Raw genomic sequence first — 72,089 nt, forward strand, 5'->3', positions numbered from 1 at the left:
TTTGCATATATCCCATGCCTCCTTCAATGTATTAACTTCTATTATTCTCGGAAAAAATTTATGAGAGATATTTTTTTGTATAATAAACAAGGCCTTCACATCTTTCTTTTTGTTCTCCTTTAACTTTTTATCGGATGACTGACCTAATGATCTTGCGGCATCTGGTTCTTCAGTGTATCTGCTCTCTACAAAATCCCACAAATCTTGTGAGTGCAAGAGTGTCTTCATTATAACACTCCAATAATCATAATCTTCTCCATCGAAAACGAGTTGGGCTCCTCGTATCAGACAAGCATCTCCTAGCATCGCCATGAATTAATCTCAAAGCTTTGATACCATAAATGTTGTTTATAATTCTGGTATTTAACAAGCAGCCTAGTGCCATACGAAAGAGAAAGGGTTTTATTTTATTTGATATATCTTATCCATATCATCCTTAGGTATTTATATAAAAACAAGATAAACTATTCACATGCCTTATGATTAAGTAGCACAACATTTCATATGCCTTTGATCAATACTACTATTACTTTTCATATGTCCTTAATCAATACTACTATTAATTAAAGAAACATTAATTTCAACATTAAATGGGTGTTCAAACTCAAACGAAAGGTTGATAGTATAATTGAAAGTGACAAAACTCGTCTGTCTAGAATGATCTCTTAAACTCGTGGTTTTTTTTCCCTTTTTGGGAATTTTTAATGAATTGACGCTAATTCGTTTTTCCCAAAAAAAAAAAAAAAAATCTCACATTGACTATGAGGAAACTTTTAGTCCGATAGTCAAATCTACTATTATTCGGTCAATTCTCTCACTTGTTGTTGCATGCCACTAGTTCATTCATCAATTGAATGTAAATGTAAGCAATGTATTTCTTCATGGCACACTACGTGAGGAAATCTATATGACTCAACCACCAAGATTTACACATCCTGACATGCCACATCATGTGTGCAGTCTATAAAAGGCCATTTATGGACTTAAACAAGTTCCCCGTACATGGAACTCCACTCTTTGCACAACACTGATATCTCTTGTCTTTCTTGACTCTAAATTTGATACTTCACTCTTTATTTATCACAAATGTGATATCTCGACTTTTTTTGGGTATATGTGGATGATATCATCTTCACAAATAACTCTCTCTCATAATGATTTTATCATATCAAAATTAAGTGTCATGATTACTCTCAAAGATTTAGGTGATATCTATTACTTCCTTAGAGTTGAAATTACTCAAACACCAGCTGATCTTTATCTAAGTTAGACCAATTATATCTCCACCATCCTACAAAGAGCCAAGATGCTTGATGCAAAGTCACTAAACACACATGTTTCTACAAGATCATCTCTATCCAAACACAATGGTGAACTACAAAGTGACCCCTTCTTTATCGTAGTACCGTTGGAGTTCTTCAGTAACTCACTCTCACTCTCACTCATTCTCAACTTGCTTTTATTGTCAATTGAGCATGTTTGTGCATGCGCGTTCCCACTATAACTCATTGGGTGGAAGACAATCGTATTCTTTGTTACCTTTGACATGCACTGTGGGCTACTTATTTAGTCATCATTACCGATAACTCTTACAACATACTCCAATGCAAATTGGACTGGATGTCTTGATGATCATCGTTCCACCATTGTCTATTGTATCTTTCTCGAATATAATCTTTTCTCTTGGAACTCTAACAAGCAAAAAGTTGCTCGTTCCAACATTGAGTCTGAATATTGTGCCCTTACTCATGTCACTGTGGAGCTAGATTGGTTACCATCTCTTCTTGGAGAATTACATGTCACTTTGACATGTGTCCCCACTTTGTGGGGTGACAACATTAGAGTTATATTTTTGTCTGTTAATCCTAAAATTCATGCACGAACCAAACACAATGAGATTGACTTTTATTTCGGCAGTGAGCGTGTTGCTAAAATCTCTCTCAGTTAAATATATCTTAACCCACGATCAATTAAATAACAATTATATTATTAATATAGTTGAAAGAAAAATTTTGGGATGAATGTTGAAAATAAACGTTAGTAAAGATTGAAAAAGAAAAATGATAGGAGTGAAATAACATGTTATTATTTAGAAAAGTTGAAGATGAAAAGTAACTATGAGAGACAAATAATCATGGAAGTATTAAAAAAATAAAATTGGATTGGAGTGTAGAAAAAAAATAATGTATTTATTGTGTTATTTGTAATGATTTGATATTTGAAATTTCACATTAACCTTAATAAAACAAAATACATTTTATTTTTAATATTAATATAATCGGGTATCGGGTTTGAGTTTCACATATGATCACTTGAAGCAACATTTTTCACTTTGGATGATTTCATCATGGCAAAATATTGTCAAGAGTTTGTATGTTGTGGCATATTGTATTGTTCCTTCGGGGTTGATCTTTGGTAAAGGGAACATGCATTCAGAGTCGTGTCTCAGTTATGTACAACTCACTATGGTAGTTTAAGTGACAATAGTGATTTTGAAGTCACGAGTTCAATTCTCAATTAGAACGTTTTAAGTTGAAGTGAGTGTCATGATGGTGAGAGGTGGAAGGTCATGCTAGCATCCTACATTAAAGAAAATGTATCTTCTAGATATGATGTGCATTTGAGGTGGTTTTGTAACAAAATTGAGAATGAGTTATGTGGGATTGCAAAGGAATGCACGATGACCAAAGCAAAGTGTCATTTGTTTTCCTTTATTGTTTGATTTAATATGGCCTTCAAGTTTCAAAATAAAAATATAATATTCTACAAACCTAAATTACAGTTTGTATCATATATGTTCTTGTTTATTTTCTTCCCACCTAACTAAGATTGAGATTTTGTTGTTACAAGGAAAGTTCACCATCAAGGCTTTCACTTTGTGTCCAATTTTATTAGGATGAGGTAAAAGATAGAGATGCATGTTGAGAGAGCCATATATCAAGCACAAAAGGTGTCCCTTTACTGATCTTGAGAGAGCCTTTCATAGCAATCAAAATTATCTTTGAAGTGAATGCCTTTTTGTGAGGGAATGAATTGGATGATAGTGTTATTTCAATTTTACTCATTCATTGCAACATTCCAAATCTTGAGGCCTCTTAAGGCTTTTAATTTTGCAATTCTTCTCTTTATTTTCTTCATTCTGACCCATAGAAGACAATAGTCACATTACTTATTTTGCTCATTGCTTTATAAACACTCCCATTTATAGTTTTGTTGAACCTTCCTTAAGAAACCTCTTTAAGTTTGGTTATGAGTATGAGATCATTTCATCATTTGAATCTTAAGGATCTACTTTGGTTAATTTGTTGTTTCTCCTCTTTCTTGTTGTCTTTCCTTTTATAATGAATCTTGTGACTTTATGTGATGTGTTTTTTTTTTTCTTTCCATTTTGGACATCTTAGCACCGCATCTAATCTCAGATGCTATGATTTAATACAAGCTGTTTATTATTTATTTGTTCAAAAATGTTGATTCTGTTAGTTTGTATGCCAACAGATAGATTGATGGAGCCATTGATTGATTATATTACACAGCCAAATAAAGTTTAATTTCAAGATAAGAATTGTAAAACTCATATCAAACTTCTCATCATAATCTTAATTGTTATTTTTTTCCTTCTCCATGCACGAACCCGATTTAAAATATTCAAATCTGACTATCAAATACCCACGAATATCAAATATACGGATACCCATTCTGGTCTATAGGTCTTAATTTATGTCATTTAACTTAGAAATGGTATAAAACAAATTTAATCATTACATATAATTCTTAAATAACTTTTTCTATTTATTTTTTTTAATAATTTTCACTATTATATATATATATAAAAGACATACCAAATCTTTTTACTTAGATTGCTTGATGCATGGGTCTTATTAATTTTATATAAAATATGATTTTATCACATTTTTTTTTAACTGTTCAATAATTATTTTTTTTTATTAATTATTACTTTTTCAATTATTCAATCACTCATTTTAATAACAAAAATACATTATTTATTTTATAAAATTATTATAATAATTTAATTAATAAAAAAACTCAAATAACTTATTTTCTTATAAAATATTATAATAATAACTTGTAAATATATATAAAACCTCTCTAATTGTATATTCTTACTTAATTTATTTAGTGTTTAACTATAATTGCATTTATCTTCTATCAATCATTTATAGATAATGATTTCAAGTATAACACTTTCAAAAATAAATTCTTTTAGATAAAAATGCACTATTTATATTTGTTTTGGTTTGAAAAAATTACATATATAAAAATTTATCAATCTTTATTATAGAACTTAAGTTATTTAGAAAATTTTCATCTTTTCATCCCGACTTTCACCTTCATTAATAGTCTATATGTAGATTAATTTTTATAAACTTTTGTTTTGAAAAATACATATTATCAATTATTAATTTTGGTTTTTGTCGACGTTACCTTATATTATTTATTAATTATTTTTTCATATAACTCTTATTTAAATTTAATAAGAATTAAAATATATATATATATATATAATAGTAAATGTTTTATTACTAATAAATGATGAGCAACATTGATTAGATCTCAAACAGGACTAAATAGATTTTAGTAGGACCCTCCATTAATTGTCGGGCCATTATGTTCAAAACTTCATAATATCAAAGCACAGCTATATACTAACGCCATATTTGTAAGTAAATATTATAGTTTTTCAGATGTTGTATTTTTGTTGAGTTTTTAAAAAATTAATTTCTTGAATTTAGGTTACCACAAGAACCCAAATTAAGCATAACCCATCGTACAATCAATGTGATCATAATGAAAATGGAGAGATTTCAACATTTAGGTAAATACCATTCTAATTCTAACTTCGTGAATAATAAGATACTTAATTTTGTAGGACTTTATTGTTCAATTGTTATTTATAATTTATGGTATGTAATATATATATATATATATATATATATATATATATATATATATATATATATATAATATTTATTTATTAGTTATTTGGTATTATTAAATTTTATTCATTTAAATATTTATTTAAGTATAAATGAGTAAAAATAATTCTGATTTATTTAGAGTTATCTTAGTCATATTAATTAATATATTTATACACCAAATATTATAAATATAAATTAATAATTTAAAATGCCCAAGCTATCTCAAAACCAAAAACCAATTCTAAAACTCAAAATATATTAAACGTCATATCAAACTCATGTTCAAACTCAAAATAATATTCTTAAAATAAATTTTTTTAAATCAATTTTTAAATATTACTTATATATTTATTAACTTTAGAAATTAAACTTCAATACATTTTTTCATGTAATTAGACAAAATTATAATAAAATTAGTTATAAATTAATAATTATACACATAAAAAATAAATTAAACATCATTAAATAAACAAATTGATTTCTTAGTTTGTATTTGTGTTTTTGTAAAGATTGATAATAAAAAAAAAATCATTTTCAGATTTTGGAGTGGTTGGAAAAAAAATTCATTTTGATTATCAGTTAGAGTTTAAAGTAAAATAGTTATCATAATTTTAAAATATTAAAAACTTTATTTGTGAAAATAATGGTTATTTGAGAGTAACAAGGATAAATTGATAATTATTTTTGTTTATAATTATTTTAGTTATCTTGTTTAAATATATTATTTATTTATTTTATTAATATTAAAATATTTGATATAATTTTTTAAGAATAATATAATTAGACAAAAATCAATTAATTAATTATTTGATAATATGATTTTAATATTTTTTTATTAGAATTAATTTTATTATTTATTTAAAAAATCAATGAATTTTGATTTAATGATATCATATTTAAAAAATTGATTCGCTTTTAATATTAATTTAAAATAATTCAATTATAATAATTTATAAGTTAATTATATTATTAAAAATAAAATACTATGTTTAAATTTAAGTAATAAAATATTATTTTAGTTTAATATTAAAATTAATTATATAGTTATTTAAATAATATGATAATATAATTCTTAATCATACCTCAAAACTACTTGTACAAATAGTTTCATAACACATAAATACACTTTAATTTAATTATAATTAGACTAAATTTTTTAATTTATTCTATACATATCTTACAAAAACCTAAGTTATTATTTGGCATGCATTTTAAAACTATCTTTTAAGTTTAATTAGCTTTATATTAGTTTTTGACATAATTATTTTAATTTTATTTTGCTTTGATATTAGAAGCTAGTCTAGCCCATAATTATTTTTTTTAATTCAACTTAAAAGTTTAAGACATTTCAAAAACAGTGACATTTTGTATATTAGAAATTTTTTTACTACTAGAGGCAGATTTAGGTTAGGATTAGTGACTTAATCTCACAAGGTAAAACCACATTGTATCATCTAATTCTAATTTATGAATTCGTCGGCAGCCGCTGGGTAGATAATTATTATAATTATATTTAAAAAAAATATTGATAAAAAAAAAATTAATTTTCTTGAAAATTGAATGAGGTGACATGTCTGAGTCTCTTCAGGCAGGACACCTGTGAAGTGCTATAGGTCCCAATTTCACTATAAAACGAGAGCATGGTTGTTCAGATTTACTCACAAAAACAAACAAGACTTGATTTTGTTGAGCCACCATTAATTAATATATCTCACTGTTTCTTCTTCTTTCTCATGGCTAGGTCAGGATCAATGAAAAAGATGAATGTTGCTTGTGTGGTTCTAATGATGATAATGATCATGAGTAATATTGCACCCCAAGCCCATGCAATAGGATGTTCTGATGTCCTTTCTTACTTGAGGCCTTGCATTTCCTATTTGACTGGAGGCGGCGCCGGCGCCGTACCGACCAACTGCTGCGATGGAGTCAGCTCACTTAATAATGCAGCAAAAACCACTTCCGACCGCCAGGATGCCTGCGTATGCTTGAAATCCCTCGCCGGAAATTTTCCTCCTAAATCTGTTGCCGCCGCCGCCGCAATTCCTGGAAAATGCCATGTCAATGTTCCCTACAAGATTGACCCCAAAACTGACTGCACCAAGTATCTCTCTCCCTCTCTCTTTCTCTCTCAGAAGTTTCTTGAGCTTGTATGATTTCAATTTTTGTGGGTTTTTGCTAAAACTTATGTTTCATTTCATTCTAAGAAAAAACTAGTTTTGTTTAATGACCATTAGGGTATTTTGGGATTGGGTTTAGGGTAAAAATCCAAAAATAAAAGAAATATCAAACAAGATGAAGAAAAAATTACTTAATATTTTAAAATGTAAAAAAAAATGAAGAATGAAAATAAAGAGATGTATATGTTATCATGTCATTATTGAGAAATAAATTAATTTGTCTAATAACATATTTGATGCAATTTTACAGGGTGGTGTAAGGTTGAGAAATGGCTTGATCTATTTAAGTACTAGTATGTATCAAGTATGAAGAAGAGAAGAATAAAGATTGAGAGAGAGTTGACCATGGATCTTGATTCATATCTTCACTTGTATTGTGAAGCCTCCATCTTGATTTGAGAGCTTCTTCTATTACATATATATGCATCTTTTTGGTGAATGGTAATCATGTTTTTCTACTTCATGTTATGTTTGTTACATGTATTCAATTATGTCTTTAGATTGGATCTCTTTTCGTATATGATGAAATATCTTAATAATGAGTAAGGGATTCTAGGTATGCATGAACAAATGTGAGTCCTAATTAGGTTATAACAATGGTAAAAAACAAAAAGGTGAATCTCCTAGTAAACTTTTAGACCAAGAGAATAACAAGAGGGATTTATGTGGTAAAAAAATAAGGGATAAAAATCCAACCATTATATCAACTATCTAATCAATCATTTTATTAACCCTAACTAACAAAACAAACCAATAGTTCTTGTGCAAAACGAATCCTATAAGAAACTTTTTCTTTTATGAATGATTTATATATAGATTCTATAACATTTTAATATTATACTTTAAAATATTTTTTATTAGTAAATAGGAAATAGGAAATTTCATAACTATTTTGAAACATCAAAGCAACCCAAACAGAATTAAATATAATTTTTGACAAAAATGTTTAATAAAGAGAATACAAAGAATATTTTAAAAAATTACAATTCTATATTGTAGAGTGTAAAATTTAACTTGTAACTCATCCCCATGAATATGCTTTTGTCTTTAAATTCATTTTTCTTTGTTGTATAGATAACTCTTAATTATAATAATGACAACTTCAAATATATCCTATGGAGAAAAGATAAATCATATATATGTATTTTTGTAGGCCTATATGGTAATTGAGTCAAGAAATTGTATCATTTTCACATATTGGACTTAATTTTTGAATGTTTCAATATTAATCTCCTAATACCACAATTTTAATAATTTCAGATTTTTTTAAATAACAAATAATTTATTTTTGATTTTTCAACTATTCCCGCTATCACACATTTTTTCAAACATTCAAACTACATTTAATAGTTTGAAATACATATATTTTAAAAAATATTTAATTTAAAATATAAATACGTCTAAATTGGTAAATCATATACAAAAATATGTCGTTTCGAATTTCTGTAAAATAAATATCAAATTTATCTTTATTCAAATTTTCTCAAAAAAATTCTTAGATCATACATTTGTTTAGTCACCCAAACTAATTTTCAAAACGTTTATAAATATCATTTAATTTACAAACATGTCAAATTAATTAAATAAAAAAACAAAAATGATATGTTGTAATAGAAAAACACTTGTTTTTGTCTATTTAGAAAAAAAAACTCAAAATGTTAAATTTTGATAGTTTTTTTTAAAACGCTGGGTATGCTTCTCCTATGAAGTGCGACTAATCCTTACGGGTTGATCTTTTCACGTGTAATCTTTGTGTTATTGTTCTACATGTCAATAATATATTTATTTTCCAAATTTTGTAAAAATAAATTATGTGTTGATTCTTTAGTCAAAACTGATTTTTAAATAAGTATCCGATTTGATTACTTTTATTACCAAAATTTTGAAGAGATATTTATATTTTGTATTCATTTCTAAAATTAAAAAAAAAAAAATGACTTTGCAGAGCGAACATTTTACAGACATGAACCATTTTCATCTGGGCTTGTTTTAGAAAATAGTTTTTTTGTTTTTACTTGGGTTTTCTCCTAAAATCCCTTGTTTGATAAAAAGTAGGAAAAAATTAATTTTTAAAATTTAAAAACTAATTTACCCTTTGATTTTATAGAATATGGTTTAGGTGAGAGAACGATGGTTTAGAGAGATGATAAAATTATAGGATAATTTTGGTATTTAAATGGATAAAAGAATTGATTAGATTGTTGATATTATGTTTGGGTTTTGGGATAAAAATCAGGTAATATCTCAAATTAATACCCCAACATCAAACAAGCCCCTAATCGACCCAAATAGTTTGTTTCTTACCGCCTACCACTATTACATAGGGGTATGAGCTTCAGCCTTACGAGAATCTGGTTGCACCACTTCGATCTTAGTTTGCAACATAGGTTGTGTGTTAATTAGAGGCATTCCCTTTCTTTAATTGTGGACACAGAATCTAGCCGATGTCCGACCCCTAGAACTCTCCCTCTACCACTAATGACATTCATGGTACAACTTATAGCCTCCCCGTACCCAAATGCGTGAGTACATTTAGGGTTTGCTAAGAAAGTCGATTGAAGACCGATGTTCGATTTGACCATTTGACTTCTCCTAACTCTCTTACAATAACTCTCTTACAATGTTCTGTGTCGCTTTACCCTAAACACTCACTTGAGGTTGTCCGTACACAAGCAGACAGTACGCCTCGCCTCGCCTACTAACAAAGGACCAATCTTCCTGCTCTTAATAGAAAACTTATTTTTTCTAGACAAAGAAAGATAGAAAGAACTCCACCACCCCAGCCACTTCTCTGTCTGAAATCTGCTAATCGAACTTTTGCCGCTACTATTCAAGATAGAAAAAATGTGTTTGGGGAAGAAAAAGAAGAATTCAAATAATTGAAAGCTGCTGAGCTTAAACAATTATAAGAAATTTATTGTCAAAGTGGTGAAAAACAAAAGTGTATTTTTTTTCAGTTTTGAAATAACATATTAATATATAATAATAAATAAATTAAATATATATATATATATATATTTTAAATGAATGAAATTTAAATAATTTGATTAATCAATTGAGAAAATTCTTACTATGGGATTATTATACTATGTAACATAAAATTTTATTATTTTTCGGTTAATTATCTCACGTCATTTTATCTCTCATTCTTTTCTTACAAATTCTTTCCTAAATCATTTCTCATCTTCATATATACATTTCTTTTAAATTTTTTATTATTTGAAAAAGGAATAAGGGTTACGATTTAAATACTCTCATTTATTAATTAATTAATAAGTACTATAATGACCATTCTAATTGTATCATGGTAGCTACTAAAAAGTATATTTTTTTAATTGAATATTACAATAATTATAAAATAAAAGAATTTCATTTGAAGTGACATAAATAATTTTTATTTAGTTAATGAAATTAAATAATAAATATGGTTTAAAAATTGAAATATTGGAGTAAATGTGCCGGACCCACTAAATTAAATGTTTCAATAATAATCTTTGCAGGTACGTGTTCGATTTTATTACAAATTACCATATTTATATGAAAAATAAATTTAGAAATCACTTCCACGGTCAAACTACAAGGCCTGGTTAGGAAGTGGTTTTTTTTATTTTGTCTGAGTTTTTTGTTTAATAAAAAATAGAAAAAATTGGATTTTAAAATTTAAAAACTAATTTTCTCTTTGACTTTAGAAGATATGATATAGGTAAGAGAATGATGGTTTAGAGAGAAGATAAAATTAAAGGATAATTTTAGTATTTAAATGATAAAATTATTTGATTTAATAGTTGATAATATGTTTGGATTTTGGATAAAAACTGAGTTTTATCCCAAAAACTCCTTCATCAAACGAGACCCAAAAAAGTCTAAAAAATATAGATTTAAAAATATTGTTTTATGCCATTTAACATGAAAATGGTCTAAATCAAAATCAATTATTAAATAAATTTCTTAAATATATTTATTCTATTATTTCTAATTCATTTTCACAACTATATATATATATATATATATATATATATATATATATATATATATATATATATATATATATATATATATATATATATATATATATATAATTAATAAGAATTTATATAATTAGCATTTATTCCGTGTTTTTCACGAGTAATAATATAAAAAATCGTACAAGAAATATTACGATAAAAATGTGATAACATTTATAATTTTATTTTTAACCATTTTAAGTTTATGGGATGATCAACCCACAATCCGACTCAAAATTCATTTACTCTCACATTGCAGAACGATCTCTAAAATAATTGATACAGTTTGATTTCTCAACTCATTTAGTTTGACTTCTAGAGTCCATTTATTTCCCATACTACGAGTGAAAGGAAAAATGTAAAGACTATCATTAAAATAGCATAGACGAGACTTACTATATTCATATGTATTATGTCTCATGTCTCTATAAATATGACGGAATTATTTCATTATTGCTCACTAATAATAGTGAAATCTATAGCGCAGAGTCAAAAGAGAATTATGACATTAAAAACAATTGATGGACCAACACGTTCATCAAATTTTGTATTGAATTTAAAATATAAAGTGTTATTAGCCTAGTTGGTTAAAATATTGTACTTATTTTTGTTATGTTATAAGTTCGAACCATACCTATAGCATTTTTAATTTTATTTTTAACCGTTATAAGTGTATGGCGTGTCAACCCACAATTCGACATAAATATCTATTTATTCTCACATATTTATTCAAATTAATTACAGCTCTCGACTCGAAAATCTCCGGACACTTTAAAAATTAAGCATCATATTGTATTATATATATATATATATAATTTTATATATATATATATATATAATTTTATCAGTTTTTTTAGTATTTAATAATTATTTTTATTAATTTTAATTTTTCAATTATTCAATCACTTATTTTATTAACAAAAAAATTATGTTTATTTAATTTTTATAAAATTTTGTTTATAGTTATAAAAAAAAGTATTATAATAATTTAACTAATAAAAAAACTCAAATAACTTATTTTTCTATTAGATATGATAATATTGACTTTTAAATATAGAACCTATCTAAGTATATATTTTTATTTAATTTATTAATTTAGTGTTTAATTAGAATTTCATTTATCTTTATATATTGATTCTTGTAAATGTTGTTTTGAAAAATATAGAAGAAAATAAGTAAAAAAATATATAATAGTAAATGTCTTATTAATGAAAAACATTGATTAGGAATTAAATGTATATAAGTAGGACCCTCAATTAATTGTCGGGTCTTTATGTTCCAACCGAATATCAAAGCACATCTGTCAACTAACGCCAATATTTTTAAATAAATATAGTTTTTCAAATATTGAATTTTTTATGTTGTACTTGTAAATTAAAAATATATTTTAGAAAATTATTTAATTTAAATTAATATCTCAATAAAATATTTTAAAAAATAATAATTAATTTTAGTTTTTTTTTTTTCTTAAATCCATATCCCAAATTGAGTCAACTAATAATGTGATAATGTGTTCTTAATAAAATAAAAAAGATACATTTCAACGTTTAGGTTGACACCATTTTTACATTGTCCTATCTTAATAGCTGTTAATAAATTTAGTATGACTTTATTTTTGAATTTTTATTTATAATTTATGGTATGTATTATATATAATTAATACTTGTTTATTGCTAATATGATATTATATAAATTCTTATTAATTAAAATTTATAGATAGTTTTTTATTTTAAATGGAGGAGAACTAGTATGTCATCATATAATTATGATTTTTTATTTTCATTCAAATCGTTCAAGTGAAAATCAAACACGATATTAGAATTTTTGATTATGTCAATTATTTGAATAACTAATTAGTCAATATATCAATTCATCAACTTATTATATTAATTAATATATTCTTATAAATGTAAATTAATAATTTGAAGTAATCTAACAGTTAAAGTTTTCTTTTGATTCATTGTAAATATAAATACAAATTTGGAGAATTTATAAAAAAAAATTGAGAAAATAATGTTTATCTTATAGAAAAATGATAATAAATTAATAAAAAATTATGTATTTTAAAAGAATTTTTTTATTTAAACTACGATTGGTTTCTAGATTACCATATCGATGTTAATTATTGAGAAATGATTGAGAGGGAAAATTTAAAAAAGAAATGAATAAGGGAATAACGTGGTGCAATTTGATTGACTGGAAAAATAATAAAATTTATCTCTACTCCCACCTTATATTTATTTATTTTTTTCAACCAATAATGTAACTTTATAACACAAAAATAAACTTTAATTTATTATAATTACAATAATATTTTTAATTTATTCTATACAATTCTTATTAAAACCTAAATTATTATTTAACGTCTCTTGTCATGCATTTTATAACTATTTGTTAAGTTTAGCAATGATATATTAGTGTACAAAATCAAACTAAACGCATCCTTATATTTGGGTCAAATTGAGATTTTTTAAATTATTTAAACAAAAAATAAAAAAAAATTAATATATAATGATAAAACAAAAAATAATAATTTAAAATAATTTTTTTTTAATACTTTGATTATTATATTAAATATTATATATGGTATATTAGAAGGGAATAAAATGGAGTTTATTAAGTTGGGTTATTATTGTATTTTATATAAAAAGTTAGTATTATACACCACAACCACACATAAAAAAAAAAGTGACTTTAATTTAATAACTTTTAATAGTAAATTTAATTGCAATTTCAAGTTGCATGAGTTGTTGAGAGAGTTATTATAATTATATTATTTTAAAAGAAAATGTAATAAATATAGGTGACTAGTCTGAGTGTGTTCATGCAGGACACTTGTGAAGTGATAGAGGTCCCAATTTCAGTATATAATAAGAGCATGGTTGTGCAGAGTTTCTCACAAAAACAAACAAAGACTTTTATAAGTTGTTGAGCTACAATTAATATTATATATCTTTCTTGTGATGGCAAGCTCAGGATCAATGAAGAAGATGAATGTTGCTTGTGCGGTTCTAATGATGATAATGATGATGAGTAATATTGCACCCCAAGCACATGCAGTAGCATGTCCTGCAGTCTTTTCTTACTTGAGGCCTTGCATTACCTATTTGACTGGGGGAGGCGCCGGCGCCGTACCGACCAACTGCTGCACCGGTGTGAGGTCACTTAATGATGCAGCAAAAACCACTCCCGATCGCCAGACTGCCTGCGTATGCTTGAAATCCCTCTCAGGATCTTTGCCTGCTCAATCTGTTGCCGCCGCAGCCGGAATTCCTGGAAAATGCCGTGTCCCTGTTCCCTACAAGATTGACCCCAGAACTGACTGCTCCAAGTATCTCTCTCCTCTCTCTCTCTCTCTCTCTCTCTCTCTCTCTCTCTCTTTCCCTCTCTCTCAATATTGAACTTGAGAAATAATTTGTCTAATTACATATTTGATGCAATTTTACAGGGTGGTGTAAGAGATTGAGAAATGGCGTGTTCTATTTAAGTACTAGTTTGTATCCCTAGCTAAGTATGAAGAAGAGAAAAATAAAGATTGAGAGAGAGTGGACCATGGATCTTGAACTCTCATTCATATCTCCACTTGTATTGTGAAGCCTCATACTTGATTTGAGAGTTTCTTCTATTTACATATATATGCATGTATCTATCTATCATCTTTTTGGTGAATGGTAATCATGTTTTTCTACTTAATGTTATGTATTTATGTCTTTAGATTGGATCTCTTTTCTTAATAATGAATGAGGGATTCTATGTATGCATGAACAAATGTGAGTTAAGATTAACAATTATAACAATGGTAAAAAATAAATGGGTGAATCTCAAAATAAACTTTTAGACCAAGCGAAAAAAAGTTCGTTTTAAGAGACCACAAAGTCACGGGTTCGATTTCATTTGAAAACGCTTTAAGTTTAAGTAGAGACCATGATTGTGGTGTATCATGCTAGTTTTTCTTTAATAAAAAAAGTAATATAATGTGGAGTAAAAATAATATTGGAGTTTAGATTTCATGTTTGTTTGAATTGGTCATTTTTGGATTGGAGTTATGAATAATTCAAATTGTTGCTAGTCAACAACTTCTCTAGTACAAGTACTTGTGGTGCCATCCTTTTATATTTTGCAATGTTACTTTATCATTTAACATACAACAAAGAATCTCCAATTGATTTCTAATAAATATGCTTGATCACTAGCATTATATTATGGTTTAATCTTTTTCTTGAGAAAAAAAGAAATTTATAATAATGGTCTAAGCAAAATATTTAAGCATTAGCAAAATCAATAAATACACCTACAATTATAAAACTAATAATATTTATAAAACTATTTTACCTTCTACATATTTAATTTATAAATCGAACCAAAATTACATTTTCCAAACAACTAATAGTTAGTAAAAAGACAATATCTTATGTATCATACATCAAAGTTTTCGAGTTCAATTTATAATGATATATAGTATTAAGGGTAACAATACCTTTTTAAATTTTTTTTTATCATGTTAAACTTGACTTTGGTTGAACAAGGCCCAATAGTGTTACTACGTGCCCCAACAAACAAATCAATTAACTTTGTTCTTGTGCAAAACAAATTCTATAAGAAACTTTTTTCATTTTTAAATGATTAATATAGATTCTATAACTTTTAAATATTATACTTTTAAAAGAATTTTTATTAGTTAATAGTAAATTGGAAATTTCATAACTATTCTGAAACATCAAAACAACCCAAACAGAATTAATATAATTTTGAGAACAAATGTTTAATAAAGAGAATATAAAGAATATTTTAAAAAAATTATAATTCTATATTCTAGAGTGTGTAAATTTAACTTGTATCTCATTCTTTATCTTTAGTGTGCACCCATGAATATGCTTGTCTTTAAATTCATTTTTCTTTGTTGTTGATAACTTTCTTAATTGTAATAATAAAAGCTTCAAATAAATCCCTCTATATGTATTTTTATAAGGCCTCGTTGCTAATTGAATCTAGAAATTTGGTTTCTTTTCACATATTTGACTCAATTTTTGAGCGATGAATCACATCTTTAGTTATTTGAGATTCTTTTTATATGAACAAACTCATCATATTTTCATTTTATTAATTAATTTATGATATTTGTAAAAACAATAATAATAATTATTTTTTATAATTCTTTATCTATTCACCCTAACACATTTTTTTAAAAACATTCCAACAGTATTCGATAGTTTGTAACGCATATATTTAAGAAAAAAAAATACTTAATTTAAAATACAAATACGTCTAAATTGATAAACCAAATACAAAGTTATATATTTCAAATATATGTAAAAATAAATATTTTATAAATACAATAATAAATGGATGTCTTTATATATGATGACTTGTTGGTCTTTCATTTTCATCATAATAAGACATTTAATTCATATTACAAGTCATATAAAAATTATATATATATATATATATATATATATATATATATATATATATATTGATATGAATAAGCAATTATAATTTATTTCTTTTTTAACTCTTGCTTATAAGAATATTAAATTTATCTTTATTCAAATTTTTTTATTTTTTTTTTTAATTTATACATTTGTTTTGCAGGTCACCCAACTTAATTCTCAAAACATTTATAAATTTCATTTCATTTATACACATGTCAAATTAATTAGAAAAATAAAATAATATATTGTAATAAAAAGACACTTGTTTTTTTCAATTTGAAAAATTGAAACTCAAATTGTTAAATTTTGAGAGTTAAGCCAACCCAAATTCGAATATCAAATAATAATTGAGCAATTTTCAATTAAAATTAATTATCATATCAATTAGAACAACAGTATTGATCTATTACCTAGTATAATTTAATATATTACTACAATAAATGAATAAATATTTAAGCACCGACTAAATTTGACAAACCTTGCCTGCCGTTACTTTTCTCTCCTACCTACTTTTCAATCGGCCTCTTCAATTTCTTACCTACCTATATTGTCATTAGGCTGCCTTAAACAATGCAAAAAAATAAAATAAAAATAAAATAGAGTTATTACGTGGGGCATATTTATGGTCATCTAACCATTTCGTTTAAATAATTAAATTAATCAAATATTATCTTATCAAGCATTTATTCATTGTATTTGCACGAATAATAATATAAAAAACTGTGAAAAAAATATTACGGTAAAAATGTGATAACATTTTTTATTTTATTTTTAACTGTTTTAAGTTTATAGGCGGGTCAACCAACAATTCGACTCAAATATTCATTTACTTTCACAGCACATTGCAAAACGATCTGTAAAACAATTAATATAGTTTGATTCCTCAACTCAATTAGTTAATATTTAGAGTCCATTTCTTTCTCGTATTACGAATGAAAAGAAAAATATAAATACATTAAAGTAGCATAGGCGAGACTTACTATATCCATATGAATTGTGTTGTCTATCTCTATAAATATGACAGAATTTTCCATTACTGCTCACTAATAATAGTGAAATTTTTAGCGCAGAGTCAAAAAAGAAGTAGGACGGATTAAAAATCATCGATGAACTACCGCGTTTATTAAATTTGGTGTTGAATTTAAAATATAAAGTGTTATAATTAGCTTAGTTGGTTAAAAGGGTTGTACTTGTTTTTGTTAAGTTGCAAGTTCGAACTATATACTTATAGCATTTTTAATTTTATTTTTAACTGTTTTAAGTTTATGGGCGGGTCAACCCACTAGATTGCATGTTCGAACTATACCTATAACATTTTTAATTTTATTTTTAACCGTTTTAAGTTTATGGGTCGGTCAACCCACAATCCGACCCAATTATCAATTTACTCTCACATATATATCCAAATTAACCACAGCTCTCGACCCGGCAATCCAGACACTTTAAAAATTAAGCATCATTATATATATATAAATTACATATTAATACATTTTAAATATTTTGACAAAAAAAAAATTATACAACCTCAAAAACCATCAATTATTATATTTTAAATAATCCAAGTTAATTAAATAATCTGAATCCATATCTGACTTAAGTTTGACGAAAATAAAAGTAATATTTAATATTGACGGAAGAATCCAAAGAAACAAAAGCAATGGTTTTTGGTAGTCATTGTAATTTATTTTATCTAACCTTGATGGATAATAAAAACTTATTTTGGTAAATCAAATAATAAGAATCAATATATAATATATCAAATTATATGAATTCAATTTTTAAAAAGTCTTAATTGAGATTGAGATATTCTTATATATATATATACATAATATTTTATTATTAGATATCGAGTCTAACATTTTTATTAATTTAAATCTTAATTTGTAGTAGTAACATGTTGGTGTGTGAGGAAATATTTGAATTGAACACTTATTAGAATTGATACTATAATAATTTTAGTTGAATTCAAAATATAAAAATTAAATAACTTAGGATTTGAGTGTGTAATTATAATGTATATGCTACAACTTTAAGACATATATATATTTAATTTAAACGTTAAGCTATAACTTTAAGACATATATATATTTTTAATTAAACGTTAAAAATTGTAAGTAAGGACGAATCAACCTGCAAACCAACAATTTCATCAAACGCGTTTAAAAGTTGTGCCTGACCAAATTCTAACATTAGTCTATATTTTGCTACCCATCTCAAAACTCTTAATTATTAAATTTAATAATTAATTTTCATTAAAAATCAATACTAATCTTTGTGTATAACAAATTTTCATCTAGTTGAACTTATAATTCTTTATAATAAAATTGTTAAAATATTAGTCTAGTTATTGATAGCCAATCTTTGTTACATTTTGAAAACATTTTCATTTAAAATAGTTTTATAATATCATCTTCATTGTAACTCACAAAACTCATTTTAAAAATCCAATTTATTGCTAGACCCTATTAAATTTCACAGTTCCCTCCTTGGCCTGCCAATTAATTTGAAATCACCAGTCGAATTAAATATATGCAACTACCAAAAAACCTACTTCTCACCTATAAATAATTAATTCAATTTATGAATTCAAAACTCGAAAAAATCAAACATGTACAATGAACTTAATTTTTTTTTTTAAATATACATATATAAATAAATGGTGAATAAACTCATTCATGGTCCAACAAATTGAAAACTTTCCTAAACAATCTTGTTATAACATTTGGTTGTCTTTTCCTCTTGTATTTCGACGGTAAGCAATATAAGTATCGATGAATTATTCAGGAACCTAGAAAAAAAAAAGTGTCCATGGACGACTATATATGGATTTCCTTGAGAACAACCGCCTAGGGTCATCCCATATATCGGGCACCTAAAACACAAAAACCAAAAACACTAGCAGATTTACTCGAGAGTATAATATACATTAACATAATATTTAACTATATTATTATATATTAAATTATTTTTTATTAATTATATATAAAATTATAATACGATTTTAATACAACTTAAAATAGAATACCAAGAACTTGAGAGATACTAGAAGTGTTAATAAAATCATCATATTTCCACGTTGGTTCGAATTAAGGGTATAAGTGGTCCTTCAATAGCTTCTATACTAAAATGTACAACCAACACTATTGTTGATTGAAAATATCTTGAATTGTCGGTTTTAGTTTATTAGTTATAGGTCATAGTTTTAATCTGTTTTATTCATTCAAAAAATATGTTAAATGATATTAGTATACATAAAATTTTCTTTAAACAATAATAATAAAAAATATATAAAACGGTTTAAAGTAATATTTTTTTATGTATAAATGAAAGAAACAAGAATATTTTTTTGTATAAATTTAGTTAAAATTTTATATGTTTTTCAATTTTAACCATAATTTATCGGTTTAGCTGTTGGATCGCCTCTAAACCAACAAACTCAATCGTTGGTTTCAGTTCAGCTGCTCAATTCTGGTTTGGTTAATTCAATTAAGTTTAAAACAATTCAGTTCGTTTTTATTAGTTCTGTCCGTTTCTTCTTATCATTTGTGATGGTAGTAAATGTGAATTTACTCAACAAAATAAAAACTAAATAGACACAATTGAATGCATGTTTGTACATTGGTTCCCAACAAATTTATAGCTCCGTTGACTTGATAAAAACTAAAATATCATATAACTCATTTTCTTATATTTTATTATGTAACTAAAATGTTTTAATATAAATTAGTGAGATTTTCGCACAAATTTACTGTTAAAAACAAAATAATAAAATTATCATAATCATATACAATCAACTATATAATATTCCTCATACTAACTCACTTCCGTTTACCAACATATTTCTTATTACTCAATCATCTCTTATTTATCGACATTTATCAACTCATTTCGGTTGATCAGTAATCTTATTATCATCTACTTATTAACTCACTTCCGTCAACCAACATATTTCGTACATTCTGATATTCAAAAAAAATGAAAAATTGACATCACGTTTGCTTGTCTTGTAGGTATGTCTACGTCACAACCTTAGTCATTTGGATAACCACGAGATGTTCAAGCTAGACAAGATATCATCTTCCGAGGATAATGACTTAGCCATAAATGTTATAATCAAACCAAAAGAATGATGCTTCTTACTCTTCTAGCGGAGCAACACGAAGACGACAATCTCAAAAAAAAGATTTGACCTTTGTGACTAAGTTTCTACAAGAGGCATGCCAAAGAAAACGAAGAAGGCGAAAGACCAAATGACGAGGAAATGAGGAGCTTGTAGAAAACTTGATTTTTTGTATCCATTGAGCATAAAAATTTTCTTATACTTTGCAAAACATTGTGTGCATTGTAAGTCGATGACGATGTTTGAATTCTTGTAACGATTTATCTTGTTTACTATTAACCCCCACTTTTAAATACATCATTTTAAATAAAAACGACGAGTTAGAAAGTGTGTGCCTACTTCCCCTTAGGTATGCATAAATAATGACATGGGTCATCATATGATTAATGCTACTTCTTTTCTTAACCATCTTTCTAGATCTACAAGTTGTTCAAGACAAAACCAAAAACGAGGTTCATTAATTGAAAGCATCACAAAATCCACATAGTTGATTAGGCTTCACATGCACAACATTTGTATTGCATGTAGACATTGAAGGATCGTCACTCCATAAGACGTGTTCATAACATTTTGAATTTCCATTGCTTTGAGACAAAGAGGATCATGAAAAACACACGAACGAGAATGAAAATTGTTTCCTCAACCTATACACGGGTATGCTCAACATGATGGACGTAAGCCATTTTATCTTTTTGAATAATATTTGAATTAATTCAAACTTATGGAGTAACTTGAAAAACTAACTAAATGACAATGAAACAATGAATTGTGGATATACAAGCATGCAGAATATGCTAACTCGACGTAAAAATCAAGAGATGATGCTCTCCATTTATGGGAGGCCTGTTATAGTTTGATGGAGTTGTGACATGCTATATGTACAAATAATGACATCTCAAAGCAATTTAAGTATATGAACATGTTAAGGACAAATACGTGATTCAGGGTGGTCACCTCTATTTATCAACATTCAATTCATGACAAGATTTCTTGATTATAACCCACAACTTCAGATCTCTAAAGCTCGACTGAAGATCAAATACAAAGACGACAATGAACAACACTCCTCAAATGTCTTATTCGTTTGGTACGTTCAACATACTTGAAGTGGCCTCGTTATATCATTTTGAAGAACTTTTTATTCTATTCGAACAAAAGAGGTAGCTAGAACAACCAACCATTTAATAGAGCAATGCATTGCGGATAAACAAGCATGCGAGAAATGCTATCACGGTATAAAAAGTGAGAGATGATGCACTCCATCAATGAAAGGTCTATTATAGTTTTGACATGACTCTATCAAGTCATTCGTACGATATCTCAATGTGACTCGAGCTAGTGATGATGTCCGATATAAATATGAAGTCGACAATAATTGTGTTCTTTTTATTGGTCTTAAACTAAGACATGATCTCTCAATCATGAGAAATAACTCCAGGTCCCAAGACCGCGACTATAGCTTAGACTCCAGAACAACTCTTGTGGAAAATAATCCCAACGTCTACTCAAGCTAGTGAGTCAAACATTCAAGGTAAATCACAAAAGACAATGAAGGATCTTCTGGACAACTTGAGGACAATATTCCTTTCCATACTTGATGATGATATACTTGGAGGTCTTAAAATAATATGAATGAAGAATCTTGAAATGATCGACCCTTCGTAAAATTGCATTTACAGATGCATGTATTAACATCATTTGCATTGAAAACATTTACATCAACAAACAAACAAAAATATGAATAAAAACATCAAATAAGAAAAAAAAATAACTTTTGAAAATGTCTAATATTTATTAATGAAAAAAAAACCACTGAGAAAAATCTTGACTTTGAAAAATAGTCAAGAAGTAATTGAATGTAAATATACGTTACTTACAAATTTTAAACTACAAAAAGTAGTCAAAGTTTATTAACGTGAAGAACATTAATGGGAAGAATTTTGACTTGTGAAAGCTAGTCAATAATGGATTAAACAAAAAAAAGCGTCGATTAAAAAAATCTTGATTTGTGAAAAGTAGTAAATAATTGATTGACGAAAAATTGTCAATTAAAAAAATCTTATCTTGTGAAAAATATTCAAAAGTGATTGACATAAAAAGTGCTAATTACAAAGAGTAAAAAATATAACTTGAGAAAGACAGTAAAAAAAATTATTGACAAAAAAACGTCAATTATAAAAAATATTGACTTACGATAAACAATAAAAATTAATTTGACGTGAAAAATGTAAATAAAAAGTCTTTAATATGAGAAAAGCAGACGAAGAAAATCAGTGAAGAATGTTGATTGAAAATATCTCATAAAATGATCTTTGAAAAACAGATGAAATGATAAAAATGTTAATTAAAAAAAATTCAACAAACAAAAACCAAAATGATTAACTAAGACAAGATAATCGTTTTGACAATAAACTTAGGTCATCATTCTACTTTAAAGGGACTAAACTGATAGAATTCGATCGAAAAATAAAAAGTCATTAATGGTTTTGTCTCGAACACAATCGCCTTAGTCACCTGCTTAGCTAAGGCCGATGTGGTGAAAACTATCACCCCAAGAATGAAAGCGGAATAATAGTAACCGTAGTGGAATACAAACAATAATATAAAAGTAAAAAAGAACGAAATAACGACACCAGAATCTTACCCAGGTTTGGACCAGCAATGTCCTACGTTCTTCTTTTGGAGAATTGATTCAATAGAGTTATAATATGGATTAAAACTCAAACTCTCTTTGTTTGTTATAGGTTTTAGTCTCACACCACTCTTCTCGTTTACAATGAATATATATATATATATATATATATATATATAAATATATATATATATATATATATATATGATTTTAGAATTTATAATTAGGGTAAAAATCATGTGATATCTTTGACATCTCCACTGTGATATAATCTCATGGCGATTTAGTTGATATTTTCACAATAATACGATTTTATTGACATCTTTACCATAATGTGATTTAATGTTTTTTTGAATCCAACAAATAATTGCACATATATTCCTTCCCCTATTGTACCTAACATTGAGGCACACCAAATTGAGCTTTAAAACCCTATGACCAATTCTATAAATTCTCCACCGTGCCTCCATATCTATTGTTAAACTAATAAGCCCCATTATAAAGAACACCTCATAACCGATCCTCATACTTCTTCGATTACGTTCCAACCTTTGTGACGTGAATCAAGTCGCAATATTTCTAACACTTGATTCTCGACACCACTTTCATGGTCATATCTGTGGGATTTTCATATGTGTGAACATTCTTCACAACTACTGCTCTACTCGTTATGACATCTCGAATGCAGTGAAGTCGAATGTTGATGTGTTTTGTGCACTCGTTAAACATCGAGTTCTTGGACAAGTGTATGGCACTTTGGTTATCGCAAAACAACTCCACTTTATCTTGATTCACCCATGACACCCTTCAACCAAAGTTCCTCCTTGATGTCCTCCGTGACAACGATATACTCGGCCTCCATTGTTGAAAGGGAAAATACGGATTGTAATTATGCCTTCCAACTTATCGAGCATCCAAATAGGATAAACGCATATCACGTTAGGGACTTTTTCTTGTCCAAGTCACCTTCAAAATCAACATCAACATATCCTCTCAACTTATCATCACCTACACCTGTCGGTCTAAAACAAAGACCAACATATATAGATCCCCCAGCGTAACGGAGAACCCACTTCGTTGCCTCCCAATGTTCTTTCCCCGAGTTCGCCATAAAGCGACTAACAAGACTAATCGCGTGATCAAAATCGGGTCGTGTACATACCATGGAATATATTAGGCTCTCGACGACACTCACATATGGGGTGCTTGTCATTCTCACCTTTTCCTCCTCGATACTCGGTGATATCTTTGAGGAGAGTTTGAAATGAGTAGTTAATGACGTTTGAAACTTCCTTAGTGTTAGAAATCCCAAACTTGGTAACCACTTTTCGGAGGTAGTCGCTTTGAGACACGAACATAGAGTCTTTCTCCCAACGCCGCTCAATCACCATCCCATTTCTTTGTCGGTCTCATATCCTTCATCTCGAAGTCACTCCTTAGCGAACTCTTGACCTTGCGAACCTCTTCCTTATTTTCCGATGCGATCAACATATCATCTACGTATAATAGTAGGAAGATCACCATCAACTCATTAGAGATAGACAAAACTATTGAAATCGCTCCTCACGAAATCGTTATGAATCATGAAATCATCAAAGCGTAAATATCATTGTCTTGGCATTGTTTCAAACCATAAAGCGGGCGTTTAAAGAGACATGCCTTGCCTTCATCACCGGGTTTGATGAACCCCTTAGGTTGTGTCATTAAGATATTCTCCTTCAAGTTCCCAAGAAGAAATGTCGTCTTCACGTCCATTTTCTTGAGCTCCAAGTAAACTAGTTCATTAGAGCGAGAAACACACGAATGGACGTGTACTTCACTAACAGAGAGTAGATCTCGTTAAAGTCGACCCCTTCGCATTGTGTGAAGCCTTTAGCTACCAATATTTCCTTGAACATTGGCTTGTTACTACCCTCTACATATTCTTTGCACTCGAACACCCACTTTGAACCAACCACCCACTGATTCTTAAGTTTGTCCATCAATTCTCAAGTCTCGTTTTTTTTAAGCGATGTCATCTCCTCTATCATGGCACGCTTTCATTCGATTCTCTCCTTGATCTTCATCACTTCTTTAAACAATCTCGGCTCTGAATCTTGTACCTCATCTGACACAAGGATCGTAAAGGTTTCCAAATTGGAGTAGCCAAATATCTCAGGAGATCGGATTGTCCTACAGTCTCTATCTCACGCTAACTAGTAGGAGCTAAGGTTCTCTTTCGGATATGTACATTCCTCCTCTACCCGACCTTATGTTTCATCCTCTTCATTAACGTCCCCCATGTCTACCGATTCTTTAGTAATTCCTCCTAGTAACTACACCTCAAATTTGGTCCTCTCTCTAGCGACTTCGCCAACTTCGACTAACTGTGTTGTTTCATAATAGGACTCGGTTTCCTTCGACTTGGTTCTCTTTCTAGTTCAATAAAAGTTTGTGGAGAGTGGATATATGCCATGGACTTGAGAGGTGGTCGTGGATATATGCAATTAGGGATGGCAATGTGGTAGTTTGGGTGGGGAATGTATTTATCATTCCCGTCCCATTTTTATTTCGGAGATTTTTTTACTACCATTCTCATTCCGTTCGGTTTCGGGGAAGCCTCGAGGGACACCGTTTATAAAATATTTTTTAAAATATGAAATTATATAATAAAAATATATAAACAGATTTTTTAATATAATATATTGTAATATATTGAAATTTTATATTATTATAAATAAATAAACTTACCACTCTTATAAAATATAATTAATAAATAAGTATATTAATGATTTTATCTAATTAATTATATCATTTTTGTCTCATCCCCATTCGGTTTCGGGGAAAAAATTCCCCAAACAGAACAATTCAATTCAGTTACCGCGGGGCAGTTTCAAATTACCATCCTTAGATGTAATGGACTTGAGAGTGGTATGTCCTAGCTGAGCTGAAGGCTTGTAGCGATTAGCTGATGGCCAATTCTCGTAGGATAGTTTACACATTGTGAGGACTGAGGTCATTTCACTAACATATCTCGTAACACGAGCATCACATTAGAGGATTCGACTTATGTGTCGAATGATGTATTTCAATTATTTCATATAAATTAGGGATGTGCAAATAGGTAAACCCAACTCATATTACCCAATCCATATTCAACCAAATTAAATTTGGTCAACCCATTATCCAACCCATATTAATGAATGATATGGGTTGGGTAACCCAAACTAAATTTTAGTTGTAACATATTTATTACGTTTTTTACTCGTTTAATATTTAACATGTTTTTGTCCCGATTAACACATTTTGATCTATTTAACAATTTTTTGATTCGTTTTACCTAATTTAATACGTTGTTGACTTATTCAACATGTTTTTAACTCAGTTAACTAATATGTGATTCGTTTGACATGTTTTGACTCGCTTAATACGTTTTTAGTTTTAATATGTAACTCGTTTTAATCCATTTCACACGTTTTTGGCACGTTTAACACGTTTTTGCACGCTTAACACGTTTTTGCACGTTTTTGACATGTTTAACATGTTTAACACGTTTAACACGTTTTGACATGTTTAACATGTTTAACACGTTTAACACGTTTAACACGTTTTTGACTTGTTTAACACGTTTTTGACATGTTTAACACGTTTTGGCATATTTAACACATTTTTGATATGTTTAATACGTTTTGGCACGTTTAACACGTTTTTTACAAGTGTAACACATTTTTAGCACATTTAACATGTTTTTGTACGTTTAACATATTTTGGCACGTTTACCACGTTTTTTACATGTTTAACACGTTTTGGCATGTTTAACACATTTGTGACACATTTAACATTTTCGGTCCGTTTAATTTATATTTTGCTCCGTCTAATATGTCTTTGACATTATTATACGTCTTTTTAATCTATTTAACATAATTTTTTTTAATTATTTTGATATTTTAATTACTAAATTATTTGAAGAAATAATAGGTAAAATTAATATGAAATATATAAATCATTCATACTAAATAAAGTCTTGAACATGACAACTCTATTAATTTTTAGAAACAAATTAATTCATTAAATAGTTTTAAAATAATAGTGATAAATTAGTTCTCTATAGCTAGACTATAATTAATAAATATATTATTAATAAGTTTTAAAATTTATAATTATTTTTCATTTGACTATAATAAAGATCAACGTGGTAAAAATTAAGATAATATATTGGAGTTGAAAGTTGATTAGTTTATATTAAATTGATAAGAGAGAATAAAATAAAATTTATTTAATTTGAGTAACTCTAACCTAACCCAACCCAAATTAAACTCAACTCATACACAACTCAATCTAATCCAAATTAATATTTTGGGTTTAGATTAAGATTTTAGACAACCCAAGATATATTCACCCTTGTATAAGAAAAATAACTCTAACTTTAATTTTAATTTCGATTCCCTCATAAAAAAAACTGAAGCATTTTTTTAACACAATTAAATAGATTATGGTGAATATGAAATGAAATATCAAGAATGAACTAGATATTTAACAAATAAAAATTCAAAAATATCACACCACCCAAAAGATAGATAAATAAGTTTATAAATTTCTTTTATATATATATATAAAATGAACCAAATATTTAATAAATAAAATTAAAAAATATGATACTTAAACATTGACATTTGACACCAATAAAAGTTAGATAAATAACCTTAGAATTTTCTTTAATAAATAAATATATATATATATATATATATATATATATATATATATATATATATAATGAACCAAATATGTAATAAATAAAATTAAAAAATATGATACTTAAACATTGACATTTGACACCAAAAAAGTTAGATAAATAACCTTAGAATTTTCTTTTATATATATATATATATATATATATATATATATATATATATATATATATATATATATATATATATATAATAAACAGAAATGCACAATAAAAATTCCTAATAAATGATAGTTATTTAAAGGTAGATATTTTTTTTTAATAATTCACTGTCAAGAACACAAAAAATTACAATAATAAGAATAAAACAAAATTTCAAAATATATTAACATAAAGTACAAATTATGTCATTAATTATTAAATTAAACAAAAAAAAAAATATTTTTTTTCTAATTAAGAAAAACTAGTTTGACACACCAAATGAAGTCAGTGACATTTTAGTGTTAAAAAATTATTATACCGTAAAAGTAATCAAATAAAAGTGAGGACATATATGAATAGCTGGGTTATTTATTATCTAGAAAATAATTCTTAATATAAAAATGAATTCATTTTGGATTTTAAGAATGGAATAAAACAAAACATTATAATTATTCTTATCCAACAATTTATCCTTTCAAAAAATAATATTGTTATAAAACAAAGAGCCAAATGGAACTGTTTTTTTGTAGCTTTAATTGCGAACCAAATATTAGAGAGACTTTAATATATAGATCTAGACTTCTACTCCATTAATTGCGCATGCAATCCTTTCATCTTCCCAAGAAATTCATTTAAATTATAAGTCCTTCCATTAATTTTATTAGTTAATCTTTTATATATTTTTTCAATTCTTTCTTAAATATATTCTCAATATATAATGTTTATGTAACTTTTTATTTTAAGTAATGAATGTCTTTACTCTTAAATGACACCTACAAAAGATAGATTTTTATTGGATTAACTTAAATATTTAGTTTTGGAGATTGTTTATTTAAATTATTTCAAAGTAAAAATCATCATTTTTTCATTTATCTATCCACAAAGTATCACTTAATTTATCATCAAAACAATTAAAATACTCTATATATACATAGTTTTAGTTTTTCCTTATGAGCTTTTTTTTATTCACAAAATTGTACCATTTTGATTTTAGTTAATAAAAAATATATTCTAATAATACATAAGTATATGTATATATATAAGAAAATTAATTTAGGTAAGACATTTCCCCACTTTAGCCATGTGGTTAGGTTAATTTAATGACCATGTGTTTGATTTAAATTATACCCAATTATTTTGTTACAATATTTCTCATCATAACTTAAGTAAAAAAAATAAATAATAAATATCAATTGCTTTTATGACTAGTCTATCTACCAAGCTACTAGCCAACCATCTCTCACATTTTCATCTATAAAAGGGCATATCTTGCATAGATATTTCTACAATCAAACACATCCATATCTAATTACTTCACTACTACTCTTGATTCTTGAATCAAATCAATGGCTATCTCAATGAAGATTGCTTATGTTTTTCTCATTGTAACCCTTGTGATAAACAGCAATGCTCTTCAAACCGAAGCTTCTTTAGGTTGTGGGGATGTAATTAATGCATTGATGCCATGTTATGGTTACATGAGGTCTTATGGGAATACTGCTGTCCCGGCCGCATGTTGTAATGGCATTAGGGGTTTGAATGATGCTGCAAGAACCACACCTGATCGTCAGACTGCATGCACTTGCTTGAAACAGATTGCATCTAATGCACCTTCTGGTTCGGTCGCTTTGGCTGCTTCTCTTCCACAAAAGTGTGGTATTTCGATTCCTTATAAGATTGACCCACGAACCGATTGCTCTAGGTAAGACTAATGTTTTGTTTATAGGGTATTTTATGAAGATGTTTTATTAATATGTTTTTATTTGTAGGGTGCGTTGATGATTGATGGTTGAGTTGAATGAAAATAAATGGTGGATTCGATCGGGAAGAATAAAGATGGGGTTTGAGTATTAGAAGGTTGTTAAGATCCAGATGGCCTACTTTGTTTTCAATGTTTTTTCTTGTTTTCAATGTTTTTCTAGTATCTTGTCTTAATTAATGATGCATGGAGGTTTTATAATATATGTAGTACTCTTATTCTATCTATTATTGTTGTTATTTGGGATCATTGTCTTTCATGTGTGATATATATTAAATCTATCTAAAACATATAACATAAAAAATTATAGCTTGTAGAAACCAAAATACTAAATATATTTATTTAAATTATAATAAACTCACACTCAACCAGGCTTAAGTTTATCTAAAATCTTTTTGTATATTCGGAAAAAAAAAAACTCATAATTATAAAATCAATTAATCAAGATGTGCTACTTTTGTTTTTATTTTTTTTAGTTTCTTATGTTCTAGGTAATGATCCACTAATAGGCGTGGATGTTTAATATATGTATACTTATTCTTGTTATTGTTATTTGGGATCAATGTCTTAAGCTTCTTTGATTTTTTTTTGTTATGGAGTTAAAATTAAATTTTTATTTCAAAACTAACTTATCACTTCAAAAATATAATCAATCTTTTTATATATTAAAATATTAAAATTACTCTTTATTTATTTAAAAATGAATTAAAATTACTCTTTATTGGAATGTGTGAAAGGTTATTTTGGGTAAAAAAACTAATTTACTTCTCATTTAAGTCAAACAAGATTTATTTGGGGGCAAATCCCAATTAAAAACCAAATAACCCATCTCAAACGAGGCCTTGTAAAATTAATAAATGCAATGTGATTCTCTCTTTCTTCTATCTATCTATGTATATAACTAATATTTATATATAAGGAATTTACAAGATAATTTTAAATAAGTTATCAAATTTGATTACCTTAGTTTATTTTTGGTTGTTATATTATTTGATATATATAATTTATATCACAAGTACTTATAGGCCTCGGTTTGATTCGGCGTTAATAAGCCGCGTATGGGCGTCTGCGTAATAAACTGCTACAGTAACTTTGCGTAATAAGCTCACGCAAAAAATTACAATCAAACACACTTTTGCGTTTAAACTCAAATTTCTCTCTACCTCTTTTCTCAACGTTTAAAATTATAATCTCAACGTTTTTTTCTCTCGTTATTTTTAAATATATTTTTTATTCATTCTCTTTCATATCTTTCATTTATTTTTAATCATTTTATTTATTCTCTCTCATTTATTTAATCTCTCTCTAATCATTTTATTAATTCTCTCATCTATTACATATATTTATAATATTTTTATATAAAATTATTATAATAAAAAACATATATTTTAATATATTTTAATTTATTATTTATAATATATGTATCTTAATATATAAAATAATTAAGTAAAATATAAAATATAAATACACTTCGATATTTTTTATTTATAATTATAATTTTAGAAATCAAACTTACCTTAATTAACTATCTCATATACGGATTACAATGGAGAGATGTGTGAAAATGTGAAAAAAAATATTATTAAATATTTTTATATATATCTATATATATTTTATATCATATTTATATTAAATATATTTAAAATTATATATCTATAAAAATTAATATATTCATATAATTTATTTTAAAATATATTATATTTTAATTTAAGACATTTATTAATAATTAAAATTATATATTAACAATAAAATTATAAAAAATAATATATTAATGTATATTATTTTCAAATATATATTATTTTTTAATTAAATCATTTATTAATATTTAAAATTAAATTAATAAATATATATAACATTATATCTATATATAATATTAATTATTAAATAATATATTATAAATATTAAAAATAAATAAACTAGGTGTATAAGCTGTATCAAATATACCTAAGCTTAACGATTAAATAAGTTGAGATCATATATATCAAACGTACCTGAGAATAAGATAAACTGGCTTAAGAATAAGCTGAATCAAACTAGTCCATAATTATTTTTAGAATTTGAGAGACAAACATTTAGGCCTTGTTCTTCTTAGGTTTTTTAAAAAACCTATACAAAACTAATTTTCCAATCAATCACTTCCATCAATTACATCACTCATTTCATTAACCAAAATATTAAAATACCTTTTATTTAAAATTATTATTTTTTTATTTTATTTATATAAATCAATACCCTTTAAGTCATTTTACCAAAAATAATTACACTTCCTCAGAATCATCAATCATTATTATTTTTATTCTCTCTAGATTATTTAAATAACCCCAATCCGAACAAGGCCTTAAATCAATTCCAGTTGTTCTCTCTCGTTTTCACCCACATTCTCTCTTTATATAAAGAAAAATAATAATAAACAAATAAAATTAAAAGAAATAAAAATATTTATTTAATTTGAATAAGTTTTTTTTTAAAATTTTCAAATATAAATTCATATTATTTATTTTATATATTATAATTTTAAATTATGATCATATATGTAAAATTATAAGAGTTTAACAGGTTAATTTGAAGTAGCAAGAGTTTACTAGCTAAAAGAATATTAATTATATTTTATTATTATATATATAATTAAATATAAAATTAAATTAAAAAATAAATGAAATCAATTACATTATTTCATTAATTTAAATGAGTAATAAAATTTTGTAAATAAATTTATTTTATTTATGTAAAATTATATAAAATCTTAAAATAATAAATTTAAAATTTTAATAGTTTAACCTTGAAATTTTAAAAGTTTACTTTAAAAAATATTAATTATACATTATTATTATTTATATAAATAATTAATATTAAATTAACAGTTAAAAAATATTTCAAAATTAATATTGAAAGAATTAATATTATTTAATGAACTTTTTATTTTTTACAATTATATCAATAATAAATTAACATTCAATTTAAAACAAAAAAAAATAATTACAATAAATTAACATATTCAAGTACTTCTGGTGCCATCTTTGATTTGGTACTTCTCATAAGTCCAATCCTCTGACAAAAGCAATAAATTAAGTGTACTAGTGATTAAAAGATGTTTTTTTTACTCAAAGTCTAAAATATTTGAGTTCTTATAAATAAATAAAAAATCGAATCTATCGATTTATGTAATTATTTTAAATATAAAATATATTAATTCAAACCATTAAAAATATAAACACATATTAATTTTGTCAAAAATATTAAAAAAAAAATAACAACAAAAATCACAAATAACCCAACATCAACCCATATTATTTGAAGATTTTTTACAAAATAAACTATGATATATCTTATTGTATTTCATTTAAAATGATATCACATAATGTATAATGTATAGTACATAAGCAAAATTCGAATTGGGCCTGATCGGGTCCGAGTAAGAAACTGTCCATAAATTTTGTTATAAATATTTTTTTTTAATTGTCAAGTGAGTTTATAGTAGATTTAATTGAAATAATAAAAGAGAATTTAAATTAATTAGTTATTTCATTTAAACTCAAACATATACTTAACTAATGTTCTTAAAATCTCGAGTTTACTTTTAAAATTTTAAAATTTTATAATTTTAGATAATAAAATAACGAGTCTAATTTTATGTAAACTCTTAAATATTTAAACTCCTAACATTTTAAATTTACAAAAAGAATATTTTACGAGTTTATATATAATTTTGATTTTACGATATTATATAATTTTACATTAAAAAAAACAAATTTATAAATAAATAAAAAGTTATTATTTATTCATATAAATAAATAAATATAATTTTCATGTTATTTATTTATTTATTAATATTTTGTAATTAATTTTATATTTAAATATATATATATATATATTTAAAAATAAAATACCAAGTTATATATATATATAATAATAATAATAATATATAACTAATAATTTTTGTAAATTAAACTTTTACAATTTTAATTAAATTCTAAATTTTATGGGTAAGTTAGGCCAAATAAACACCCGGTCGGGTCGGGTAGATTGACATATCAACTGGTCTACTTTTGAATACGGACACCCGGCCTTAGCATCCCTTCTTCCTCTATCTTCTTCAGGTTAAAAGAGAATTTTAGAAAAAAATGATTTATAATTTTACCTAAATTTTCGATTTTAAAGACAATCAAACATAAATGCAAGAGGTATTCATAGACTCTTTTCCTTGACTACTCAACAGTCCATTCAGTTTCTCTAATGGGCCTAAAATGGTCTAACCCAGTATTCGTTGTTGGTAAACACATTGAGGAAACTAAGTATTTGTCTAATCCACTGGTGAATATGAATATTGGGCTCTAGATAATCTATTGTAGAACTCATTACCACAAATAAATGAATTTTACATTAAAAGAGTTAATTTTGAGTTTACTATTATGATATGACAATTTCAATAAACGGACTCTTGTACCAGTCAAATTTGTATGATTTTAAATTTAAGATAGTATAATTTTACGATTTATTAGTTTATAAATAATTTTGATTTTATTATTTTATAGGTAAAAAATAATTATATATTTTTAAATTAAATAAATGGATAATGTAATTAATTTTATAAATATAACATTTTAATAGTGTCATTTATTTATTATTATTATATAATTTATTTTTTAATTGATTATATATATTTCATAAAATGATTAAGGTATAACAATACTTAATTATATATAAATAATATATATATATATAACTAATCTTATTTTAAAGTAAACTTTTACAATTTACATAGTTAAGTTTCAAATGTCATTAAAACAAAGGAGAGATCCATGGATGCAAAAGTGAGAAATTTTACAAAATTATGAACTTAATATTTAGGTATTAGTTTGAAATTGTTATTATGTTTTGTATTTTTGTAATTGATTTTGTTAGATTAATTATTTTAAAATTAGTTTTAAAATATGGAATATGAATTAGTGAATGTATTTGATTAGATATACATGTCTGGATAAAAAAAAATTATCTAACAAAATGTATCAAATTTAAATTTATCTAAAATTCGACCAAATTCATTTAAAAGTCGCAAATAAGTTAGGAAACATATATAAAAAAAAAAAAAAAAGTGATTGTTTAGTTTAGGTAGAAAGTTAGCCCAACCCAATTAAAAACAATATTTGTCTAAAATACTTGTTATTTTTTTCATTTTCAAAACCTATTTCTTTGGGTTATAAATCCTTATCTCGATCCTCAAATAATAGATTGAATTTGTATAGATATTTTGATAAAATGGTCTCCCTGGTCGCCTAGCAAAATAAACAAGAGTTACTACTAAATAGATGGTTAAGATCATATTAGTAAAATCATTCGGATTTTGTTGGCCCTAGCACTCAGAACAAGACAAGTATGTGTATAGATAGGACGTGAGATGAATCGTTTTCTCCTCGGTTATAAGAAATTAATTCGGGAGCTCTTACCTCGCTTTTGTATTCCTTGCTGTCCATGAATTCCAAAATCCATCTTAACCTAAGTCGTTTTTAGTGGAATCAAATTTGTTATCTTTTGATCTTATAGTTATGAAGACTATTAACAATTGAAAAACATGTTTATACATAAACAAACAATTCATTCAATAAGAGAAAAACACATCAAAAATACATATTTCCATAAACTTCAAATTAAGGGTTCAAAAGTGCATGGATCTACTACAATATACATGTGGATTCAAATGCTTTACATTAGAAGAATCAATCGATTTCTTCTCTGTTTTCCTCTTAAATATTTGTCGCAAAAACTTCTTGAAACATGAAAATCCTCCCTTCCTTGGCGGCTGATCATCAAGAACTTGGGTTTTCATAGCCATGGAATTGGATGGTAATGTCGATTGGCTGCATGATCCAATTACATAAGCCAAACGGGTATCTGATTCAGATAGACTTCGGGCTAAAATTATGGCTTGATTCAATTGAATCTCAAATGATTTCCTTTCAAATTGGTCAAACAAAGTGCTCTCTTCCATTTAGCTAGACAAATTGATGAAGATCAAAACAAAGATTGAGTTTAAATGGAGTTTTGTTTATTTGAAATTTCAAATTCATGTAATGAATTCTGAATGTTTTCAATAAGAAGTGAAACAGAGTTTTATGAGTAGGTTGGAAACTGAGAAGTCAGGTTCAGACTAGGACCATGAAGATTTCAAGACATAAATAAATTGCAGTTATTATAGAGTTTGGTGAGTCAATAAATGTTTTTACTTTTTTTTTATATATAATAAATAATAAAATGGATTCAAACTTAGTAATTAATATTGTCAATTTTCTTGAGTTTTGTTTGAACAGTCCATTAAAAAACATTGTTTTTGTATAGGGATTATTATTAATATAAACATTCATCTGGAATTAGAATTATCCGATAAAATTCTTACAAGACTCATTATATATATTTTAATACCGAAAGACATGGTGTGTAAAGAAACAATTTTTTTTAATTTTTTTTAAATTTTAGTTTTAACATTATTATAAATATGGAGAGACATACTTTTTAAAATTTTTAAGTATATAATATTATTAATTATATATTATATATTATAAAATATTTATTTTACTTTATAATATAATATTCATTTTTTATTTTTTTCTTTATTATATATTATTTTTTTGTCTCTTTATATTATTTTTTTCTCTTTATATTATTTTTTTCTCTTTATATTATATAATAATATATTATTTAATTCTCTCTCCATATTATATATAATATAATAATACATTACTTATTTTTCTTTCTATATTATAATTTGTAAGTATATTTGATTTTGGAGACTCAATTGTTTAAATTTTAAATAATTTATTTGAATTGTTTTGCATTTATCATCAGTTTATTGAAAATATTATGTTTATGAATTTTAGAATTGTTAGATGTAAAAATAAACAAAATTATTTAATTATATTTTATAAAGAAATATTAAACTCATTTAATTTATTGAATTAATGGTTATGTATTTATAAGAGTAATAAAATTCTTAAGAGTAATAACTGTTTTTTTAATCAGTTAATAATATTTATCATTTAGGATGTAGTTATATCATACAGTTATAAAAGTACAAATTTTTAAATAATAATTATTTTCAAACATCAAAGTGTTTTACACGTATGAAAATAGTTTTATGGTTGAGAAATTTAACGTCGTCCTCACAAAATAAAACTGGCAATTTATTTTTTCTTATTTTCGTCCATTTTAAAAAAATAAAACGCGGAGTGCTAAATCAACATTGGGCCGGCATATGTGTGCGGCGCTACTTGTGGGCCCGTTAGAAGACAGCCCAAAACAGCTAAGTTCAAAAAGGGGTTATTCTTTATTCTTGTATTTATTTTTAGTTTGACCTAAATTTAGTATTTATTTTCCAGGATGTTTCTTTCATTAAAAAAAAATATACATTCTTAATTATTTTTTAAGAATTCAATCTTTATTTTTATTCATATATTTTTATAAAAACATTTTTTGTCATCCAGTTTATTTTCGGTAATAATCTGGTTTAAATAAAAAAAATGTTCTTATTATAAATATTAAATGGTTAACACTTAGGTCTTGTTTGGGTACATGTTATTTATATAACTTGGTTATTTAAAAAAGTAATGATTTTGAAATAATATAATTTTTTTTTGATAAAAATATTTAAAGTGTATTAATATATAATGATAAAATAATAATAATTTAAAATAAACATTATTTTAGTATTTTGATTAATGAGAATAAAATAAAATGATATTTTTTATTTGGTTATTTAAATAATTGAACCTAACAATGCCTTAAACTACAATTTATTTTTTACTAAAATTAATAATAAAAAAAAAGTTTGTTAGATAAAAATAACTAATAAAATCTATAACTATATCCCATTTTACTTAAAAGGTTTATTTAATAAAAAAATATTATTTTTATATAAAATTTGTTTTTATTTAAACTAGTTTTTAGTAATTTCAAATATAATGTTTTTATAGTCGCATAATATCAATTTCATATAAACATTTCAATTTATTTATTAAAAAAAATAATTTATATATAATAAAACTTAACTATAGATATCTGGATCATAACACCACAACGCACGACTTGTTGGGAGAGTGTAAACAAGTCGAGTTGTTGATTTGCAAGTTAACACGTACTAAAACATAGAACGGTTCATTAAAAAAATAAGATTAAAAATGACATGTATAAATCTTAAACTTATAACTTATATATAAGTGCAAGACTCTAACCAATTAAGCTATATGAAATTTACGTTTTAAAATCAACCAAACATATTTAGATACGCAGATCAACTTATTTTTTTTATTAATTTTTATAAGTTTATTTTTTTAATGTTAGAGAATGAATTTTTTAATGTAAATATATTGATTTTATTTTGAATTGTAATTAGTCATATAAATTATATATTCATATACAAAATTATAATATATAAATTAATACTCTTAGGTGGTTAAGTGATTAAAATTTCTATTATACATAATAAAGATGAGAGGTCGATTATGATTGGTGATTGGTTTGTTAAGGGATAAGAGGTGTGAAAGAGTAAGGTCACGATATGAGATGTCGTTTAGATTGTGATTAGTTTGCCGAAGTAGGGGTAAGAGGTCGTGATAATGATATGAGATGGTAAGTGAGGGTTGAGACTCAATGCAGGAATCAAGGTTATAGGTTAAGGCTGCTCTACTTACTGGGAATGGGATCTCATAAAAGTACGATATCCATTTTTCTTATCTTAAATCAAGCAAGAATATTAGCTTGAATAGAAAGTAAAATAAAAAATATAAAGCAGACAATGAATTCGGTCGAAAGAATTGTCCAATGATTCGACTCTTGATGTTGATTGGATATGTTTACTCTTTTTAATTGACTAACGAATGAGGTCTTGGGTAAACTATCCCGCTGGACTGACTGTCGTGGTGAAATGAGTGTAAAAAGTTGTTCCCCATCATAGATGGTCCATCACGCTCGTTGCTCGGTGCCAAAAAATAATTTATAATGGAGACGGGATCGAAATGTATTTGGTTTATATTGGTAGGTCTGACTCCACTATCGATGTACAACCCTATATTTCTGTCTGGAATGGAGAAATGAGTGAATGTCAGAAAGCAAGCCAAAAAGGAAATTCTAACTATATTACCGGGTAGAATGCCTGAAGATTCACGAAATTAGGTAATGAGAGGTTCATTAAAGAACAAACGATATTAATGATTAAATACGTGAATGAAAGATAATTGATTGACCGAAGTGAAAGTGAGAGAATTAGTCAATTTAGATTGGTGATCATATGTGAATGTGATGATTGCTTGACTGAAGTGATTAATATTAAAATGTACATTAGAAGAACAAACGATATTTGATGGTTAAATATGTGAATATGAGATGGTTTGTTGACCAAAGTGAAATTGAGGTCACGAGATGAGAGGTCAATTGAGATTGATGGTTGGTTTGTCGAGAAATTAAGAGACCGGTAACAAATGAGATAACGGTGGTATGAAATATTTGAATGAGATGTTAATTGATCAAAGTGTTAAAGTGTGAGGTCACGATATTATAGGTCGTTTGGATTGTGGTTAGTTTGCTGAAGTGGAGATAAAAAGGTTGCGGTAATAATATGAGATTATTGTGGTGCAAAATACTCGAAACAAGGTCACGAGATTAATGAGATGTCCATTGGAGAACACATATTATTGATGGTTAAAAATATGTGAATGAGATTGTTGGTTGATCGAAGAAGTGAGTGTAAAGATGTATGATATTGTTGGTTTGCCAAAAGTTAGAGTAAATGATGTTGATAATGTTGAGATGATTGAGTGCATAGTAAGAGCACGAGAATAGTAAGTTTGTTTGGAAAGAAATGAGATTTTGTTGGTTGACCAAATTGAGGATAAAAGAGGTCAAAAGGAAGAATTTGGTGAGTTCATGAGGAAAAAAATTAATTAAAACTTATTTATTTTTATCAAATTTGTTATCATTTATTTCTCTTTCATGATTGACGAAAAAACGATGAATGAGAGGAAGAAACGATCATTAGACTGCCTCAACCATTGAAGCTCTTATGTTTAGACCATAAATGTTAATGACAAAGAGAATTATGAAGGCAATGTAAACGATAAAGATGATGATGACGACGATAACATCTATATAGATGTAAGTATTGTCTATTTCAACTTTATATATGTTCTATTTTATTATTGGATATGTTTTTGAAAGTAAAATTTTCTTAGAGTTACATTAAAATTAAAATTAAAATTATTTATTCTTGAACTTATTTTAGGTAAACGACGATGAAGACAACCACAACACTATTTACATTGACGAAAAAGAAAATAACAAATAATAACCATGATGATGAGATGATAAAAAGAAAAGTTGAATTTAATTAATTTCTCCAAATTAGTGACATATGAAAGTTTGACTAAAATCATAACATCTCCTCATGTTTCCTTTATAAACAAACATTCTTCCCAACTAAATATTTTTTATTCAACCTCAATCATTTTAAATAAGAACTGATTAGGCAATTATTAATTATCACATATTTTATTATTTAGAAGAAATAAATATTTGTAAAATTTATAACAATTTAAAATTTAATATTTCTATAAAAAAAGAAAAGAAAATCACATTAAGATGCTGTGTAACTTATTATTTCTTTTGAAAAAATAAAAAATATATTTTAATAGAAGCCGCGTTTTAAAAAAAAATAAAAAAATACGAAAATGGATGATTGATATTCTCCGTGGCCTGGCAGATAGAAAGAGATACAGCTGGCAATATTCTATAGAGGGAATGGCATTCTTGTTATTATTAATAAAAAAGAGGTTATTTTCGTCCATTGATTGAAAAAGGACTGGGATAGTTAATGCTCAACTCAGTTGTTACTATCTTCATCTCCATTTCTACTTATTTTTTACATAATCTAGATTTCTCTCTCTAGATTCTCTCTCTAGATTCTCTCAATTTCTAGACTGTAATCATCTTCAATCTCTTCATAATTGAGCTGTATTCTTCATCTCTCTATACAATCCAGTGGATTAAGAAGCATTCGGATCTCGGTTATGGTTGTCTGATTATGGCTTGAGCTGCTCGAATCGTTGCTATAAGGTAAATGTTGTTGTTTATTAAGCTGAATCGATTATGTGGATCTGTTTAACTTCTTTTTCTACTTTCTATGGAGAAATCTTATGGTGTTCTTGTGATTTGAATAATTAAGGTAAAATCAGTTGTAGAAACTAGAAACGTATAATCTGATGATGTTATAGTCGATCTTGTGGTTTAGAGTAGGTTGATTCTAATAGAAACGATAAGAAATTGTGTTGAACTTGACGGATTTAGTAGATCAGATGAAATGAAACTGTTCATTTGGCTCTTTATTTGAATAATGAAATCGAAGTTATCTTGTGGTTTATGATTAGGTTAATTCTAATTGAGACAGAAATTGTGTTGAACTTGATGAATTTAGTAGATCAGATGAAGATGATGAAATGAAATCGAAGTTATCTTGTGGTCTGGCTGTTCTGTTATTGTTTATTTTGCAATGTTCATATTCAATTACTCATACATGAAATTGAAATTGAAATTGATTCGGTTCTTTGTGCATTTGGTTTCAGAGAAACTCGCAGCAATTTGTCTTTGACGATGGATAAAATCTACGCTTCCTGGACGATTATGTTGATATTTGTTCCATTGGTACTGCAAATCATTGTTGTATTAGGAGCTGATTATGTTCCAACTGATAAGATTCTTCTAAGCTGTGGATCGAATTCAGATGCAACAGATTCCGATGGTAGAAAATGGACTACAGATGTTGGATCGAAGTTTGCATCTCCGAATGGAAATGCATTAGCATCAACAGCTTCTACTCAAGATCCTTCGGTTCCTTCAATTCCTTACTTAACATCTCGAATATTCAAGTCAAACTACGTTTACAGTTTCCCTGTTGCGCCTGGTCGTAAATTCATCCGACTTCATTTCTATCCATCTTCATACTCGGGTCTAAACTCCACAAACGCCATATTCTCAGTAACTGCTGGACCGTATACACTTCTAAAGAACTTCAGTGCAGCACAAACAGCTGAAGCGTTGAATTTCGCTTTCATTGTGAAAGAGTATTCCATCAATGTGTTAACCGAATCTATAAACTTAACCTTCACCCCATCTACTACTATCCCTAATTCATATGCTTTTGTAAACGGAATTGAAGTCATCTCCATGCCTGATATCTACAATACAGCTGATGGAACCACCTCACTCGTCGGCCAATCTGCACCCTTCATCATAGACAATAGTACTTCTCTCGAAAATGCTTACCGACTGAACGTGGGTGGAAACGATATTTCACCTACAGGTGATACAGGTCTTTATAGATCATGGTATGATGATTCTCCTTATATTTTCGGGGCAGCTTTCGGGGTTACATTGTTTAAAGATGTAAATCAAACCATCGCGTATCTTTCGGGTACACCTACTTATGTTGCGCCCTTAGATGTTTATTCCTCGGCTAGACTTATGGGTCCGAATCCGAGCATCAACCAAAACTATAACTTGACTTGGATATTCACGGTGGACTCAGGGTTTGCTTATCTGGTTAGGCTTCATTTCTGCGAGATCGATCCCAATATCACCAAAGTAAACCAACGGGTATTCAATATCTATATCGGTAACAGAACTGCGCAAAATGCGGCTGATGTTCTCGCTTGGTCTAGAACCGACGGTGTTGCTATCCATCAAGATTACGTCGTTATAGTTCCTTCTGGCCCTCCGCAACAAGATCTTTGGCTTGCAATGAATCCTAATACCGCCTCGAAGCCCCAATTCTACGACGCGATCTTGAACGGAGTCGAGATTTTTAAAGTCAACGACACTTCGGGGAATCTGGCTGGCCCGAATCCTATCCCCGCCCCGAAACAAGAGAAAATTGACCCGTTGATTCCCATTGGCCGATCTGGAGCTCGTAATAATAGAAGCGCGGTGATCGGGGGAACTGTCGTTGGAGGGATAGTGGCGCTTTTTCTCGTAGTCTTGCTCGTTTGCTTCATTTCTCGTCGTCGTAAAAATGGGAAGTTTTCGAGTCCGAGTGACGGACCCTCTGGTTGGCTTCCTTTGTCTTTATACGGAAATTCGCATACTTCAGGTTCTACCAAAACCAACACCACCGGAAGCATTGCATCTTCTATACCGTCAAACCTATGCCGTCACTTTTCATTCGCCGAAATAAAAGCTGCCACGAAAAACTTCGACGAGTCTCTAATCCTCGGTGTAGGAGGTTTCGGGAAAGTGTACAAAGGTGAAATAGATGGCGGAACTATGAAGGTGGCTGTTAAGAGAGGAAATCCTCTTTCGGAACAAGGCGTTAACGAATTCCAAACGGAGATCGAAATGCTCTCGAAGCTTAGACACAGACACCTTGTTTCCTTAATCGGTTATTGCGAGGAGAACTGCGAAATGATACTCATCTACGATTACATGGCCCATGGAACACTCAGAGAGCATCTATACAAGACCAACAAGCCTCCGTTACCATGGAAACAAAGGCTCGAGATTTGCATAGGAGCAGCTCGTGGTTTGCATTATCTCCACACTGGGGCAAAGCACACCATCATCCATCGCGACGTCAAAACAACCAACATTCTGCTCGACGAGAAATGGGTCGCAAAGGTCTCCGACTTCGGATTGTCGAAAACAGGTCCCACTTTAGACCACACTCATGTCAGCACTGTTGTGAAAGGAAGCTTCGGGTATCTCGATCCTGAATATTTCAGGCGACAACAACTAACTGACAAATCCGACGTTTACTCGTTTGGAGTCGTTCTATTCGAGATCATCTTAGCTCGTCCCGCCTTAAACCCAACCCTTCCAAAAGAACAAGTCAGTTTAGCCGAGTGGGCGTTACATTGTCATAAAAAGGGTATTCTCGATCAACTAACCGATCCTTACCTAAAAGGAAAGATTGCTCCTGAATGCTTTAAAAAGATAGCAGAGACAGCGGTTAAGTGCGTTTCAGATCAGGGTATTGAACGACCCTCCATGGGGGACGTGCTGTGGAATCTCGAGTTTGCTCTTCAGCTTCAAGAGAGCGCGGAGGAAAGTGGGAAGGGAATCGACGGAGGAATTGGTATCGACATTGAAGATGATCTGATTGATTTGGGAGGAGGTAAGGGGAAGAAAGATTTAGAAGGTTCAGCCGGTTTTGATGGAAGCGTAACTGATTCAAGGAGCAGCGGGATATCGATGAGCATTGGTGGCCGCAGCTTAGCAAGCGAAGATTCCGACGGTCTGACACCAAGTGCCGTGTTTTCGCAGATCATGAATCCGAAAGGACGTTGATCTGAGAATGATCGATGAAAAAGATTCATCGATTTAAGTTGTCTTGTTGTATTATACATGATGGTGTGTATTTTTCCATCATTCTTTTGTTGTTTGTTCTTGTTGTATGTGATATTGTGTACTTTTATTTATTTATTTAGGAGCATAAAACATTGGCCAAAATTATTTTGTTTGTTTTGTTGAGGTATTTTGGAGTTCCACTTCTATAAAGAAAATGTTGTTACAATATTAATGTACTTACTTTGTATCTGATAAATTGAAATATTTGAATTATGCTTTTGTTTTTACTTGGATTATATTAGAAACTAGCTAGCCTTTACTTATACATGACACAATTGTCTTTAAAAAAATATAATGATTTGGATATGTTTGTTATCATTGGATGTATCGAGTCTCTTTATATTCGAACGATCCATTCAAAGGAAGGGACATTATGGTCATATTTTAAAAAATAATAATAATTTTGACCGAAAATATTTTTACTTTATATTTTGTATAAAAATTTAAAAGTTAAAATTTTGTATGTTTTTTAAGTCAATATTAGGGAATATAAAGGTTATTGGTATGATTTAAATAGATACAAATTAGATTGTGATGTTTACATTAATTTGATATAAAAAATAAGTTAAGATAATGATTTTGATTATTTATTTTATTTGATATAATAATTATTGTTTAGTATATATGTTGGGTTTTGACAAATGTAAGTATATATAAGGTCTTAGTGGTTAGGTTGAGTTTGACACTTTTCATCTAAAACTTTTGCTAGATGTTGGCATGCATCAATTTTTAAAATATTTGATTTTAATAATTGAATATTAAATTAAACTAATTTTTAAGGAAAATGTAACCATAAATAAGAAATGTATTTTTTAAAATAAACATGATTAATAAATTTTCTTTAATAAAATGTTAAGACCATTACGAGGTATAAACAAATTTTAGTTGAATTAAGTTATCTGGGTAAAATTAAAACAAATTTTAAATTTAATGTTCGTCGATTCAATTTAGATTGTTTAATATATTAATTTTCAAGTATGAGTATTCTTAAATGTAAGCAGATAAAAAATCACAAGTTTGATTTTATCGGTAAACTTTTTAATAAAAACGAAGACCATTTAATTCAATGGTGAAATGTTCTATGTGCATTAGAAAATAAGAGAGATTTTAACAATTTATACGTCGGTGGAATATGACCAAACATTTAATAGTGGATGTTCGATGTGCAATAGAAAATAAGAGAGATTTTAACCATTTATATGCAGTTGGGATATTTTGGTCACGAAAAATAACTATTTGTCCTCCATTATTATTATTATAACAATAATTAATTAATAATTAATTGATGTTCTTTTAAGAGGTGGAAAGATTTGTATACCGGCCGGCAAAGACATGTGAGGATGTATTATGTGCAAGTTTGTTGAGAATTGAGAACATGTTCTATCTAGTACAACTATCTATATTTTATTACATAAACTTGTGTTTGTGATTTATAAACTAATGAGAATCAAACATTTTCTTTTTATAAAACAAATAATATTTGGACTAAATTACAATTTCATTTTGCATCATTGGTGTTGGTGATCAATGATTAAGGAAGACAATATAATAAACCCTACTTAATTGGACATATTTTTTCAAATTAAATTGAATGATATTTTACATGTTTGTTCTCATTTCATATATATGTCCCCAACAATAAAAAAAAATATTACGGATAAATTATTTTAATATATATATATTTTTTTATTATGATGAGTCGTTTTAAGTCATAATTATCGTTCAGAAATCTATATATATATAATGATGCTTAATTTTTAAAGTGTCCGGATTAGCGGGTCGAGAGCTGTGGTTAATTTGGATACTTGGGTCGGATTGTGGGTTGACCCGTTTTTAAATTTAAAACGGTTAAAAATAAAATTAAAAATGCTAGAGGTATGTTTCGAACTTGCAACCTAACAAAAACAAGTAAAACTCTTTAACCAACTAGGCTATAAAGACTTTATATTTTAAATTCAACACCAAATTTGATAAACGCGGGACGTTTTAATATTAATATAAGTTCAACTTTTTAACTAACTAATCTATATATATATAATGATGCTTAATTTTTAAAGTGTCCGGATTGGCGGGTCGAGAGCTGTGGTTAATTTGGATACTTGGGTCGGATTGTGGGTTGACCCGTTTTTAAATTTAAAACGGTTAAAAATAAAATTAAAAATGCTAGAGGTATGTTTCGAACTTGCAACCTAACAAAACAAGTACAACTCTTTAACCAACTAGGCTACAAAGACTTTATATTTTAAATTCAACACCAAATTTGATAAACGCGGGACGTTTTAATATTAATATAAGTTCAACTTTTTAACTAACTAATCTATATATATATATATAATGATGCTTAATTTTTAAAGTGTCTGGATTGGCGGGTCGAGAGCTGTGGTTAATTTGGATACTTGGGTCGGATTGTGGGTTGACCCGTTTTTAAATTTAAAACGGTTAAAAATAAAATTAAAAATGCTAGAGGTATGTTTCGAACTTGCAACCTAACAAAACAAGTACAACTCTTTAACCAACTAGGCTACAAAGACTTTATATTTTAAATTCAACACAAATTTGATAAACGCGGGACGTTTTAATATTAATATAAGTTCAACTTTTTAACTAACTAATCTATATATATATATATAATGATGCTTAATTTCAACTGATCTAAATAACAAAAACCCAAATTTGAATTTCAAAAATCAATAAAACGGTTTGTTGTTCTTGGGTTAATTATGTTGAATCACAGTCTAGAAAGTTTTCCAACATGATTATAAATATGTTGGGAAACTGTTTGGATTATGTTTGATCCATCCCGATCATGTTTGATCCAAATCAAATTTTTTAAAATAAATAAAAATTTTGAATTCTTGAATTGGTGAAAACGAATAACCAGGGTTCTTATTTTGGTACCAATCAAGTATTTGTGATATAAGGAAATTATTGGATAACTCATTTCGCTTCAAAACAACTTTTAAATCAAAAACCTAAATTTTGATCATCATCCATGTCAATTGATACCTTGAGATGATGATCAACATGTTCCTAAGAACTTTGTGAAGCTACCCAAACTCTTGGATTAAAGTGTCCGGATTGGCGGATCGAGAGCTGTTGTTAATTTGGATACTTGGGTCGGATTGTGGGTTGACCCGTTTTTAAATTTAAAATGGTTAAAAATAAAATTAAAAATGCTAGAGGTATGTTTCGAACTTACAACCTAACAAAACAAGTACAACTCTTTAACCAACTAGGCTACAAAGACTTTATATTTTAAATTCAACACCAAATTTGATAAACGCGGGACGTTTTAATATTAATATAAGTTCAACTTTTTAACTAATTAATCTATATAGGTGTTGAGTAAATGGATACTTGGGTCGGATTGTGGGTTGACCCACCCATAAACTTAAAACGGTTAAAAATAAAATAAAAAATGTTATCCGTAATTTTTTTTCATGATTTTTATATTAATACTCGTGCAAATGCACGGAAAAAATGCTAGTAACTTGAATTATAGTGATTATTTTTTTAGTGTAAGTTTAGCTATGTTTTTTTTATTGTGATAAGAATTAAATGCTAAAAAGGTTATTATGAATTAAAAGACTATTTATATGGTAAGTTATTTCAATTAAAATAGAATTGTATTGATAAATTTTTATTTGTAACAGGTAGAATATAATCAGTGTTCATCAAAGATATGAATTATATAATTTAACCTAGATTGAGATGAGGGAAAAGGTAAGATACCCTATTTTCCATTACAATGAAACTTAAAAAAAAAAATAGTATTTCTTATATTAGAATTATATATAAATTTGGAATAAAAATATAATTGATAAAAATATTAAAAAATTCACTAAAGAAGAACCGTAACTAATTTATGAGTTAATATACTATAGAACTGGGTGGAAAAATTATAACAAGATAATTCAACTAATCAGTTTTAGGGTGGAGCATTTAAACGCATTAAATTAATTGGTAATCCAAATTTTAATTTGAATTAAAATTTTCATTTTGAATAGATTGGGTTTGAGTTAGAATAAAATTATCTAAAGTATCTAAAGTTTTTTTTACAAGATTTATCTCATTAAAATATATATCTTTTTTATATTATTTTCGCATTAGAATCTTTTATTTTGTATTTACAACTATCAAAAAATTTATTTAATTAAAAATATTTCATTAACAAATATAAATTTATTGACTACATTATCTTTATCATTATTATAATTTTTTTTTAACTATAACAAAAAAATATTATAAAAAAATTAATTTAACAATAATTATTTTTAGTTGAATTGAAGTGGTCTATAAAAATTATTAAAAACATGGTGAAATAAAGATTAATAAAAAAAAATTAAGTGATTAGATAAAATATGTTAAATTAGATTATCTAAACCATATAATCCGATTTGATAATTATAATTTGGATTTCGTTGGATAAAATACTGGTTTTACCCATTTGCTTATCCCAAAATCATTTTTTTAATTACTCTTAATAAATAATAACCTCACCTATCATAATCAATGGCACGGGTAGTGTTTTCAACGATTAACTCTTAACATAGTGCTTTAACCTGTTAGATTATGTTATATTAGTTGATATTCTATCATTATATATGATTAAATGGGTCGAGATACGTCCCATTAGGTTATAGAATGTTCATGTATATACATACTCTACACAAACCCTATTCGGGGTTAAGAATAAAATTGTATTTGACATGATATCAGAGCCTATCTAAATATTAACCCTACCGAATATTTTGTCCAATCACCGAAGATATGTCAAATAGGGATGATATTTTCGGCGTCTTCGACGTAGAGTTGTAGTCTTCCGGCGGCCCGACCTACCAGATTCCTGGTTTGACTCCCACTCAGTGACGGAATCTCCTTCGCCTAGTTGGTAACGATGGTTCTTGCACTGATCGTTTGAGTGGTAAGTATCATTCATCTTGGATTATTGATTCAGGGGCTACCTTACATGCCACTGAGGTCCAAGACTATTTAGTTGATTGCTTTGTGGGGACGGAGTGTCCCATTTCTCTACTCGATGGTAGCATTATTACTGCTCATATACGGGGTTCTGTATACTTATCTCTTGAGATTACTCTGAAAAATGTTTTATTTGTCCCATCTTTGACCTGTAACTTGATTTTTGTTACTCAGTTGATTGATGATTATCATGGTGATATCACATTCTCATCTGATTTATGTACTTTTCACGACCGTAGTACCATGAAGGTGATTGGAGCAGGTGAACGAAGGGGGTCTCTACTACTAGTGTAGTGTTCCGGCGTCACTTTTTGTATGCTCAACTAAGAGTCTTGGGATTTGGCACAATAGGATGGGGCATCCTTCAGACAGTGTGCTGCAGCATTTACCTGGTGTTAGTGTTACTCGTCGTTCTCATAGTGTTAACCCTTGTGATATCTGTCATCATGCCAAATAGTCTAGGAGTGTTTTTTATGACAATGATTCATATGCTAAGAGTATTTTTGATTTAGTACACTGTGACCTTTGGGGTCTTTATGTTGTTCCCTCCTCTAATGGAGCACATTATTTTCTTACTTTGGTTGATAACTTTAGTCGAGCTGTGTGGGTAGTTCTTTTATCTGCTAAAACTGAAGTTTTCACTATCTTTATAAAGTTTATTTCTATGGTCAAAAGACAATTTGGAGTTGATATTAGAAATGTAAGAACTGACAATGGAACATAATTTAATTGTTTGAAATCTTATTTTTCTGAGGCTGGTGTATTATTTCAAACTTCTTGTGTGCATACTCCTTAACAAAATGGTAGAGTAGAGAGGAAACATCGACATATCTTGAATGTTGCACGGGCTGTCATGTTCCAGAGTTCTATTCCTATTGAGTATTGGGGGAATGTGTTCTTACTGCATGCTACTTGATAAATAGGACTCCTTCTCGTGTTTTGGGCTTTCGTACTCCTTATAAGGTGTTATATGGTACCGCTACCACTCTGTCTAACGTGCGTGTTTTTGGTTGCCTCTGTTATGCCTTTGATTTACACTCTCGTCGTGACAAGTTTGCTAGTGGTAGTCGTAAGTGTGTGTTTTTGGGTTATCCCCTTGATAATAAGGGGTGGAGGTTATTGGATTGGGAAATTAAGGAGATTTTTGTGTCTCGTGATGTTGTTTTCTATGAAAATGAGTTTCCTTTTGCCCCTGTTGATTATCCTGTCTCTATTCCTCCCATTAGTGTTGTGGAGGAGGCACCAGACCAGGTTTCGGTAGGAGAGTTCATGGTGTCTGATGAGCCAAAGAGGGCTTTGGGCGAAGAGGCTGGTGCGCAGGATTCAGTGAAGGAGACTAATGCGTAGGGCTCTACTGAGGAGCCTGGTTCGCCGGTTGTGCAACAGGCGAGCGAGTCTAACGTTGAACAGCCGCAATCGAGCGTCAAGCAGCCATAGTTGGGCAGAGGTATGACGACTCAAACTCCTTCTTCTTGGTTGACTGATTATATTACCCCCCTTCGACATCATTCATTTGGCTCCGACCCTTCCTCAGGTACTCGGTATCCTCTTGCACATCATTTGAGTTATGATTTATTCTCTATGAGATATTAGAATTTTTTGGCTGCCATTTCTAGAGGCGTTGAGCCTAAATCTTACAGACAGACCTCTCGTGATCCTGGATAGCGCGCAGCCATATGCAGAGTGAGATACGAGCCTTAGAGGACAATGGAACGTGGAGTTTGGAGGATTTACCTTAAGGGAAGAAGACATTGGGCAGCCGTTGTGTCTATAAGATCAAATACAATTCTGATGGGTCAATTGAGCGCTTGAAGGCACGTCTGGTTGTCTTTGGCAACCATCAACATGAGGGGATTGACTACTCTGAGACCTTTGCTCTAATTGTCAAAATGAGTACTGTTCGGGCCTTCCTTGTAGTTGTTGCTGTTCGAGGTTGGCACTTGCACCAGATGGATGTGCATAATGCCTTTCTCCATGGTGATCTGACAGAGGAAGTATACATGCGCCTACCACCAGGTTTTGAGTTTGGTCATACCAACAAAGTGTGTCACCTGCGTAAGTCTCTCTATGGACTGAAACAGGCGCCTCGTTGTTGGTTGGCCAAACTGACAACTGCCTTATTTTCTTATGGCTTTATTCAGTCTCGTTCGGATCATTCTCTGTTTTCATTTGTGAGCAGTGCTGTTGTCTTACATGTCTTGATATATGTGGATGACATGATAGTATCAGAGAGTGATTTGGAGACATTAGAAGCCTTCAAGCAATATTTATCATCATGTTTTCATATGAAGGACTTGGGGGGATCTAAAGTACTTTCTGGTGGTTGTGGTTTCCAGGAATGCTGAGGGCATTTCTTTGTGTCAACGGAAATACGTTGTAGATATTATTTTCGAGTGTGGTTTTCTGAGTGCTAAGCTTGCTGGTTTTCCTATGGAGAAGAATCATAAGTTGGGGGAGTCAATGAGTGCGCAGATGGAGGATCCGAAGAGCTATCGACGGTTGGTGGGGAGATTGATATATTTGTCTTTCACAATACCTGATATAGCTTACTCTGTACATATATTATCTCAGTTTATGCATGACCCATTAAAGGATCACTATCAAGCAGCATTACGAGTTGTGAGATATCTAAAGAATGCCCTAGGGCAAGGTATACTCTTGAGGAGTGATTGTGATCTTCAGTTATGTGGATGGTGCGATTCGGACTGAGCATCCTGTCCCAAGTCTCGCAGATCGGTTACTGGGTGGTTGGTGTTTCTTGGCTCTTCTCTCGTGTCTTGGAAGTCCAAGAAACAACCAACTGTGGCCTTATCTTCCGCTGAGGCTGAGTATCGATCTTTAGCATGTTTGATTTGTGAGTTGAAGTGGCTACAATGGGTCATGGTGTTCCTTGGAGTACATCAATTGGGTATGCATGTGTACTCAGACAACCAATTAGCTCTTCATATGGCTTATAATCCAGTGTTTCATGAGCGTAGCAAGCACATTGAAGTGGATTTACATTTCTTACGAGATCATATCCAGGATGAGACTATTGTTGCTTCCCATGTTCCCACGACTTCTCAATTGGCTGATATTCTCACTAAGCCTCTTGGGAAACAATTATTCGACCACTTTAGATCCAAGTTGGGCATCTGTGATTTGCATGCTCTAACTTAAGGAGGAGTGTTAGACTATGTTATATTAATTGATATTATATTATTATATATGATTAAATGGGCCGGAGATACGGCCCCTTAGGTTATAGAATGTTCATGTATATATATACTCTACACAAACCCTATTCAGAGTTAAGAATAAAATTGCATTTGACATAACCTAATACCTTGAATCAGAATCATTCTATTATTACTTCAAATACCCTTTCTCCTTAGAATTATTCTATCATTACTTCAATTACAAACTATTATGTTAGGTATATATTAGATTGGTCTATTATTTTAAAAAAAATAATAAACTCAAGGACACTTTTTCCCCTTAGTTGTAAACTTTTGGATATATATCAGCAACATGACACATACATCCATTTTTTTTAAAGATTCAAAATCTAGTTTAGTTTTATTAAGCATAAATAAATGGTATTTTTTCATTTCATGATTACATTTGTATTTATCCTATTAAAAAGAAAAACTGATGTTAAAAAAAAAAAAATGGGACCAAAATTTTATGATAAACTAGATTTAGTCACAATAGATCTAACTAGTGTTAAATATGTTTATATTTTCTATCAAGAGCTCTATTTTGTTGTGTACACAAATAATGTTTAATAAATTATATCAATATATTTAAATGAATTATATCATCTTCTATTAATAAATTCAAAACCATTATGTCTTAATAATCTTGATAGTACTAGTAACTAACATGTAGCCCGTGCATTTGCTCGAGTAAAGATATAAAACCGAGAAAAAAAAGTTATTGTTAAAATGTGATAATATTTTTAATTTACTCTCACATATATATCAACAACAACTCTCGAACCCGACAATCCGAACACTTTGAAAATTAAGCGTCATTATATATATATATATATAAATTAGTTAGTTAAAAAGTTGAACTTATATTGTTAAAACGTCGCACGTTCATCAAATTTAGTGTTAAATTTAAACTATAAAGTCTTATTAGTCTAGTTGGTTAAAGGGTGATACTTATTTTGTTAAGTTGTAAGTTCGAAACATACATATAATATTTTTTATTTTATTTTAAACCGTTTTAAATTTATGGGCGGGTCAACCCACAATCCGACTCAAGTATCCATTTACTCTCACATATATATCCAAATTAACCACAGCTCTCGACCCGGCAATCCGGACACTTTAAAAATTAAGCATCATTATATATATATATATATATATAATTATATATATATAGATTTCATAACTATAATTTTTTTTAAATGAGTTCTTTTAGCAATAAAAAAAAACTTTTAAATGCATCTAGAAAAATCCTTAACAAGATTAAACATTACTTAACGAAATTTGTGCATTTTCGAAAATTGAAAAGTAGAATAATGTTTATTTTTATAAGAATATTAAGATAAACAATTTTTAACACTCTATTGACGTAAAGATCTAAACTTTTATGTAATGAAAAAATTTCAAATCAACAACTAAGTGAGAAAAATAAGAATATCAGAACATTTATTTCTAGAATTATCATCTTCTAGAGCATTGACGATACTCCACTAATCTGCATCTTCTGTTCATGATTTCTTTTGTTATTAATGTTAATATATAATAACAATAATAATATCTATATTATATATGTTAACAATTAAGAAAAAAATTTTATCATAAAAATGTCATTTTTTCATCAGTTCTGTATTGAAGGAGAAGACAATTCTCACAGTGCTTGAAGAGGCAATTGGAGGCCAGCTATTTATTATTGTACCCTTTTATTATTTATTTTTTAATTATATTTAAAACATTTTAAATTTTAAGCGAGAATTAAACATGTAATATTTGGTCTCTTATGAATTATTTTTATCAATTAACTACCTTCTAACAGTTTAATTGTAATTTAAATTTATATAATAATCTTTTTAACCCCCATCGTATCATTATAGCTCATTGGAAAGAGTCGACAAGATCGATTCCGCTAAAAACACACTTAGCATGAAAACGGAGGGTCGTGACTATAGAGTGTCATTTTAGTTTTTCTTATTTAAAAAAAACTTAATATTTTATAATTTTTTTTTATTAATATAATATAAATGATAACGAATGAAAAAAAAATTGAGTAACCCAAAATATACCCTACACACATTTTTTTTTTTAAATGGTCAATGTATATTAATAATATTGATAAGAATCGTTTAAGTATAATTAAACATGAACATTATAAAATAAAGTAAAATTAAAAAAGTCACAAAACATTAAAATATGAAAAGAATACAAACATTTTACCCAAATTGTTATCGAGCTCGTAGATCCTTAAGAATAAGGATTAATTATCCGATCAATTTTAACAATTTTTCGAAACAAATATAAAAAACATCATATTAATAACATTATGAATGATATGAATAAGACGACAATTATCATTAAAAGTTCAGCTAACGATTTCTCTCAAACTAGATAATCAAACCAGAAAACGTTATATTAATAACTTATATGTATGTTTTTTCATATCAACCATCTTAATCCAAACACATTAACTATTATTTATAATAGTTATCTGAGGCTAAAACAAGTTTTTTTTCTTTTCTAAATTCAATGTTCATGATGTGGGACTCCTTTGAAAACAACTAATGTCTAATAATAAAATTATTATTTTGTACTACTAATGATCTGAATTTGTAATCCATAATTTTATTTATCAAATCAATTGAGATAATTACAACTCACCACACAATTTTTTTAGCAAGTAAAATATCAATATTGCATGTATTTTTTGTTTTTATTTTTTAACAACAGTTCATTTCCATTAAATATCCGTGTAAAAAGTTAGGAAATAAACAAACCAAACAATTATAAAAAAGAAAAGGAACAAAGGCAAGAAAATATTGTTTTAAGAGTAAAAAATGGCAATCTTTATTTTCTATTTAAATTTTATCTTTCTTCATAACCATAAGCAAATCTATGAAATTGACGCTCTTTTGATCTGCTTGTTGTTTCAATATTTTTTGCACTAAGTATACTGGATATATATACATACATAAATAAATGAACTTACAAATATTAGTATGTATCCCGTGCATTTGTACGAGTAATAATATAAAAAACCGTGAAAAAATATTACGGTAAAATTTTTATGGGCGAGTCAACCCACAATCCGACCCAAGTATTCATTTATTCTCACATATATCCAAATTAACCACAGCTCTCGACCCGACAATCCGGACACTTTAAAAATTAAGCATCATTATATATATATATATTAGTTAGTTAAAAAGTGGAACTTATATTGATAAAATGCCACGCGTTTATCAAATTTTGGGTTGAATTTAAAATATAAAGTGTTATTAGCCTAATTGGTTAAAATGTTGTACTTGTTTTGTTAGACAGCAAGTTCGAATCATACCTATAGCATTTTTAATTTTATTTTTAACCGTTTTAAGTTTATGGGCGGGTCAACCCACAATCCGACCCAAATATCCATTTATTCTCACATATATCCAAATTAACCACAGCTCTCGATCCGGCAATCCGGACACTTTAAAAATTAAGCATCATTATATATATATATATAGATTCCTTATGAGCACTTAAGCGACGATTTTTGTATGTTGTTTAAGTTTGACGAAGGATAACCTATAACAAAAATAACTTGAACTGAATTGTTTTTTCGTTGTATTTGTGATTCAATTAATAAAAAATGTATTTTTTTTTATTGTTTTTTCAAAATAACATTTCTAAATTGTTTTTTGCGATATTTCTCTCTTCAATTAGGGATGTCAATAAATTTCAATGGTCGGTAATTAGTAATGATTATTTTTATTTTTTTTAGTTGGACTAATAATAATTGACTATGGATAAGTTGATATTTACATTCGTTTTGTATTTGTCATGAACAATAATATCCATTTTATATGAGAATTGGTGGGGGACAATATTACCAATCTCGATCAGTCCCGATTCTAATCTTGATACCTATCCTGATCCACATGCCCAGGCGATATTAGGTGTCGTTTTTCTATTGGGACAATGTATGTTCTTGAGATATAGAATGGGGTCCAAACAAGACTTGAACTTATGAATGCGAAAAAAGACATTATTAATTATTGAATACTACAAACACCCTCCTTTAGAAAACTACTGGTGTCGTTAGTGTGGTCCAATCCTATATTGATGAATCAGAGAAAGAACAACCGATGTGAGTCTTCTCTTTTTGTTCTTTTTTTGACCATTTTTCTATCCATTTTCTACTAATATAGCTGCTGAATGGATAAAATTGTATCATTACACAACAACAAATATAGTATTAGGTATTAAGTAATCAATCGGGAAGAAAAAAATATATAAGAGAGAACATGTTTTATTTATTTATTGAATACTCAAATCAATTTTATTGGACTGTCTTTATGAATAATACAAAACCTTGTCTATTATAATGCTTAAATTTTGTTCAAGATTGGTTTTGATCGGACCTACAACTAAGTTGTTTGATCATACCAAATTGATATTTGTAAACGGACTATAATAAAGTAACTTGGTTAATCAGTTAAACGATATGTTAATTGAATATTTATGAGTGGGTTATATTTTTATTTATAAAATTTATGTATAAGTTTTTAAAATAAATACGTAAATATTAGTTAAAGGTGGCATTAGATTATTTAGTTGGTGTAAAATTAGTAAAGAATAACGTGTTTAGTTTTTTTTTTTACTTTAAAATAACTTGATAAATCTATATAATAAGTGATTATAAATATATGTTATCGAATATACTTATATTAGCATATTAATTTAAGTGATAAGTCATTAGATATTAGGCAAGGCCGGCCCTGAGAAGTCTGAGATTTTTGGGGCCCTGAGAAGTCTGAGATTTTTGGGGCCCTATGTAAATTTAAATTTTGAGGCCCCTAAAATAGTAAAAAAAAATAAATTAATTTTAATTAATAAAATAAAATATAAATAATTAATATATTATAATACAAGACTAAAAAGGAGATAAAAAAGTTATTTTTATAATATATATTTAATATTAAAGGAGAAAAAAGAGGAAAAAATAATATTAATAATATAATATTATTAAATATAAAAAATGGGGGCCCTATAAAAATGGGGGACCCTATGCAAGTGCATTGGTTGCCTTACCCCATGGCCGGCCCTGATATTAGGAGATCTCTTGACAGAATGTATTTTACAAAAGAGCTACAACAATCTTGTCGTCAAGTTCATCTTGAACTATAGATCAGAAATTGGAAATCTCAATCATGCTAAAGCCGATAACAATGCATCGGAGCCAATGGTTGAGATGCATACTAACAAGCCTAAGACCATGGATCGTAACGAAATTGCTAATCTTGCAGGCCTTAGAAATCATATTCAAAAATTTCTCATCTAAGTCAAAAATAAGATCTCGCCACGAGCAAGGAGAGAAGCTCATAAATCACCGTCTTGTTTAATGTTCACTATCTCCAGGACTGGAACCTCCTTAGTAAGAGAGAATATGACGAGATTGTTTCATGGTCCGTCAAGATCATGAAAGAATTCGGGAAATGCGCAACAACCAAGGTCTACCCCATTCGTGCAACCCCCAACCGTACCTGGCTAAAAGGCAACGTGTGGCAAGGACTCTCCAACCCTAACAAGGGAAAACTCTACATTAAAAACTCCCTTTCCACAGTTACCACCCTTAACCACCAGTTTCATTTCGAACTCCCCTCTAAGCTCTACATTGAAGCACACTCAGCTGAACCTAAAATATCACGGGTTAAGAAGAAGGACAAAAGGAAGAAAAACCAGAAGCAAAAAAGAAGAGGGTAGTCAAAAACCTGACTTAAACAATCTTTAATGATAATCACAACCTAGAACATCAAAGGTCTCAACGACCCGCTCAAGAGAAATGAAACCAATGGAGTCATTAAAAAAGAGCAAATCACAATTATTGGAATTCTCGAGACCAAAGTCAAGCTAAGTAATGTTGAGAACATCGGTTCACGGTGCTTCGCGGACGGCTGCAAATTCATTCACAACTCCAATAACATATCTAGTCGAATTTGGGTCAGCTGGGACTCAGACATGGTAGATGTAAAAGAAACCTATAACAACCTCCAAGTCATCATAGTCAAAGTCAAATGCAAGAAAACACTCAACCTTCTCAACATTGCGATCATATACGGTGACAATTTAGATAGTAGCAGAAGAGCGCTGTAGAACAGCCTTAAAAACCACATCGATGACAACAAAGCCTTGGACCATTTTGGGTGATTTTAACGTCATTAGACAAGTCAACAATAGACTCCCGATTTCTGAGTTCTCCTGGGGTATGCTTGACTTCAACAACTGTATCCGCGATTTGGGTTGCATCAAACCAGTTAGCTTTAGAAATTTCTAAACCTGGTCATCCACGCATGATAACGACCACATGAGAAAGAGCTGGATCGATAGGGGACTAATCAATGAAACTTGGGCCATCCAATTCCCCAAAATCCACATCCAAGTTCTTAGTCTTGGTATCTCTGACCACTGCCCCATCATGCTTTCTTGGGATAAAAAGGAAAGAACCAAATGTCCCTTCAAATTCTTCAATTTCTAGATGAAAATTAATGATTTTAATGACATTGTCAAAAATGTTTGGACCGAACATATTCAGGGTACAAAAATGTACCAAGTAAGCCAAAAGTTTGTCCTCCTCAAAACCAAACTCCAAAAACTTGACAGGAAACGATATGGTAACATCTCCTACCGAGTCCTTGAAGCCAAGTCAAAGCTGGAAGCCATCCAAAATAGTCACCTCCGTCACAATGGTATGAGCCAAGGTTGCAATGATGAAAAGGAGACCCTCACAGAATTCCGCAATCTTAGCTCCTACGAGGAAAGTTTTTCCCGCCATAAATCAAGGAAAAACTGGCTCTCGCTTGGCGACAAGAACACAACATTCTTCTACCGGAAATGCTCTGCCAGAAACTTCTATAATAATATCATTCGTCTCAAATGGAGTGATGGGAGCACGGCCCAGGGGAAAAAATAGGTGCACTTGGAAGCAATCAACTTCTATCACGGCCTCATCGATATAAGAAATGATCCCTCAAATCGCTTAAGCATCCTTCACCATATCGTCATCAAGACATTCAACATTGCTGACAGTAGTAAGCTCATTGAGATTGTTAGTGACAACGAGATCAGAGACGCCCTTTTTAACATGAAAGGTGACAAAAGTCCTAGGCCTGATGGATTTAACGCCACTTTCTTTAAGGCCAATTGGAACATCGTTAGAGAGAGTGTTTGTGAGGCTATCAATGAGTTCTTTTAGAATCACAAGATACTTAAGCAATGGAATGCAACCGTCTTGAATTTGGTTCCAAAGAAGCCCTCCCCTAAAATGATTCAATATTTCCGTCCAATTTCCTGCTACAATATCACATACAAAATTATTTAAAAAATCATTGCTAAACATTTTAAAGTTGTTATCTCAAAACTCATTAGTCTCGGGAAATCAGATTTCATCCCTGACAGGTCTATCTCCCATAACATCTTACTCATGTAGGGTCTTCTTAAGAGTTATGGCAGGAAGTCCATCTCACCGCGTGTGACTTTTAAGGTGGACATCCAAAAGGCCTTTGACTCTATTAAATGAAGCGATATTCACAATTTCTTAACCGCATCTAGTTTCCCTTGTATCTTTATTCACTGGATTATGTAGTGTGTCTCGACCCCCCCACTCCATTATGAGCGTGAACGATATCCATGATGGGTTTTTCAATGGGAAAAACGGGATTAGGCAAGTGAATTCTCTCTCCTCTTACCTTTTCGTCCTTATTATGGAGGTCTTTGAGTGCATTGTTAAAATGATCCTAAAGTACCGACCTTTCACTCACCACACTTATTGCAAGCAAAAATCTATCACTCATATCTATTTTGTAGATGATCTCTTCATCCTGGCGCATGCTGACGTTGACTTCGTTAGAACTATAAAGGGGACTCTCACCATTTTTTCTAGTGTTACAGGTCTCAACATTAATCAGGTTAAAAGCCTTGCTTTCTATGGCGGCGTCAAGGAGGAAATCAAAGCCATCATTTTAAGGATCAAGGGCATTGAAAAAGGATCGCTCCCCGTCCGATATTTGGGCATCCCGCTCTCCTTTAAACAACTTCAAATCACGCACTACCGAACTCTAATTGAAAATGTAAAGAATGTTATTCTGGGATGGGCTACTAAAAGACTTTCTTATACATGTCAGATTGAGCTGGTCACTAGAGTTGTTATGGGTATTATCAGATATTGGGCATAGTAGATCGTCCTCCCAAATAAAGTCATGAAAGAACTAGATCAGCTTATGAGGAATTTCATTTGGGGGACTCAAGGGCGTGTTGGGAAAAATATCAAATGGACGGACATGCAAGCCCAAAGACGAAGGTGGAATTGGAATCAAGGATAGTGTCTCATGGAACAAAACAGGCACTTCTGGGCATTGGAAAAGAAACATGACTTGCTTTATGTTAGATGGGTACACTCGAGGTTCATCAGAAAATTCATCAGCATCTGGACATGCAAGATCAGAATGGAGATGGCGTGGTCCCTTAAAAAGATGTTGAAGCTCAAAGACAGCGTGGGCAAGGATCAACATTCATATTAGAAATGATAATGACACTCTATTCTTGCATTACCCCTAGTTCGAAAATAGACTCATCCTTCATAATAGTATCTTCTCCATCACTCAAATAAGGTATAAATGTCTATTGGCCACATTTCAACAAGTCAATAGCGGTTATTGGAACAACCTTCTAAGGAATATTCCAAAAGGTGCGAGAATCCTTGACGTACTTTCATCCTATCATTTAAATAACCATGAAGATTCTCGTGTTTGGAGTGTCAAGAACAATGACAGGTTCAACTTGAGATCTGCCTGGGATTGTGTTCGTGATCATGGGGATATTCTCCCATGGTCCCACTTAGTGTGGTCTACCAAAGTGATCCCCATACACCAATTCATTTTATGGCCCACCTTCTATGAGAAACTAATACTCATGATCGGATCAAAATTTACATGAGCATCCTTGATCCTAATTACCTCATTTGCAAGGGAAATGAGGAGTCCATTGTGTTGAGTTATGGAGCCTACACTTATAATAAACTCTACAAATGTTAATTAGAGTTTATTGAGTTTGTATTTGGTTTTGGGCTTTGGCCTGACCAAGAATTATTTAGGTTTATTACCTAAATGTTTACCCTATAAATATGTGATTATTAAGGGTTTACATATAAGTGAAATAATTCTATAGAGATAAAGTGTGAGGCAAAAACTTTGTATTCCTTCTTCTTCTTCATAGTGAAATATGGTGGTGGCTAAAGTAGATGTAGCTCAATTTGAGTGAACAACTATAAATTTGTGTCTTCTTGTGTTCTTCTTTCTTGCATTTTTACAGATTGTTTCAAGCTGGTCGGATTTGGGAAATACAAATCCTAACAACTGGTATCAGAGCAGCTAAGCTAGATCTGAGCATTGGAAACAATGGCAAGTGAGAATAGTATAGGACATGAGATTGGAAGATTCGATAAAACAGATTATGCCTTCTGAAGAATGCAGATTGAAGATTATCTCTATGGAAAGAAGCTTCATGTTCCTTTGAGTGAGAAACCACAATGAATGGATTAGTTAGCAAAGCAACAAATCATTTAGGTATGGAGTGAATCTTTTATGACATTGTTGACGGTAAAGAATAAATTTGTTTTCTAAAAAAATTGATACACAACATCGCATGGTAATTGGTCTCTATACAGGACATTAAAGAATGATAATTACAAAAACCGTTGGTGTCAATGACGAGTAAGTGTAAATTCTCGATGAAAATTAAGAAAATATTTAGATCATATATATGCTTAATCTTTTGGTATCTCACAAGCTGAGTTTCTATTCTTACTTATATTTTGTAACGGACGTTCAAATGTTCATATATTAGAAAAAAATTATTCTTTTTTACTAAAATAGAAAATTAGATAACTCACTGAATCAATTTTTGTTTCAACGATTTTGAACCGTATCTTTGACGGAATGACAATTTATTATGTGAATAATGAGGTAAAGAGCCTTAAGAAAAAATAACAACTAAAATAGAACTTGGAGACTATAATAATAGCTGAAAATTAACAAAAACATATTATAAGAAACCCTAAATAACATGACGTTATAATTTCATTAACCTCCATCTATTTCTCGAGAGGTCGATAACGATAAAACGATCCATCACTGTTGAGACATGGTAAGAGGCGTGAACAATGAATAGGACCGTAGATTGACTATGAAAAGTGGGTTACAAAGATAAATAAGGAAATCTTGTGAAGCATATGTATTGGAGGTGATGTAAGCATGACTGAGCTTCATTTTTGTTAACATAGGCGATAATGAAATGCTTATGTTTTTCTTTTATGAATAAATAGAGATATAAAACAACTTGAAAAACACAACAAGAATATTAGATTATTTAAGTCCTCTAACCATGGTGGAGGCATCAAAATATTGTAAAATGGTATCTTCAAAAACAAAATATCCATTACTATAATATGTTAAAATTTAAAGTAAATTGAAAAAATCACAACATTAGTTATTATATTTTTTCAACTTGACTTATGAGTCTCCACTTAACAATAACATATATTACAATATATTTTATTAATAATCATATTGTTTTGGTGGCAGAAAATAACCAACAAATCATAATCTTAATTTGATCAACATAGTACAATTTCTAAGAAGCTGAAACTCATTAGGATAAATTATAACTTAAAAATTCTACATTAAAGCTAGCAAAACTATAAATGTGACCTGCATATTATTTTTTTAAATGATTTATATATATTAAAAATGATAAAAATTGATTAAGCATAACGACAAATTATGACATGGACAAAAAACGTTACTCAATAGGTAATCGAACTTGAGAAATTGGGCCTAGAGTTTTGAAACTCAATTTGGTGTGCCTCAATGTTAGATACAATAAAGGGAAGAAAGATATGTGCAATTATTTGTTGGATTAAAAAAAGACAAAAACAAATCACATAATGGAAAAGATGTCAATCAAATTGTATTAAGATGGAAATGTCAACTAAATCGTCACGAGATCATATTATGGTGGAGATGTCAAAAATATAACATGATCATTACCTTAATTATGAATTATAAAAGCTATGTATAGATATACATTATAAATGAGAAGAGCGTGAGAGACTAAATCTAGAATAACAGAGAGAGTTAGAGTTTGTAATCGCTATTATAACATTATTGAATTGATTATCCGAAAGTATGACGTATGACATTGTTGGTCCAAACCTGAGTAATATTCTTGTATCATTATTTCATTTTTTCTTACTTTTACGATATTGTTCTGCATTCCAATACGATTATTATTATTCCGCTTTCATTCTAAGGGTGATAGTTTTTACTACAAACTAGTATAGAGCCAAGTTGGGCTATGGCGGTCGCGATTCAATTTTTTTAATGAGTTTTTTTCTTAATTCTGTCAATTATTTTGAAGATTTAAGAAATGGTCGACTTCTATTGTTGATATCGAGAAGTTCGATGGGACGAAGGACTTTGGGTTGTGAAAGATGAAGATGAGGGCACACTTAGACAAGATGGGAGTTGCTAAAGCGCTTGATGGGGAATCGCAATTACCGGACTTGATGGACGCGGAGAAAAAGATGGAGGTGTTAGAAAGGGCCTATAACACCTTGATTCTTAGTCTTAGTGATAAGGTGTTGCGAGATGTTACTAGTGTCACGACGACAACAAATGTGTGGCTTTAGTTGGAGTATTTGTATATGAATAAGACATTATCTTCTCGGATCTACATCAAGTAGCTATTGTTTTCTTAAATAATAAACTTTACTTGCCTAACCGAGTAGGTTTAACTTTTAATTTTTATTATTAATAATTTTTAACACTAAAATATTATGGATCTCCAATTTTACTTAGAAAATACAATATTTAATAAAAACAAAAGATCCTAAAATATCACTAGGTCATAAACTCCTGAAAGCATCCAAAATAAGAAATTAACACACAATGACTCCAGATTTAAAGGGGGAATTTAAAGGGGGGAAATTCTATTTGTTTCTCTCTTTATGTGTCATTACTTAATACCGACCATTAGTTTAAGGCTATTATGTAGAGTTTTAGGACCATTAAGTTCAAACAACCGCACAAAGTAAATACCCACCCACACATAGTCACTTCAGATCATTTGTGAATTATTCTCATTAGTTGAGTCACTTTTGACATTCTATAGTTAGTGCCATGTTTGATTCAATTTAAATGTCGCATTAACTAAGAATTTAAAAGTTATAATAAAATCACTATGTTTTTTTATTATTCATAGATTCATCTTACTGTGAACGTTATATGTACAAAATAATATAGTATAATATGACATGTGTTGTCATCACAATAATCTAAAATCTAAAGAGATTACAACATTAAAATGATTTATAATACAACGAAAACAACGAATTCAATTTCATAAAAATAAACATAAATAGTGGTCAATTCAGTTTATGCGAAACTTAGATATTATAAGAACAAAATAAATATGAAAGAAAGAGAAATGGACAAGGACCAAAAATTGTCCCTAAGGGAACAAACCATGTGGATAGGAGGACGTTGAAAATTGAAGGAGGAGAGGGGGACTCATAAAGTTTTTGTCATTTTCTTCCTTTTTTTTTCAATTATTTATCTCTTCTAATTTTTAATTAGATAAGTATTCAAGTCAAGCTTTTCATACACCTCTACTTGTTCTATGTTCATTATTTTAATATGTTTTATTAAAATATCGTTATATTAAAAAGTAAGTTATTTAAATTTATAATTATGGTTGAAAAAATGATAAAATATTTAAGTTTAAAATAAAAGTAAAAAGAAAAAATCAAACAAGCATCTTTGTGTTTAATTAGATGAGAAAGTTAGCATAATCAGTCAATATCAAATTTCAACAAAATGCTTTCATTTAGAAAATAATGAGAAGTCGGGATAATAAACTTCTTTTTCAAATATTATATAATTGAATTAATTAAAATTAGTTGATTATTGAAAACAACACTCAAGCCTTGTTTTGAATTGGGGATTTTGAAAAAATCTAAAAAAAAAAAAAAATGACTGGGGATGATTTTGAGGAGGTGATAATTATTTTTGATAAAAAAGACTTAAAAGGTATTGATATATATGAATAAAATAAAAATAATAATTTAAAATAAAAAGTATTTTAGTATTTTAGTTAATGAAATGAGTTATGTGATTATTGAGATGTGATTAATTAGAAATTTGATTTTGAATGAATTTTTTAAAAAACCGAAAGAGAACAAGGCTTTAATATAATAAATATCATATTAATTTTTGTTTATTTAAAAGAACATGACATATTCCTCTGAGTCATGTAGATCATATGTATTGGTTAGAAGAGATGCCTGATTTGGTGATTTGGCCCAGAATAGAATCTAAAGATCTCAAGACTTGGAGTTCGTTTGATGAGAGGGTTTTGAAGATAAAACTCAATTTTTATCTCAAAACTCAAATATCTTATTAATCATCAAATCAACATTTAAATACTAAAAATATCCTCTAATTTTATCCTCTTTTAACCAACTTAAAAAACATTTTCTTCAAACAAGCCTTTGAAATAGGGTTTAGGGTTATACTATTTCAATAAATTAATAATTTAGTTATACTATTTAGAATTTCATATTATTTATAAAAGGCATCAACACAACAACAATCAACAAAGAATGAGATAGAATTGATAAACTCAGAAACGTTGTGAGAAATATTTTTAACCCAAGAGTGTCGTCATAATCAAATTTAGTAATGAAATTTTAATGGTAATCAAATAAATAATTAAATTTTAATGTTAATAAAATTATAAGTTAAATTTAATTTAAAAAATTAAATTAGTGAAATAAAATATTTATAATGTTAAAAAATAAAACATAAAAATATTAAATTTAAAATAGTTAAATTATGAAGTATAAATATAAAAAAATTAATAAGAGTGGTTGAGGTATAAAGGTGGACAAATTTTTTGTTTATTTTGATTTTTAGCCATTCTTAATATTTGTGATTAGAGATAGATGCACACATACATGGCTGGTCACAAGTTTAAGCTTAAAAACTACCAATGTTGTTTTATTTCTGAAATTTTAATTTTAATGAATTAGTTATTTAATTATAGTGTTTATTAAATTTTGTTAAACAAAACCTTATTTTAAGTTTATGAAATTTTAGTTAAAATTAATTAGTACTTTAATTATATTATTTACTAAACTTAGTTTAAAAAAAAAATTATTTAAGGATGACAAATATAAGATTAGCATTAACTTAACATTGTGACCAAAATACTGCAAAACTTAGTTACAAGAAATTAAACCAAAATAAAGTATAACAATATGTATCTATGTTTAAAACAAAAAGTCACCAATCCGTCATTTTAAAAGTCCATGAAATGCAATACATAGAAAACAGAAAGAAAACAAATACACTATTTTGAACAACTATACTCAATGCATCAATAACATTTTTACCCTTTAGCTAATATTCATGAGTTCATAACTTCTATAGACATTAATGACATATAAGCACTGTTTTTTGGGGAAAAAACATACATGATATAACCTTTCAACCAATAATTCTAAGGGCACTAAAAGCTCTCAAAATAAAACCATCTTGTATGGGGATGCTGCGAAACTCAAAAGCTCTCTCCACTTTGTTCGTGCTCTCAAATAACCTGCAAGATCAATTGATGTGAGTATATGCCTCTCAATTCAAAATAGCTTGCAAGATGAATTGATGAGTATAAGCCAACATATAAATGCAAATATTAGTAAGAAAGGAATGTACTGACATAAAACTAACAATACATCACAATAAGATTAAAAGAATCAATTTCCTTCTATAGAAGGAACACGGAACACGCTGTATGTAATACAGTCTCACCTTCAACAAACGACATGGAGTACAAAACATTCGGAATAACTTCCTTTCAAAAGATAAAGGATATGCGGTTAAATAAACGACGAGTAGTATAGAAAAAGCAACAGACACTTTTCCATTTCCAACAGTCGGATGCATCCGAATAATCAGCAAAAAGGATTCAGCAAGTAGAGACATCCTTCTTGGCATCAACCCTTTGGGATTCAGCAAGTAGAGACATCCTTCTGGCTGTCTTGGCAAAAGGATTCAGCTTCAACAAAGTGTTGAAATTCTTCAGTGGGTTCTTCTTGATTGAAGCTTTCTTCAATTCTTTCTTGATTGGCTTAACAACAGATTGAACCTCATCAGAATTAATGATCCTAGCAAGATCAGCATTAACCATCTTAGACCTTGGAAGAACATAACCCTTCTTCTTCTCAGACAACTCCTATAAATCATTATTGAAATCAAGTCGTCCTCTATTTTCAGTTCCATGGTCAACTCCCAAATATATCAAACTATCATAAGCATGTATATCAAACAGAGACACACTTGTATACTAGAAGAATATCAAAGACATTTCATGTTAGTCACATCACATATTCAATTACAGAGTTAATTTTTAACTCACAACACATCTTGAATAAGAATTTTACCTTCTCTTCATTCTGATTCTCCTTCTCAATAAGAGATCTAACCGACATTTCACTTAGATCTTGCGTAAAGAACACCACTGCTTTACAAGTCCTAAGCTGGCGAGAAACATCTTTTTTTTCAAAAATGCTAAAGATGATCTTATATCCAAAGGAAAAGTCACTGATGATCTTATATCCAGTGCAAGAGTCCTCATCATTCTCGCGCAAAGTTGGTCCTACAATTTTATCAAAGCTAAGGATGTTCCCGAGATCAAATTCAAGTTGCTGATCATAAGAGTACAAGACAAGGGGTTAGTGAAAACATTAGCAGGGATTGATGCTAGGGATATACAACTCTTCCATTATAACATGATAATGTAATTTTATAAACAAAGCAGAAAGAAAAATAGAGAGAAAGAAGGAGAACCAGCTGAAGGCCATAGCGGTAGGTAGCATAGACAGAAGACATGTGAACTAAATGTTGTGTGTGGTCAAGATTGGCACAACTTGGAAGATCTTCAAGAGTAATTGCACAATCAATGGGGTGCAGCCTCCCTGTCGACCAAAGAGCATACGAACATTTGATTGGAAGACTAAAGGTTTGCCTCCTGCAATGCGAGGACTGCTTGCCTCAAATATAAGGTATTTTTCAATACCGACACCACCAGCCCATACTCTCACCATCTTTTCAAATACGAAATCGGTATTCTGTTCAACAATGCAATAATTAGGGTGGGTTAATCTTCAATACAATACATATATATGAAAATATGATCAGGGCTCTAACTCACATGATTAAAGTTAAAGTTGGCCAAACAAAACAGTGCGCGTGGGTAATGAAAATGTAGGTCACCCTGTCTCAGACGAATAACCAGGCCCCTGTCCACACCCTTTAGAAGAAGAAGAAGGAAAATAGTTAATCAACCTGCATGCAGCACACTGTAGATCGATGATGCAGATTTGGATCCCAACACGAAGCACGAAGAGATTAAGCATAACTTATATAGGGATAAAAGACAAATAATATATATATATATATATATATATATATATATATATATATAGGTTTTGGGAAGAATGTCAATTTTACACACCAAGTTGTAGGAAAGTGTCAAATATATTTAAAATAACAGAAATTTTAAACGGTGTTAAAATTTTTGTCACATATAATATCCACATATTTTTTATTTTTTTAAATTGACATTACTTTAATTATTTTTCCATTATTTTTTAATTTAAACAAAACTTATTTTTACTTTCTCTCTCATCCCTCCACAACTCTCCATTTTTTTTTTCTAACTTTTCTCTTTTTGATTAACTCAAGTTCTTTTGGATTTTTACCTTCTTCTAACCTCCAAGTGCTCTCTAACTGAACTTTAAATAGTCATCATCGTTGGTGGAAGTTTTTGTTGGCCGATTCCTAAATCATAGACGTTGAAACCCTTAAACCTTACACTATCATCATCATTGGTTGAAACATTCATTGATCGAATCCTAAATTGTCAATGTTGTGGTGAAGTCTTTGTTGGCCGAATCCTAAATTGCCAGTGCTGCGGCGAAGTCTTAATAACTCGTTACTTTTTAAAATAATTTTTATAATTAATCAATTAAATATTATTATTAATAATAAAATTACTCATAGATGGAGAAATGAAGAGATAAATATTTAAAGAAAATGGTTAGTTGTGAGGGTAAAGAAAGAGAAAATAAATAAGAAAAGATTTTGATGTTTTGTTTGAATAAAAAATAATTAAAGTAATGTCAATTTAAAAAAATAAAAAATATATGGATATTACATGTGGCAAAAATTTTAACACCGTTTAACATTTCTGTTATTTTAAATATATTTGACACCTTTTGACAAGTTCATACATATAAATGGAATTTTGATACTTAATAAGTAAATTTGACACCTTCTTACAACTTTGTGTGTAAAATTGACATTCTTCCCTATAGGTTTTCTCTTTAATCAACTCTATCAGCCTAAATTCTTCACGGCAGCCGACGTAATTAATATTGTTGCCGTTGAGATCTCTATCAGAGTTATATCCATACAAGTCATCATCATCAGAGTCCGTATCAATGGAAGACGGTATGATTGTCGTCGACATGTCTTCTGTTTGATTTGACTGCACGATGGATTCATCGGTGGAGGTGGAGCTCGACGACATGCTCTGGTCTTGAAATCCCTCCCTAGCTTTAGGCTTATCCATTGAAGATGACACTGAAGACTGAAGATGATCGTGAAACTTGAAACCCTCATGCAAATAATATATATATTTCATAAAAATTGGACTCATCAAAACCTAAACAGCCCAAACCATTTTTTTTTAATAAGATAACACATCTCTTTTAACTATCTTGTTATTTTTAAATTTTATTTTATTTTGTTTTTTCAAATTTTACAATATTTTTATAAGTTTTATGTTTCCTTTTATTATGACATACAAAATTAAAATCTATAATAATATTTTAAGCTAATATAATCCATTATTATTACTTATCCCTATAAATATATATAAAAATAATATTCACTAAATTTACATCCATATATTATATTTAATAATAAATATATAGCTAAATAGTTTTTTATTCATATAATATATATATATATATATATATATATAAATAATAAGATATTATATATAAGAAAATTATGCATATTATATAAGATTAATAAATTAAATTGATAATTTTTTTTTTCAATTTAGAAGTTAATAGGTAGAATTAATATTTTTTTTTAGAATTTAATAAGTTAACATTTTTAGCGGATATTTTTTTTTTAATTTTAGGAAGTTAACATATCGAATTGATATTTTGTTTAACTTAGGAAATTCAAATGTAGATACAATATATATTTTGAATTTAGGAAATAAACATTTTGAATTGATATTTTTTTAATGAGAATTAGAACCTTAAATAAACTTTTGACACTGGTGCTATCATAATAAATTGTGTCAAACTAATATTTTAATAATATAGAAAATTTACATTCAAATTATTTGTATTATATATATGAGTTGAAATTATATATTGTAATATATTAAAATTTTATTAAGGTCACGAGATGGAGGTCGGGTGGTGGGTGGTTTGTCGAGTGCGATATCGGAATTAGTTATTGGTTTGACAAATATTTGAAAGTGTGAGGTCACGAGATGGAGGTCGGGTGGTGGATAATTTTGTCGAGTATGAGGTCAGAATTAATGATTGTTTGGCGAGCATTTGAAAGTGTGAGGTCACGAGATGGAGGTCAGGTGGATGGTTTGTCGCATGTGAGGTCGGAATTAAGATTGACCGGTTGAGTTTGACTTAAGATGGTGGGTGGTTCCCCGAGTAGATAAAAAAGACATATGAAAAAGTGTGACTCACAAGATGATGGTCAATTGAGAGATTATGTGGAGTGCCGAAGGATAAAATATATGTTAACATTAAGTTTAAGATTAAACTTAATTTTTATAAACTAAAATTAATTTTAAATTAATTAGATTTGAATAATATTAATTTTATCTAAAATATTTATATATAAATAATATTTCAAATATATTTTTATCTGTGCAAATCTACATAATTATTACTAGTATATATATAATAGTTTAATTAGGGGTGGGTCGGTACGGTATACCTTAATATTTTATCCATACCTCATACCTTATCTAAAGTTTCGGTATGCAAAAAATGCATATATTTACCTTACCTTGATTTTGGTACACCTTGATTTCGATATACATTAATTTCGGTATAAAAAAATCATACATTTATCTTTCCTTAACTTCGGTATACCTTAATTTCGGTACGGTATCAATATTATACATTTGATACCTTAGAAACATATTAACTTTTAAAAAATCAATCTCATCGGTAAGTCATCGGTAAAGTAGAGATTGCATATATTGAATAATATTTCAGTATAATTATATTTTAATATTATTCAAAAATTATATTTTCATAATTAAATTAATATTAAATCTATTTAATTATTTCCTTATAAGTATTATATATATATATATATTTTAACTTATAAATACTATTTCGGTATTTTGGTATATCTCGATATACCGAAATTTTAAAAATCTCATACCTTTACCGTAACAATAATTTAGGTATCG

General features: G+C 28.6%; 4 protein-coding genes across 5 annotated transcripts; all 4 read left to right on the forward strand.

The window, feature by feature from the left end:
- Window positions 1-6,586: 6,586 nt before the first annotated feature.
- LOC124912355 (non-specific lipid-transfer protein 1-like) lies at window positions 6,587-7,620 on the forward strand. The gene is made up of 2 exons (XM_047452964.1): window positions 6,587-7,038; window positions 7,365-7,620. Exons 1-2 carry the CDS (start codon window positions 6,671-6,673, stop codon window positions 7,372-7,374), a joined length of 378 nt encoding a protein of 125 aa, XP_047308920.1. The 5' UTR covers window positions 6,587-6,670; the 3' UTR covers window positions 7,375-7,620.
- A 6,385-nt stretch (window positions 7,621-14,005) lies between these two features.
- LOC124912274 (non-specific lipid-transfer protein 1-like) lies at window positions 14,006-14,828 on the forward strand. 2 transcript variants are annotated; one of them, XM_047452865.1, is made up of 2 exons: window positions 14,006-14,472; window positions 14,503-14,828. In XM_047452865.1, exons 1-2 carry the CDS (start codon window positions 14,082-14,084, stop codon window positions 14,517-14,519), a joined length of 408 nt encoding a protein of 135 aa, XP_047308821.1. In that variant the 5' UTR covers window positions 14,006-14,081; the 3' UTR covers window positions 14,520-14,828. The 2 variants fall into 2 exon arrangements, with proteins under 2 accessions (XP_047308821.1, XP_047308822.1); XM_047452866.1 differs by having other exon boundaries at window positions 14,006-14,449; window positions 14,567-14,828.
- Window positions 14,829-29,460: 14,632 nt separating this feature from the next.
- LOC124912371 (non-specific lipid-transfer protein 1-like) lies at window positions 29,461-30,177 on the forward strand. The gene is made up of 2 exons (XM_047452981.1): window positions 29,461-29,871; window positions 29,939-30,177. Exons 1-2 carry the CDS (start codon window positions 29,516-29,518, stop codon window positions 29,946-29,948), a joined length of 366 nt encoding a protein of 121 aa, XP_047308937.1. The 5' UTR covers window positions 29,461-29,515; the 3' UTR covers window positions 29,949-30,177.
- A 10,645-nt stretch (window positions 30,178-40,822) lies between these two features.
- On the forward strand, window positions 40,823-44,470 carry LOC124912136 (receptor-like protein kinase FERONIA). Its single transcript, XM_047452698.1, has 2 exons — window positions 40,823-41,025; window positions 41,532-44,470. The coding sequence occupies exon 2, from the start codon at window positions 41,560-41,562 to the stop codon at window positions 44,245-44,247; it is 2,688 nt and encodes an 895-aa protein (XP_047308654.1). The 5' UTR covers window positions 40,823-41,025; window positions 41,532-41,559; the 3' UTR covers window positions 44,248-44,470.
- Window positions 44,471-72,089: the final 27,619 nt, after the last annotated feature.

Source organism: Impatiens glandulifera, chromosome 8, assembly GCF_907164915.1.
Source record: "Impatiens glandulifera chromosome 8, dImpGla2.1, whole genome shotgun sequence".
Lineage (NCBI taxonomy): Eukaryota > Viridiplantae > Streptophyta > Magnoliopsida > Ericales > Balsaminaceae > Impatiens > Impatiens glandulifera.

What these genes read in the sequence shown, in the direction of transcription:
- LOC124912355 (XM_047452964.1), top strand. Translation starts at nt 6,671, where the DNA reads ATGGCTAGGTCAGGATCAATGAAAAAGATGAATGTTGCTTGTGTGGTT.
- LOC124912274 (XM_047452865.1), top strand. Translation starts at nt 14,082, where the DNA reads ATGGCAAGCTCAGGATCAATGAAGAAGATGAATGTTGCTTGTGCGGTT.
- LOC124912371 (XM_047452981.1), top strand. Translation starts at nt 29,516, where the DNA reads ATGGCTATCTCAATGAAGATTGCTTATGTTTTTCTCATTGTAACCCTT.
- LOC124912136 (XM_047452698.1), top strand. Translation starts at nt 41,560, where the DNA reads ATGGATAAAATCTACGCTTCCTGGACGATTATGTTGATATTTGTTCCA.